The following is a 72089-nucleotide window of genomic DNA, read 5'->3' on the forward strand; positions in this document are numbered from 1 at the left end:
TGCTCTCTTTTTTGGTCATGTAGTTTCAACATCAAATTTTGGTTATGCCAGAATCTATTAAATTAAAGTTACTCTGCAGTTTTCAGAAATACTCTTTAACAATAGTTGTGGTCTTTAAGTGAAAGTTTTATGATATTTATATACACATTCTTACTGATATGAAATAGTTTTCGAGGAATTCACATCTTTTCACATCTTCACTTTATCCTTTTCTTCTATTTTTATTTTTTTGTGAAATTGATGATTTGAATTGATTGTGTACCGTGATGGGACCTTTAGCCTATTAACAACCTTTTTAAGTTGTTCACCTTAGAGGTTGGAGTCAATGCCAATATTAAATGAAAATTCTACAACTCTCCTACAATTCAAATAAAATGCGAGCAAAAGATCACTGCCTGGTTGCGTGGTTCCTACACCAACACGGGATCAATGAGAGTGCACAGAAACATCAACATTGATAAAAAATTGTATTTCATGAGGTGGGGTGGTGGTTTCACACACTCCTATGTTTAGATGTTGGAACCATGCAACCAGACAATATTCTTTTCCCGAAAAATAAAAAAAACATGAATTTATTAATCCATCTTATTGAGTAATACCAATACTTGACTGCTACCATAGTAAAATAATAAAGAAAACTGGTATCAAAATTTGGGGGACAAAATCATCCAATATGATATCAGTATCATTATTTTTGATAACGAGAACTAAAACCTTGAAAGGAAGCTTGTTATAACTTGTAACCAAAGGGACGAATTGATAAGTTGAAATCTTTGATTGTTCCTGTTATATTCACAAAAGTGGTTTAATTTGGGAAGTAAAAATAAATAAATATAATTTTTAAAGGATTCATCTATTTCTGACCAGGAAAGTTACAAACAGATCTTGTAATCGGATTTTTTTGTCCTTATAAAATTAAGATTTCAGTCATCTAGATGTCCAAACATGTAAATTCCCAAAAATATTAATCCTCCCCAACATCATGCTATCCTAATTCCCATGGCCCTCGAGAGTCAAGACCCTCACCCACTGATTTTCTTCATCGCTTAACGAGACTCACAGGGAACTGAAGGGGTAGAAAAGAGACGTTACAAAATCCATTGTAACTACCTCAGTTATGAATAGATTTACCCACTTTAAAAGTTTTACTATCACATTGAGTACACATGTGAAATAACAAAATTTTATTGTATTAAAAAATAAAAAAAATTAAGGTTACAATTTGTTTCACGCCAATTTTGATTACAACACAACAAGGTTTTACTTTAAAAGAAATGTTTGATTAACTAATCGACAAACAAATTACTGATGCTGCAACCATGGTTCAAGTAAGTGGAATTGGTTATGGTCTCCATCAATTCCGATTTCAATTCGACCATAAGTGATTGGGAATGGGTCAAAAGAGAATAATCGAATAACCGGCTTGAACCTTAGAAATTAGTCGAATTGATAACGTGTAGAATCGAAAATTATATCCAATCAATTCCAATCTAAATCGACCAAAATCGACAATCCAATTCTATTCCTCGAATAATGGTTGCAACCAAAGGGGCATGCTTCTTGATCCATTCGCTTTGAAAATTAATGCAACATAATAAGCATAACCATTTTTTGTTCTAAGGAGCTACTGTCTACTATTACTTTGTAATATTGTTTGCACTTTGTCAAACTAAAGAATAAATTCATGAAGCATTGAAGAATCTTCAAGAATATTTTGGATAAGAAAATCATAGTAATTGGTTTGTCTAAGGCTCTAAGCATTTATTTTGAATTATATAATATAATAAAATATGTTAAAATAAGAAATAAAATTACAATGCATGATTTTATAATCTGTCCAGAAGATTGAGCATGAAAATCTACATATTTGGATTGTGCTAGAGAGCCTTTTAGTATTATAGAGTGTATCACTAAATGATACTATTTTGTTCCCTTCTAGTGAATATAGAAGTCTATAGTTCTCAGAAATCTTAAGCTCTCATAGAGCGTTATCCCTTTCTCTGCAATTTTCCCTCTAGTTTTAGTCTGTCACCTTCTCTGATTTCACTTCATACCTCCACCGTACCTTGACTTCTTTGTTTTTTTTCAACTAAGACAGCCATGCCCCATGGATGATTGAAATGCAACTATAGTTCCATCTTCAGGTTTCTCTCACCCTCCAGTATTAGAGTTGTTGGGTTCCAAGTTTTCGAAGCCTAGAATTCTGAAGTTGGGTTGATTCCACGGGAAGAATGAAATCAAGAAGAAAGGGCATTAAGGATTTGGGGGTTTTGGGGATTTAGGGTTCCAAACCAGAAACCTGAGAAATTGGGTGTGAAGCTGGATTGATTCCACGAGAAGAATGAAATTGAGAAAAAAAGAAGGCATGAAGGATTTGGGGGTTTTGGAGATAGGGTTTCAAAAGGGGAAAAATCCCAAATCAAAACCCTTTTGCGCAACTGCAACTCGTCTTCCTTCCAATCATGATCTAGAACCTCTATAACTACGGCGTTGATCTCCTAATCGATCCACACTGTAAGAGAAAAAAAGGAAAAAAAAGAAAGGGCCACCATTGTTGGATCTACAACTTCTCCAAGCTCGGTTCGTGGACCTGCAACTTTTCCAAGCTCTATTCATTGGGGCAGCCCGCGCACTAGGAGACCTAAATCTTCCAAAAACACCCAACAAATATAAACCTCGGGGAGAAAATAGAGTCTCAGTTGGATAAATGTAATATACCCTAAGATCTTTGAACCATTGCTCCAATCTTCATTGCTTCTCTTCTCTCGCCATCTAGCATCGTGTAACAACTAACAAGTACCTAGTGTTATACTTATACTGGCCCCACAATTGATCGATCAAGTAGTTTTACAAAATTGCCCCTTAGATGCCTTTTAAGGCATTCAAGGGGAAAGAGGTTTCGCTCATAAGTTAGGGTAATCGAACGAAGAGGTCACTCGAAGCGGAGGTCTGGAGCTCTCCTTTAGCACCTCCAATTCCTGCCTCCTCTAATTCCCTCCAATCCCTCACATAGGAGCAGAAATGACCACCCTACCCCACCTTGGCAGTGTGTTCGGGCAGTGGGTAAGGTGTCATTTCCGCTCCTATGTGAGGGATTGGAGGGAATTGGAGCGGGCAAGAATTGGAAGTGATAATGATCCAGACACTAGCTCCTCCATTGATGTAAGTCTGCCTCTCTCTCTCTCTCCACACATCATATTCAGCGTTAGTTTGTCTTTCTTGAATGATTACTTTCACTGATTGATCTGTTACTTTTAGATGGAACTGCCTCTCAGTTTTCTCTTCTGAAGTTCCAAATTCAAACTATTCAATATGAGTTTTTAATCTTAAAAAATTGAATATCAGATTAAGCAATTTTCTGTAGGGGAGTGTGGTCTACGTCAACACTCCCATGTGTTTATCTCTCTCCTCCTTAAAACAAGGGGGCAGAGATATCTTTTCACATGGGAAGGAGAGAGATAGACTCAGGCCAGCACTCCCGGACAGAGAATTTTTTCCCATTCATTTATTACCTTAAGATGCCCAGTCCTAACCCAACTTGAATATTACACAAAGTGCTCGCTTATTCAGTAGCTGCAGATATTGAACAGACAGCGTTTTTAGGAGAAATTAGAATAACTTCTCCATTTTAATTTTATGGTCTTTCTTTGCTTGATATTCTTTTTATTTTCTCCTATGCAGAGAGGCAAATTGATCCTTCCCTAGCACAAAATGAGATTAGAGAAGTGTTGGTTCTGTTCGTCCAGTATTTATCCCGGGCATGGTATTCAGTTTGTACGCAATGATGCAAAGGTACAATTGTTCTCTTTTATTCCCTTTTTGCTTGATTTTCTTTGCAAGTCTTACCTACATAATTGGGTGGCCATTTGTTGTCTAGGTTTTGTAACGAGTTAAAAAACCAGAGTATACTTTCCAAGCTAGTGCGAGTAACAATTTACAATAACAATAATAATTAATGGGTAAACTGATAACATTTCCTTATTACATAACAAAACACACTAGAGAGATATTATCAGTAAATTAGGAATGGGGGAGGCACTGTAGCAAGTTATTGAGCTGCTGCTATTTGGGATAGTTTTAGGGGCACCTCCCAATGTTCTCTTGAATAGTTTTCTAGTCTTGCGGTTTATAGTCTCGTATTAGTCACTCCCCTAACCTGATAAGATATAGTGCTGGGCATTAGTTGATGAACCAAAGGGTCAGACCTTTGGACCAGTAAGCCCTTAATTTGAAGTGGTGAAGATCAAAATCTTCCTCACCTTCTGATTTAGGATGATCCCAAAAGTCAGCCCGGGAACCTAATAAGCTTTGAAAGTAAAGCAAAAACTAAAAACCACTCCAAAAAGTACGAATCACTCTGAATTTTTGTGATTTTTTTCCAAAAAATGCTGTGACAGATGGGTTTTGATTTATGGTTTTGGAACAAAACTAAAGTTTTGCCAAATTTGAGTGAAGTTTGTGACACAATATATGTGCTTTTAATATGACATCATTTGCAGTTTCTACTGTCGGATTGTTTGCAAATTCACAGTCAGTTATCAAACAGTAAGAAATTAGAACAATGAATTTGAACAGTGTGTGTGTTTGTGACCATATATGCAAGCTTGGAGCTGCATTACTGTTGGGTGATGCTACCAGGTCCTGACTAGCATATTCTCTGCAGATTTTTAGGTTTTGTAGGTCCTAATGTCATAAGGACTTCAAGATGAAACGTAATCCTCGCAAAGTTAAATGGACAAAAGCATACAGAAGGTTGCATGGAAAGGATATGACACAGGTAAATAAGTTTTCTTTATTAATTATTTCTTGATTCTTAAAATGAGGTGCTAGATTTGTTCTCTCCCTTCTCTGTATATTTATCTTTCCCTTTTAAAAAAAAAAAAATTAATTTCAATGAATGATGAAGGATTCAACCTTCAAGTTTGAGAGGAAACGAAACAGGCCAGAGAGATATGACAGGAATGTCACAGAGAACACACTGAAGGCCATTAAGAAGATCGATAAAGTTAGAGTAGATAGGGAAGCCAGACACCATGCATTGAGGTTTGTCCCTTGTCATTGGTATTCAGTTATATGCCTGATAAGGAATTTGATGTTAACTGGTGTTCCAAACTGTTGACAGGATGAAGGGAAAGAAGGCCAAAGAGCAGAGGGAAGCAGCAAAGGAGTTGGAGCAGAGCATCCACATGGTCAAGGCTTCTGCTGCATTTCAACAGGAACCATCTCTTACTCTTCCGAAGATCAAAGTCAGTGTTTCCCATCAACAGGCAGAGGAGAATCGCCCTATGGAAGAGTGACAATAATGACATTTGAATTGGCTGAGCTAAAACAAAGGTTGTCCATAAGGTTTTTTTGGGGTTTTAAGTATTACCTGTAGAACTAAACGTTTTTTCAATTTCCCCACAATTGATCAGATAGTTCTAATTGATGAGTTTTCAAGTTTTACCTGTAGCACCAAACTTTTTCCAATTTCTCTTCAATGGATTATATTGTGCTAATTAATTTTTTATGTGGTGTTGAGGGGGAGGGGAAGGGGGAGGGCTTGGGTTGTTTGGTTATCATTACTATAACAGATGATGGACTAACCTGTTTATCATAGACCAATTTTGGAACTAATAGTGCTCTAATGGACATAATTACTTCATTCTTCTACCAAAACAATTTACTGAAGCTCTATTTGGACAGATATGAAGTGAACAGAAGTAAAATAATACTTTCACAGATAAAGTGGAGTAAAATGAAATGAAAAAGAGATGTAAAAGAAAATTTCAATAGGGTATTTGGTTGAGTAAATTTATTTCAATTGGTATAAAAAACATGACAAAACCACAATATTGAGAAAATAAAAGTGGCAAAATATCTAGTTCTATTTCTGCATAAAAATATTTCATTTGAAATCTGCAGATTTTTTGCTTTCTGCAGTTTTTAACTGGAAAAAAGATGGACATGGAAGTTATGTGGGGCCTCCAAAATTTTGCTTTCTTACTACTGGCTAACAAGATGAAAGGCTTGAACTTCATCCAATTTCAGAACTCCTTTTAGTTACACCCGACCTTTGTGGGACATGTTTTGTTGTAAACACCTACCTGAAATCATCCTTGATATGGCTCTTCTTCCTCTGAAAAGGCAACCAAATACATTTCAGCTGTGTTTGGTATGCATTCTTGGAATAGATTCTGGGTCTGGAACAGATTCTTAAATCCAATTCTTATTGCTTCAGAATGCGTTCTAGATCCAGAATCTGTCCCGAGATTGCATAGCAGGCTTCAAATTTTTTTTGGAGCCAAATACTCCATAAGTTTCACTATGTTGGGATCCTCAACATGAATTTTGAGGCTCCCCAAAACCCATAGGAGGAAAACCAAAGAAGTGAACGCTGCTTTTTGCTAGTTATAGATATGGTATCATTGAATGGAATCCTAGAAAACTCTTCATTTCTAGGTCGCGATAGTGAATATCAACCCCGATAAAAGACAGCATAATAACTTTGTTCTTGAATTAAGCAGGACCATTCAATAACTAAGAAACTAGTTCTTAACAAGAGTTTAGCAGCACCTTGACTTCCCCAACACTCCAGTGCATCATTAAAGCATTAGAATATCAAAGATTATGATGCACCAAAAAAGGTAAGTATATGCGCTCAGTATCCTCTAGGCCAATTCTCAAGCATCCCAATTTCTTATACGAAGATCTCTCTTCTTAATTAAATATACAGTTTTGAATGAGAGAATGCAGAACCTTCTTCAACGTTCCCTTTCTCCTCTTTAGCAGGCTTGGGCAATGTGTAAGGACAAATTGGGAGAAGTTTGGTGGGCATAAAGTAGGTTGGTATGCTTAAGCAACAGATTTGAGCAGGGTGATGCAACCTGTTAAATGTAGGCTATTGAATTTCCATGATTTACTACAAAAAAAAAAAAAATTCCATGACTGCACCTGATAAGGTAACCGACAGGTAATGTAAATTTTTGATCTTCCAAACGGAAAGGGATTCCCTGGGAAGTTGTCCTTTTTCAAGGTGCAGCCTACATTATGTTCTCTCCTAATTCATTGATCCAAAAGAAGGGGAAAAAAACCCGGCATTCCTATCTCTGTGCTTTTCTAAAGGTAATAAATAATACAACTTTGTAATAAACTTGACTTCATGTCCTAAGGCAGAACAGAAAATTATAAGAAAAAGGAGTTACCAAATTATGTTTTGGATTAGACACCTCATCTGCAACTCAACTCGACTAAGCTTTTCCCAGCACACACCATCTACTCTTGTTCTACAAAAATAAGAAGCTAACATTTTTTACAAGTAATAAGAACAGGAGAACCCACTTTGACCCATCTACTGCTCGTCGAGTTTGTTGGATGTAGCAGAAAGACTACATGACCAACTCTGCTCCACAAGGGGGAGCATGATGTACAAGTGGTTTCAGTTTTAGTAACAGTAAAAAACTGCTAACAGTTACTCTTGAGTAGTTGTGATTGAAGTGTTCGATTTATTACCCATTTTGTGTGCTCTTTGCATCCAATCCACCTCACCCTTCTTTTTCTGTTGCTGGGTTGTGAGGTTCACTCCCTGCTGCAAAGGCAAATATAAAGTCTAACTCCCTAACCACCCATAGAAGAGTTCTTATGAGTTTATGGGAATGATCCCTTTGGTGTTCTTCATTGGAGTCTCTGGCCAAGAGATATCTGCTATTTAGTTCAGCCCTCTTGAAAAGGGTCGAAGTGTGCATGCACACTGGAACACCACTACCAATATCAAAGTCATTAGTTAAGCCAGAAGGATGGGTAGCCAACCAAATTCAGATTCTCAATCAATGCCTCGGAAAGCTATTAAAGATCAACCTCGTCACTGGTCAGCACTCCAGGAGAACACACACAACCTGAACATTAGATATAGACCGGAGTTGTTCTTAATGTCCAAATGAAGTAGTGTTGATGAACTTAAGACAACTTAATTTTCTGCATAACCAAATTGCGTAGACAACATTCAACTTCATACGCAAACCAGATATTTCACATCATCTAATTCACAGTTCTTGGAATGCCCCTTCAAGTAATCTAAGTTGCAATTGAATTGAAACAGACTATCAACTTGCATTGTAGGGAGAATCAACTTAAAGTAAGGAACTAATTCAGTGAGCTGGTCTGGTCTCCCATACTCCTCTGGTATTTCTTATCAACAAACCATATCCCATTAAAACTTTTTCCGCCCACAGCCAATACAAGCGCTGTATTTGAGCACTTAACAGAAAACTACATTTTTACAGTGCTAGAGGGAGATAACATACATAGCTGTTTGTTCCTTATTGTCCACTAACCAGTCCCATGAGATTCTTGCCTTCTTGGCATCCATCAGCTCTAGTGCTCCTGGCGTCTGTCTCTAGTAGCTTCGGTTAGTTACCCTTCTCAGCAAAAAAAAAAAATGCAATCCTTCAATGGTTATTTTTTTGTTTGTTCAGGTGGTACATGATGTGGCCCAACAAGCTCAACATTGCCTGATAATTTACTAAGCATTCAAGGTAGCTTCTTATATTTGACAGTTAAAATATATGAAGAAGTCAGCCTTCTGCTTCTGCTCTTTCATGGACCTTATCTTCATAGTATCATACAAACTGGTTCCTGCTTACCGGTTCTGGAATTACATGAATGGGATATCATAAAACCCAAGAAAAAAGAAAAAAAAGAACTTTTGTACACAGGAAACAGTAAAACACTAATCAGAATCATCCGGCACATTGAATTTCCGAAACTGAAGCAATTTACGAATAAAAAGAAACACAGCAAAGATGTAAAGAAAGGGACCCTCAGAGAAGGGTTATAAGGATGAAGAGGAGGAGTGCAGCGATGAATGAATACTTAACAGCTGCTACCAAGATAGCACGGGAGATGAAGAAGAGCTGCCAGAGGACTTGAACGCTTGCCCAAGTGAGGAGGCCCGTCTGTCCCACGGCCAAGATGTTCTCCGGATCTGGATCCAGCAGATCCCTCCATCTGAAATTCAAATTGGGCCGTTCACTGTTTCTCAAATTTCCCTGACCGTTGAACCCATTATCTCTTTCCTCAGACTCTGGTTCTTTGCTCAGCCCGTTACCATTCTCTGCGAAAACTACAAATCTTCTTAATCTTCCTGACTTCCGAGTTAGGGTTCTGGTAAGGAAGTAAGGAATGGTTCCCGAAGTTCTAAAAATGGCAGGTCTTGGTTTCGAAATCGATAAGACCGGTTGAAGAAATACTGTGCCATTAGAAATCCCTTACATGTCTCTTCCAACGAGTTCGGATTTCAGTTCAGAGACTTCACAGAAAACAGAGGAGTGGAAGGACGACAGCAATCCCTTAAACCTAATTCTAAGAACCACTCGCACTGATGAGCGTGGCCACCACGCATGGCTGCGATCTCATTATAAGTGGGACCCTCACCTCGAATTCGATCGAATCGTGCAGGGCTTTGGCAAGGACGCCACGTGGCTTTTATCTAAAGGGAAACGTTCATCCTGACTTGTTCTTCGTTCTCTCGACAACGAGAACCAACGGTTACCATACGAAGAGAGGATATGAAAGAAACTACCAACCAAAACAATTTCTATAAACCCCGCGAATTTTAGCTTGAGAAAGGAAACGAAGTTAGTTCAACACTTCAACTCATACTGTTGGAACTCCAGATGCAGTGAAATCGTCTTCAAAATGCTTTATCTCGCAGTCCCTGTTGGCCATGATCGTTTTCTTCTTCACAGAAATCCGAGATTCCACCTATGTTCCGGTGGAAATCCTAATTTTATGAGAATTCGCTCGTCGTCGGGCTTGCAGGAGATCGAGAAATCGCCTTGTTCGAAGGATAGAGAGTTTGATTCGCAGCTCTGTGCTTCAATTCCTTTCCCTCCGATACAGCAGCAAAAAGAGTCGTTTTGGTGAGGCATGGGCAGAGTACATGGAACGAGGAGGGTCGAATCCAAGGCAGCTCGGATTTCTCCGTTCTCACCAAGAAAGGCGGGTCTCAGGCCGAAACGTCTCGGCAAATGCTTATCGATGATAACTTCGATGTTTGTTTTACCAGGTTAGATAAGCTTCTCTCCGCCTTGGGTATATTCAATCTTTAATATTTTCATCCAATTTCGATTTATTTAGTTCGTTACTCATAATCCCCACATCCTTCAGAGTTTATGGAAGTGAGAATTCTCTGCTTGGTAGAAGAAGAAGTCATGCATTAAAGCTTTCTGGACTTTCATCTTAATTGTCATTCTTGTGTGCAAGAAAATCACTTCAGCATTTTCAACTAGTAGTTTCTCTTGTTGCTGAAATGATGTCCCATAAAAACGACTGTGCCTTTTTTATTCCTAAATGATGTGACCAACGATTTTATCTGTGTCAGCCCCCTGATTAGATCAAAGAGAACAGCTGAAATTATATGGGATGGTCGGACAAAGGAGATGATTCCAGATTCTGACCTGAGGGAAATTGACCAAGGTAGTTGATTTCTCAACTCATCTTTCAGAACAGGCACAACTTAGCAGTCACTGACATCCAAATCTTAAGAGTTAAAAAAAATGATATCTCAACTTGATGAACTTATCGTACTAAAGTCTGTTGGTTAACTTCAGGGTCTTCTGAAACATGAAGGAAAAGCAAAATTTGGTCAGGCTTACCGCCAGTGGCAGATAGATGCTGCAAATTTTTTCATCGATGGTCATTATCCGGTGAGAGAGTTGTGGGCCCGTGCCAGAAACTGCTGGACCAAAATCTTAACCCATGAAGGAAAGTCCATACTGGGGGTTGCTCACAATGCAGTCAACCAAGCTCTAGTTGCCACGGCAATGGGTATTATTTCCTTCCTATATTTTTATGTAATTGCTAAAATCTACGTTTCCAATTTTAAAGCTTCTCCTTTTCTTATGTTAATCAGGACTAGGGACGGAATATTTTAGGATTTTACTTCAGAGCAATTGTGGTGTGAGCGTGCTGGACTTCACTCCTAGAGTGGAAGGTGGATCTCCATATATCTGTCTTAACCGTTTAAATCAGGTGCATTTCCAATTAGTATGTTGAGTTTTCAAGTCATAAATTGCTAAACCTTGTTAATATTTTTCTACATGAATGAGTGTGGTCAGAATAGGAAAAACAGCGGCTAGTCTTTCCGATTCTTGTTCTGGTTCAATCTGATTTAACTTTCCAGCATGAAAAATGTTTTTAATGTTTCAATCATTTGCTTGAATTGTACATTCAAAGGGATTTGATAGATTTGCGTTTTCCTATTTCCTTGGTGAACCAGATCCATTCGAGATGGTACATCAAATCTGAAACTTGATTTTTTTTTTGAGGGGAAGAACATTTTCTTCTGCTGCCATTTTTTGTTGGCCAAGAATGGCAGTAGTTAATCACATGTATTCGTATGGCATTTATCTGCAGTGGAATATTGAAAATTTTGTAAAATAAATACATAAGTAATCTTGATTTTATTTAAGGAAATACATGTGACACATTGCTCTTCAGAAGTTCTGTACTCCTTGGATTTGTAAATTCCATGCCATTTGGCCAACATCCACTGGCTAAATAGGATTCCTGATTCCTTTTCACATATCTGTTGGCAGATGTTTATCTAAATATTTTTTGTTGTGATTTGCTTGTTTGTGTGATGAAGCAGTTTATGAAATATATGTGTGATATTTTACCTCTTTGAAGTGTTCTGTTGGCACTGCCACAAGCCTATAACTGTGGAATTTCAAATCCATTTGTTGCTCTTCAACCACTGCTTAAGTTTACTGTTATGACCTTACAACAGGAAATAATGAATAGCAGTGTTCAAGAGCTTAATAATTATTTGGGCAGGGGGCCAAGAGCAGGCATGGACACATACAACAAGCACACATGCATACCCATAATATCATTCCTATGCTTTCTAGGTCACTAGGCTAGTCGGATCTATAGCTCAGGTAGTTCCAGGTTTACAATAACATAAGCAGTTATATTTAATCTATTTTGTCTGAATATCTATATGAAACATTATGGAGATACTGTGACGGCTCTAGAATTCTTCCTTTTTAACTAGAATTGACTAATATCTTCAAGGGATTGTTCGAGCCCGTGGTAGATTAGGAGGTATTGATAATTTTACATAATTCTAAAAATCAAATTACCTAAGAGTTTCATGATCTGTAAATTAGTTAGACATATCCATGACCTGCATGTGCATTGCCGTGAATTGTGGACTCCTCAAAGGTCTAGGTGGTATTTTCCCTACCAATACAATTCGCTTTTGAGTGGCATGCTCTCTATCAATTCAATTCCCTTCCAAGTGTGGAACTCCCCGGGTTTTGAGTATTTTAGAATTCATCTGGTCTTGCTGCATCTATAAGACATGAGTAGTATGATATTTGATCATTATTCATTACCATTATGTAAATAAGTCAATGATTCATTGTTCTATCCTTATTGCATATGAACTTGAAGTGGTTAATAGCTTGAAATGATCCATTATTCTATCTTATTACATATGAACTTGAAGTGGTTGGTAGCTTAACAATGATCCGCCCAACAAGTTAAATTTCTTACAGCTAGTTAGATGTATATGCTATTGTGGATGGTACCGACCAATCCTTCGCCAGGACTATACAGTATGGGTGTAGTATTTTGACAGATGAGAAGGATGAAACTCTCAAATCCTAATTTTGCTTCACAGATTTCATGGATTCCTGCGAAGTGGAAATTAAGGGCTAAAAATTTCAAGGACTGTTTTCTTGTCAATGTGCTCTCTAATCCCTCCCCATCTCCCAGAAAAAGAATAAATTCTAGTCCATTGAGGTAGTAAGGGAGTCCTTTTAACTTTGTGATTGTTGTAAAGGAGAGACTGAGTGCTTGATAGCATGGAGGATCACATTTAGGAATTAGAAAGTGGTGCAAGGGTACTCTCTCTTGCATCTCTGTTTTTCTCCCATATGAGGAGTAAAAATTATAAAATATAATTTCTTCCTATTTACAATTTTCATTCTTAACTTCTTATTATTGCATTATTGTAATATCATACTCTCACTCAAGAACTTTCATGTATTGGTAATTGTTGCCTGTAACAACTTCTTTTGTTCCTCCATACATCTTCCTGTAATGCTATATGTTTTGTATTCATCCAGAAAATGCAGATCACTTAAAATTAACCAATTAAATTGAATGTGCATTGAGAGTCATCAAAACAAATGGCAGGAGCTCAATCCAACAAATTTCCTGCAATAATGATGCGTATGATTGAGTTAAACTGTGAACTGATTTCTGTAAAATAATCTCTAGCTTGGTTAATGTCTATATATTGGAAAATTTCATCCCTAACCTTGTACTGCTCTTATTTTTATAAAACCATATCAAATGTATTCCCAAAAATGAAGACAACTTACACACACGCATACATCCACACGCATTCATCAAATTTGGAACTCTTTTCCTTGTTGCATCAATAGAGTTGTTCTATGTGAACATTAAAGCATTCTCATCTCTTCCATGATTGTTGTAAAAGATGTCATGATGAAGCTTAAATGGTATTGTTGCAGACCCCATATTCAACTATAGCAACTGGAAGTTCAGCAGGTAGAAAAGCCAGTAAGAGGATCATACTTGTCTGTCATGGATCTACACAGCAATATAGAGGTATTGCTCTTATATTCTTGGAAACAGGCTCTGGTATCTTTAGAACTTTCATACATTCCACCAATCTTCTTGGTTTGATTAGATATTAGACAAGCTTGAATTGTAACCTAAACAGGCTCTGGTATCCTTGTACTGTGAAATATACGGAAACAAACTTAACAAGAACAAAGAAAAAACCAGTGCCCAGAAGTTGCCATCTCAAACCTTCTTCCTCGGTGCCGTCAAATAATTCCTGAGAAGTCTCCTTCAGGAAGTTAGCGATTGTGCAGCCAATGAAAAGACCGAGAGGTACCATCAATTCTCTATTTCTCACAACAGCAAATATTACATCTGATAAGAAGCTAAAAATGAACACTGTAATCAGAGACCACTTAAATGCTTTCTCTCCAACTATCAGCAAGTGCTGCAGCACCAGATCCTCTGCTTTCACTGGCTCAGGAAGAAAAGCCCAACCTCTTTGTGAAACGATTCATATGCACCATCTTTTTATTTGGTTCACTGAAATGTGCAATGGTTGCTCTTCTTATTGGACATGTTCGAAATGGTTGGCAATTTTGAGTGCATGAAAACTGCGAGAGCCTATGGACTGGATACCTGTGGCCTTCAATAAACTTTATCTGAAATCTCGATAATCCAGCGGTTCCACAGGCGCTTAGCGCCATCTCTCTCTCCCTTTTCCCAACCACCTGCGTCTTCTACTGATGAGCCTTCAGGTTCAGCTCCTCTCCTTCTCCAGCTCTTTCCCTACAGTCTCTTCTGTTCTTGATAAGTTGGCCTCATTATGAAATCTACCATAGCACGGGAAACTCAACAAGGATATCAGAGGGAAAGATTTAAATCTCAAGAATTATATTCAGGTCCTCAAATCAAAATTCTCCCTTCTTACAGAAATTCACAATCCATAGAATGAAGACATAAGAATTTCATCAGAAACAGAGTAAAATTTTGAAGCAAGGATTAAAAAGAAAGAAGCAAAAATTAAGTGAGAATGAGAGATGAGGGAGAGGAGGTAAGCAGGGGTACTGGGTCTTGATTTTTGCTTGATGCAACTGTGATGGTAATGGGGGACAGGAAGAAAACAAAGAAAAGAATCAGGAAGAAAACAAAGAAAAGAATCAGGGAAAAAACAAAAAGGACCAAGAATCGTAGACATAATCAGCCATCTTCGTCAACGAGTTGAAGACGAACTGATCCATTCTTGGAAAGCTTCACGGACTGGAACCACCCAAAAAATCCCATGCGTGCTGAAACCAGCATACTTCGTATAGGTGTCTTCTAAAAACTGATTTCAAACAAAATGGTTTTCTGCAATACCGACAACTGTATTCTAAAGGAATCTCCGACCTTACTGTCACACACTCCTCAATGACAGCCTCAGTGTATGCCTCAAATGGATCCTCCATGGAATCACTAATCAAAGATGAAGAAATAGAGAAGAAATAGAGACGGCGGGAGAAAGTTCAAACAGCGATGTCGGGTAAAGAAGAAGATCGTTGGGTTCTCGTGTCCGGGTAAAGAAGACGATGGTTGGGTTCTCGTGGGCTTTGAGCCTTTGAGTCATTGAGAGTAAATATATAAGGGGAATTTACACATAACACCCATGAGGTTTGACGAAAATATGATTTTATCCCTCAGTTTTGGAAAATTCTACGTACCCTGAGGTTATGTTAATAATTACACTCATTTCATCAGTTCATGACTAACAGTATTAAAAACATAAAGTGAAATGACAAAATTACCCTTATAAAGAAAATCAAAAAAAAAAAACCTGCAATCGAGTTGCAGGCTATTTCATGAGCAACTCGATTGAGGTTTTCAAACATTTAAACTACAAGACCATAATTTATTATACAAATTAACAAGGACTATTGGACAAATAGTAAAAAACCCAACAACAAAGCATAATAAGAAAAATTCAAGCTTCATTCAACCAATCTTAGAGAACTAAACACTACAGCAGAGTAGAGTAAAAGAAGTTTGTCAAATAATGCAGCCATTGGAAATGGAAGAAACGGACCTTCTCATTCAAGGAGAGACAATTCGACTAAACATAAGCGTCAGCATCAAAACCGCCACTCATGAACAGGTTAAGTTTCTGGTCAAGCTGCTATCCATTCTCTAGAACGCTGCCATTGACGACCTTCCCTAAGGCCATCGATCCCCTCGACTGGGACGTCTTCGCCGACGCTATTTCTCTTCCAAACTCTCAGTTTCAAACCAGAATTCGATCCACGAAAAATCAACCATGAATTGGGGATTCAGTGAAAACAAGGAAAACCCAACTCTGCTCTTCTTAACCCCCTTCTACCGTGCTTCGAAAAAAAATAGAAAGATGTCAGGCCAAAATTTAGGGTTTCAGATCATTTCCTTAAATCGTAATCGGCCATTGACGAACTTTGAAGGAGAAGATTCAAAGATTCTGGCGATTCTATTCACATTTGTCAACGTAGATGGTACAGTACTCCAAAAAACAGAGAATGGTGAAGACGGAAAGGAAAAAAGCATTGAAGCCCAGGCAGAACGGGAAAGGATTCGATCCGAGATCTGTTATTTCAATATTGATTCGATCCGAGATCTCTTATTGAATTGCTCATTCAATGAGCATTCTCAATCAATATTATGCCTTGAAGAGAACTCGAAACCCCACGCTCTTTAGCACAAGATTTTGAGTCTCATGTGTGAAAGACATGTATTGTTTAAAATGGGTAGCTCTTTCTATTCCTATTCATTATCGATCTATTTCTTCTATAGATGATATCTCTTTCATAATATCGACAAATATAGACACATATAGTTAGGATAGTTTTATCATGGGGAACAAAAAAAAAAAAAAAACGATGTGATATGTTTTCAAAGGAATTAATTTTTTTGGGATTTCTTTATTTATCTAGGGTGGAGATGACCAGCCATAAATCCAACCCTAAGTGAGATGTTAACCATCTAATATCCATACTCATAATGTCTCTTGGGTTTACTTTGACAATTACCAAAAATACCCCCAAACAAAAATAGAGACCAAAAATACAAAATTACCCTTACTATATAAAACAAATCAAAATCAGTTTTGCAAAGATAGAAAATAAATAATCATTTTATAGCAATAAATAAAAATATTTTTTTACAATTTACAAAATCCTTTTGATGATAAAACCTTTTAAATTGGCATTTGTAGGTACGTGTACACTTCCGTAATTGTCAAAGTCACTGGCAAGTGGAACATTAGTCATTAAGATCAACACTCAACGTACATGAGGTCTTTATATGGATGGACTCCACAGACCTTATGTGTATTTATCATCAAAAGACTAGTCATCATGTCTCCCATAGTCTGAGTAATTTTGACTTGTACACCTCAAACTTATCACAATCCAACAATGCATACAGAAACACGTGATACATCATTATAGGTGTGGTCAATCCGAGAACTACAAAATGGCTCATCCGGACGATCATCCACAAACTCGATCCACTAACCTAGTAAATCAAAAACCATGGTACCAATTTAATCAATTTTCCAAGTCACAAAATATACATGCCACATGTCACATGTCACAAAATGAAAATACATAAATGTCCAATAGTGTGCAAAAATAATATAAAATAAATTTGTGCGTTTTTTTTTTTTAATGAAAAAAGAGAAATATATAACGATCACAAGAAGTAAATTCTGTACAATATTGTAGGTGAAATGTCACTGACCAATGGTATTATCCAGATGATGGCTTTCAAAAGAACAATGTTCTTCCTCCCATTCTTAGTGTCATGCATGTTTAGTATAAAAATTCATGAAACATATAAATGCGGTTCAGGTGATTTTCAGGGCTTCATTAGCTAAGTACTATTTGCCAATGTCAAAGACAGGCATTGTTAGACAACATTGTGATATAAACAGAGTGATGTAGCCTAGGTGAAATAACTTCCACTTAGGACCAGGTTCTGTCTAAGGGTTGGCCGAATGGGCAGATTAGGGTTATTAGGGCAAAATCTAGGGTTAGGGCTAAGTAATGACAATGGGGTTTATAGGGTTTTAAAAGGCAGGTTTCAGAGATCTTAATGGTATAAAGATATTAGGGTTTGGAGAAGTTTTGAGTTTCTGCAATTTTGGGCAGAATCGGGTCACAGGCTTTAGGGTTTAATGGAGTGAAGAGATGAAGGGGTTAGAGTGGGAATTATAGGCTAGGGCTGAGGTCGAATGTGGGGAATGATGTAGGGAAAGTGGACTGAGAATAGGGTTTGAAGGTGATGGTTAGATCTGGAATTATAATGGAGTCCTAGTTGAAGTAGGAGTTGCAGCTTTAATGGGGTTGAGGGTTGAATGGATAAATTGCAGGGTTAATGTGCAGGAGCAGCAACAGCTTGAAGATTGAAGAAGACCTCTTGACCTTCACAGTGCAAGGAGTCGTAGAAGAACCCACCCTTTAACCACCTTGAGTCCACAAGGATGCAGGCTCGCAGATGGAGCAGAGGCAGCAGCTCGATGGCAGCAATCTCAGATCTGAAACACAGTTTTTTTTATGCAATAATAAGTGGGGGAGCCTGCCCACGATTTATCTTATTTATAATGAAAGGGGGGGCCAAAAGGCCTTACAAATAATCAGACTTGAATTGGGAGTTCCAGTCCTAATCCTAGAAGCAATCCTAGTCAGATTAGGAGTGGTGATTCCTAATCACACTCAGCATACTTGTGCTCTAAATGGGAGTACAAGTTTAAACAAATAAAACAAACAAATAAAGCAACCTATCCCTCTAAAATCGTGGAGGGAAGAACTAAGCAATAAAAGACTGTTTTAACCCTAGCATAAAAGAACAAACAAGTAAAGGCTCCAACGAAAATCAAAGGCTGCTCAAAGGTTGCCCTTCTTCTTCTTGCGTGAACTTGGATCTGCATCAGCTCTCCCCGGCTTATAAACATTCATCTCCGATGAATGGGTGAATGCCATGTAGCGATCATACAACTCCGGATCGAGCCTCCTGAAATCATCGGCATGTATCCAAGTGCTGTCCTGGCGTGGTGGACCTTTCCACTTGACAAGGAAAGAGTGATAACCGGCGCCTTGACGAGTCATCTTGTGCATATCATCCAGAACTTCTTCAATCACATCTTCTGGAGGTGGCTTCAGTTGGGGTAGCCGCAACATGTGCTCTGAATTGCCATCATCGCAATGATGCCCCGTGTACAAATATAGATCAGCCACGTTGAAAACATTGCTTATGCCCATATCATCAGGTAACTCTAGAACATAAGCATTAGGTCCAATACGTTTCAGCACCTTATATGGACCCATCTTCTTTGGATGAAGCTTACTGTTGACACCCGGTTGGTGTCGCTCTGGATTCACCCGTACCATGACCATGTCGCCTGGCTTGAACTCAACGAATCGGCGATGCTTGTCGGCAGTGGACTTGTAGTGATCATAACTGAGTGCAATCTTGCGCCGAACATTTGCATGCACTTCGGTGATATGACGAATGAACTCATCAGCTTCAATACTTACCCGAGCTTGAGGGGGTAAGGGAATGAGATCAATCGGGCGGCAGGGTTGTATCCCAAGAAGAATCTCGAAGGGAGTACGACCGGTGGTCCTGTTCACGGAGCTGTTGTATGCAAACTCAGCAATGTCAAGGATAGAGGGCCATGTCTTCTCATAATCTCGGACCAAACACCGCAGCAAATTACCAAGGCTCCTGTTGACTACCTCTGTCTATCCGTCAGTCTGGGGATGGAATGCAGTAGAGAACAAAAGCTTGGTGTTTGTTTTCAGCCATAGAGTCTTCTAGAAATAACTCATAAACTTCACATCACGATCGGATACAATGGTACTGGGTAACCCATGGATGCGAACAATCTCCTTGAAGAATAGCTTGGCAATGTGGGAAGCATCAAGTGTTCTTCGACAAGGAATGAAGTGTGCCATCTTGGTGAATCTGTCAACCACCACCATGATGGAGTCAAATCTCTCTTTAGTAGGGGGTAGACCAAGTACGAAATCCATACTGAGGTCAACCCATGGCTGGTGAGGAATCGGCAGTGGTGAGTAGAGGCCTGTGTTTTGCTTGGTACCTTTAGCTAGCTGGCAAACTCGACACTGCTTGATTACATGCTCTACATCCTTGGCCAAGTGAGGCCAATAGTACCGATCAGTTACCTGTAAGATGGTTTTATCTTTCCCGAAGTGTCCTCCTAAACCTCCTCCATGTAACTCCCTGATAATGTGGTGTCGTAAGGACGAATCGGGAATGCACAGCCGGGTTCCGAAGAACAAGTAACCATCATGCAAGGAGTACTTAGGGTGCTGTCCACCCTGCTTCAAATCGCATATAGGACTTGAAAGTCCTTGTCACTAGCATACTCATCTCTCGACCGCTCGATGCTAAGTGCATGGGTGAGAAAGTGTTCAAGGTCGGGACTTTTCTACTCAATGCATCGCCATCGTATTTTCCTTTCCCGACTTGTATTTGAGGGCAAAGTTGAAATCCTGTAAATATGCAACCCATTTCGCATGCCTGGTGCTAATGGACTTTTGTGAGTGGAGGTGCTTGAGTGCCTCATGATCAGTGTACAGGATGAACTCTTTGCCAATAAGATAGTGTCTCCAATGCCGCAAGACCTGAACAACAGCATAAAGCTCTATATCATAAGTAGAGTACCGAGTCTTGGCATCATTGAGTTTCTCACTGTAGAATGCAATAGGGTGCCCATTCTGCATAAGAACCCCGCCTAGACCAACATGGGAAGCATCAGTAGCAACTTCGAAAATATGGTCAAAGTTGGGCAGGTGTAGCACCGAAGCTTCAGTCATCTTCTTCTTAATCACTTCGAAGGCCTTTTGAGCGGCTGTTGTCCATGCGAACGGACCCTTGTTCTGTTTGGTACATTCAGTTATGGGTGCCATGATGGCACTGAAATTGCGAATGAATCGCCTATAAAAAGAAGCTAAACCATGGAAGCTTCGCACTTCAGTAAATGTCTTCGGAGTAGGCCATTCAACAATGCTTCGGACCTTTTCCGGATCAGCTTCAACACCCTTTGAAGAAATTATAAAACCAAGGAAAACAACCTTGGGCAGCATGAAGGAACATTTCTTTAAATTGATAAACAACTTCTCTTGCCGAAGTACTCTGAGAACTTGTTTCAGGTGGTCTATGTGCTCATCTGGGTCTTTACTGTATACCAAAATATCATCAAAATAGACAACAAGAAATTTACCGATGAAGGGGCGAAGTACCTGGGTCATGACTCTCATGAAGGTGCTAGGTGCATTAGTCAGGCCAAAGGGCATGACCTTCCACTCGAATAATCCATCTTTGGTCTTGAAGGCTGTCTTCCATTCGTTTCCAGACCGTATGCGGATCTGATGGTATCCACTGCAGAGGTCAATCTTGGAGAAGATCTTAGAACTGGACAGCATGTCTAGCATGTCATCAAGCCTAGGAATTGGGAACCTATACTTGATGGTGATCTTGTTGATAGCTCGGCTGTCCACACACATGCGCCATGAACCATCCTTCTTTGGTGTCAACAAGGCTGGAACAGCACAAGGGCTTATGCTTTCTTCAATAAATCCCTTCTTGAGAAGCTCTCCAACTTGTTTATTAAGCTCTTCATGCTCCGAGGGGCTCATCCTGTGGCGGGCAGATTTGGTAACATAGCACCAGGTACCAAATCGATGGCATGTTGAATATCTCTGAGTGGTGGCAACTCATTGGGCAGTTCTTGGGTACTACATCCGAAAAGTCCTGCAATAGATCCTTGATGGGTTGTGCAAACTTTTGTTCGGTTGGGGCAGCAACCTCTTGAGTCACCAAGGCAAGAACCAGTCCCGTATCAAGGCTGATTTGTTCAAATTCCCTTTGTGGAACAGCTAGCAATTTATTTTCAGATTCTGTCCCCTTTTGATTAGTGCGCATGACACGACGTTTCCGTATTTCTGCAGGCAAATTAAGTGGGTACCACTTGATCTCTTCTCCTTTATGTTGAAACACACAGAGGTTTTTTCTTCCTAGGAGAGCAACATCATTGTCATAAAGCCACGGTCTCCCTAGTAGGACATCAGTCATTCTCATCGGAATGATATCACACCAAATTTCCTCTGAATATTTTTGGGCTTGTAAGGGAACATAGCATCGCTTGTTCACATCAAGCTTATTCCCATTCAATAAGGAGACTTTGTAGGGCATCGGGTGCTTCTCAAATTTCAGATTCGCCTTCTCCACAAGATCTTCAGACACAACATTAACGCACTACCACTATCAACAATTATCGGGCAAGCGCTCACCGCCGCAAGCGGGTATAGAAGATGCAACTACGTCGCCAATCTTCACCTTTGGATTCAGCACTCAATATACGTGCTACTACGTGTATACCTCGGGTATCTTTAAATTCATCACCCAAGTCGTCAAAATAAGTAGTCCCATCATCACCATCTTCGGGGGGTAATGCATAAATACCCTGTTCATCAAATTCATCAGGGCTTTCTTCCTCCTTTTCAGCTACATGAATCTGCCGTTGTCGTTGTGGGCAGTCCTTAGCATAGTGTCCCTTCTCATTGCAGCGATAACAAGTGTTGGACTCACTGGTAGTCATTGGGGCTTTACCCTTGTCCACACGTGAAGAGCTGCCAGTGTAAGGGGCTGTTTGTGTAGAACCAGCAGTGGTGTTATTACCTCTATTGTAACCATTAGTTGGTTTGGATGCTAGAAAAGATTTTTTGGTGTCGACAGCAGTAGAACCAAACCTTCTAGTAGTGTTCAATAGGTCTTCTGCCTTCAATGCCTTCTCAAAGCAATCCTTGACGTCCAAAACATCTACAACGCCAATAGCTCTGAGGATGTCAGATCTCAATCCCAATCGAAATCGGGACAACATTTGAGTAGCACTTTCTATTGTGTCGGTGCGAGATGAGAGAGAATCAAACTTCTGCATGTATTCGGATACAGTCATATTCCCTTGACGAAGGGAGTTGAATTGGTCTTGCATCTGAGCTTTATAGTGTCTTGGTAAATACTTCTCTTTCAAATCATACTTCATATCCTCCCAGTTGGTAGGTGCTTTACCTTCACGTTCCATATCCCTCTCTGTCTTGCGCCACCAGTCTCGAGCAGTACCAATTAATTTAGTGCGTGCCAGTCTCATCTTTCGATCTTCGCAAATCATACCAATCAAAGTAGTCATCTAGGGCAGCAAGCCGGTCGTAGAATTTCGTGGATCACCGGTCCCATCATACTCTTTCAATTCTAGCTTGACCTTCGTATCAAATCTTACTTCGGGCTTCATCTCCAGTGAAGTAGGATCTCAAATATTCCTCAAAATTAGGTCTTCGCGGTGCTTCAGTAGTTCTGTCCCTATCTTCTCTGTAGTCATCCCTGTCATATCTTCTTCGATCCCTGTAGCCTCGGTCATGTCTAGACTGATCTCTGTGGTCCCTGTGACGTCTGGAATGATCTCTGTAGTGCTCATTCCTTCCCAGAGTGCCATGAACTTCAGAATGGACTTATAGCCGATCTTCCTCTACGTATAGAGGGTTGTTTATAATAGGCGCACTTGCTTTTGTTCCATGGTCGTCATTCGATCACCAAGAACTTTGGTCTGTTGAGATCTTCTACAAGATAGCCATGATGGCGCAAGGGAATCAGGTTGGGGTGGTCGTGTGGGATCCATAGCAGTGGCTGCCATGTTCAGCCATGGCTCTGATACCAATTTGATGTAGCCTAGGTGCAATAACTTCTACTTAGGACCAGGTTCTGTCTAAGGGTTGGCCGAATGGGCAGATTAGGGTTATTAGGGCAAAATCTAGGGTCAGGGCTAAGTAATGACAATGGGGTTTATAGGGTTTAAAAGGCAGTTTCAGAGATCTTAATGGTATAAAGATATTAGGGTTTGGAGAAGTTTTGAGTTTCGCAATTTTGGGCGAATCGGGTCACAGCTTTAGGGTTTAATGGAGTGAAGAGATGAAGGGGTTAGAGTGGGAATTATAGGCTAGGGCTGAGGTCGAATGTGGGGAATGATGTAGGGAAGGTGGACTGAGAATAGGGTTTGAAGGTGATGGTTAGATCTGGAATTATAATGGAGTCCTAGTTGAAGTAGGAGTTGCATGTTTAATGGGGTTGAGGGTTGAATGGATAAATTGCGGGGTTAATGTGCGGGAGCAAGCAACGCTTGAAGATTGAAGAAGACCTCCCGACCTTCACAAGGTGCAAGGAGTCGTAGGAGAACCCACCCTTTAACCACCTTGAGTCCACAAGGATGCAGGCTCGCAGATGGAGCAGGGCAGGCGGCTCGATGGCAGCAATCTCGAGATCCAAACAGCTTTTTTTATGCAATAATAAGTGGGGAGCTGCCACGATTTATCTTATTTATAATGAAAGGGGGGCCAAAAGGCCTTACAAATAATCGACTTGAACCGGGAGTTCCACCCTAATCCTAGAAGCAATCCTAGTCGATTAGGAGTGGTGATTCCTAATCGATTCCTAATTACACTCAGCATACTTGTACTCTAAATGGGAGTACAAGTTTAAACAAATAAAACAAACAAATAAAGCAACCTATCCCTCTAAAATCGTGGAGGGAAGAACTAAGCAATAAAAGACTGTTTTAACCCTAGCATAAAAGAACAAACAAGTAAAGGCTCCAACGAAAATCAAAGGCTGCTCAAAGGCTGCCCTTCTTCTTCTTGCGTGAACTTGGATCTGCATCACAGAGACATGTTATATATTTGAAACAATTGTGGTTTTATTTTAGTTTGAAAAACTAAATTCAAATCTTGGTCTTCATGAATTATAAATTATAACACCAAATAATAAGAACTTCACATATCATATAAAAACATTGTTGTTAGAAAAATTCACCAGGAGTAGCTGTAACTCTTTTCCTTTGACTTTGTTCATGGATGCATGGTAAACACTACTTCTTCTGGGTTTGCCTCATAAAAGGAATAACAGGCTTTGGGTTCAACTTCCACATAGGAGAATACAAATATAGATTTAAGTTAAAAAGCAGGCAATATGTAATAAGTGGTAGACCATTATTTAAGGTGACTTAAGTTGGAAATTGATTTCAATGTTTTCATCCACTTATTACATATTATGCTTAATTTTTTTTTTTTATAGATGGCTTTTAAAATTTTAATATATAAAGAAGTTAAGATAGTTGAGAGAAAGGATGTGAGATTGGGAAATCTCTATAGTATGTACAGTCTTGGCCTTCAGCCTCATAATATGGTGGGCACAGCACATCCAGCACAGAACATGATGTTACCACTGAAACAGTGCATGTTTCTCCCCCCCCCCCCCCCCCAACACCTGAATAAAAAAAATTGAATGTATTGCATGGCACTGTAAATAATGAGTCATTCTTTATCTTTGCCAGTTGGATCCCAGAAGAACATTGGACTGCAATACATGGTCTGTGATTGGAGAATTTTTACTTCAAAATTACTAAAACAAATAGTCCTAACTTGACACACAAATGATTTTCCAAGGAATAATTGCAGCTTTGCTATCTCAAAATTGTGGCAAACAGAATACCCCAATCTAGCAACAATGCAAGTAAGAAAATAATCCCACATAAGAAATAATCAAAATTGAGTTTGCCACAAGCTACAATTAATATTTCTACTTTCTATGATAGGAACCAAGTCAGCTAATGTTTGTTCATACATTATCTTTACCTTCCTAGAGAAACTATCGTACCGAGAATTTGTCACATTCATAGAGGTGTACGCATGTTATTAAAGGGGTGCCTTCATAGTCATTCGTCCTAAAAACAAGGCATATCCTCACTCAAGCCAACTTCCTAGGGTTTCATGCTATGTACATGAAAAATTCTTACTACTATACATAGGATGAAAACATAACGACCGAACTAACATGGAAATCTGAAAGATCTAAAACAATATCACGCATGGCAATATGAATAGTGGTGAAGAATTGTGGAACTATCTTACATAAGAAACCCAATTTATACATGATCTGTAACTGTGAACCTTTTTTCATTTTGTACAATGGTGCATCCAAATGAGCGAAAGATAATGATCCTCTTGGTATCATTGCTGAGAACCAATTTAAGATTCAGTAATGGCTTGTTGAAGATAGTTGAAAGCTCTCTAATAATTTAGAAATCTCATGACCAGAACTCAAAATTATCCACAATAACCATTTGTATGTACTTCTGGGCTGGCTTCTTCATATTTTTCACTTTGGTGCACTGTCTTTATCTTCTTTAGTGGAATCAAAACTTGCCAAGAAATTGCTTCGATGTTACTATTATCCAAGGGAATGTTTTCTTTCCCCTTAAAAAAGAAAAAGAAAACTATAAGGGAATGTTTGTGTAATCCTTTTGAAGTAACTAATTAAGGGAATGTTTTATGTAATCCTTTTCAAGTATCTAACTGGAAATGAAGAAAAATTTATTTTCTGTCGCCAGCAGCTAAACCAGAGCCAAACAAAAAGAAAGAGTTCCTGAATTACCTTATAAGGTGCTCCAATCAACTCCCAGTTGGAGAAGAAGATGCAACAGACCTCTCCATGCAAAAGACAACTTTCTCAGTGAAGATAAAGAGGAGTCCTGCAAATAGGATCAGATGTTGTTGATGAATAACATTGTGAGGCCTTCAATAGCTTCTCTCCTTCTGTAGCACTGAAAATCTATTTGAATACCTTCTCCATCCCACCTTGATGCAAATTTATCACCAAATTGGGCTTCCTTGCTTAGGAATAAGTCTAGGGTTGAGTTATACATGTTGGGCTTTTAACCCCATGGGCTTTCAATGTAATATGCCACTTTTATGGGCATGGGTAATAAGGTTACATACGGGATTAGTTAGTAGATTTCTTTTTTTAATTAATGGTCATGTGGTCACTTAAGTGATCATGTGACTTGGCTAAGTGGTCATGTGACTATTTAATTGTTATGTAAGTTGGGTTGGATTAGACTCTATGAGTCCAACCATGCTTTGAGTCTATTTCCTTTAGTATTTCAGTTTCTTAGTCAATTTAGGAAGGTTAAGGATTGGGTTAGGCCCTTCTTTTTTAGTGTAGGAGTCTATTTTTGAATTTTTTATAAAAGATTGCAAAGGGGCGAACATTAAAGTCGAATTTTGATATTAGTGAAAAGTTTTTGCTACTCTTCTTCTCCATTAAAGATTTTTGTCTTGTGTTTGATCAAGGTTGGTGAGAATGGTGTTTGATCCAATCGACACCTTGCTGTGTGAAGCCCGGGTGGATCATTTGAAAGGAACCGGTGTTTGATCCGATTGAGACCTTGCGGTAGGAAGCCTGAGTGGTTCGAATTGGTTATTTGTTTTCTCCATTACTATTACGTTCAAGTTCTAAACTCAAGTTCTGATTTCAAGAGTGATTTCTACATCACCAAGCATTTTTCAAGTCTACAACATCACCCAAAATCTGATCCTATATGTTCTTCATACACAAGTAAGTCTAAAACTGAAAACCTGCAACTATTCTTCTTCCTTTCTCGAAGGTCACATGCAAGGTGATTTTCGCGAGAATTCTGCCCAGCCAAATCTAACTGTTAGAAACTGCTAAAAATTTGATCGAATCTTCCTCAAACTCTAAGAGAGACTTGATCCAAATTTCATTACCATCCACCAAGCCGATTGTCTTAAATTACACTTTTACGCCTCTCCTATCTCTAGTAGGAAACCTCCATAACTCCATATTTAACCTTCTGATTTAGTCGTAACTTTCAAAATATATTCCCCTCCACCCGACCCACACTCAACCTAATTATTAAGCCTATTCAACCACTTGATTTCCTATTATTGTAAACCCTAGATTCCATCATCTTCCACCTTTCAAAAACCCGAAACCCTAAACCTAAGTTGTTGCCCATTCAAGTTTACACACCTCCATCCATCAAAACATCTCAGGACCTTCACTGATAGACCCCTTACCTCAACTTGACATAACCCATACATCAAACTCTAACCCTAATTTCACCAAAAACCCTATTTTGACCTAGTCGATTCACCTATTCATAACAGATCCTGGTCTACTGGCTCCTAGTTTGACTTTTCAAATCTTGGACTATATTACATGTTGGACCCCAATCTTACTGCATTGTCCAACCAATAAAAAAAAACAGTCATATACTTTTCTTAGTAATGTTCTTGTAGGTGAAAAAATAAAAAACAATAGGAATCCAAATGCTAAGCTCAGATCTTTCTATAGCAAATTCCTTTGATTGGAACCCTCTCCTTTTGTAGCACTTTTTAAAAATGAATGGCGAAGTAACATATTCTCTCTCTCTCTCTCTCTCTCTCTCTCTTTAGAGTTCTGACACCTCTTAAGTTCCTTTCACCTAATCATAAAATTTGTTTCCTTACCATGGAATCAAGTTCAAACCACTAAATAGTCTAAATTAACCATTCTCTCAAAAGCAACGGATTACCCAATAACTGAAACATGGTAGTGGAGGATAGTAATATGTTGTATCCCATCATACAACCATACACTGTAGTGGCGGAACCAACACATGGCATAGTAGCTTATGAGTTATGACCACAATGTCATGTACTTATTGTCAAAGTTGAAGCTAAAATAAGCATTCTACAGAAGAATAGTTGTTGTTGTTGTATACTAAAAATGGAAGGTGGACCAAACAAAAGTTACCTGCCCATCAGACATTATCAATAAAACATGGTACTTACCACCGCCATAGTCATAGCCATTTCAATAATAGGAGCATATGATGTTGGTCCTGTCATAAGGAAACAGACAACCATAAACCAGATTCTTGTCTTCTTCAAAACAAAAGCAATGCAATGGAGAAAATCTAACCTGCCAATCGTAGATGGGAACTATTTCTTTGTACTGTGTCAATCGTAGATGGGGACTGTTTCTTTGTATTGTACTAACGTAGATGGGGACTATTTCTTTGTAGGAACTAAAGACATCTTGATCATGTGTAGATGCTGCCAAAATATAGAAGAGAGAACGTTGGTCAGTAATCACGATAAAGTCAGCTAAGCAATCCGTGAAGGCACATGATCATAAGAAACTACCATCTCCAAATCCAAACAGGGTATCAATTATTCTCGTCAAAAGCAATTAATGTTCTTCCAATGTAGATATTGCTTGCTCATAAGGATTTTGAGTGTCTCCAATGTGATGCAAGCTTTGCCAAGGAAAGCAATGTCAAACATGCTGCACTAAAAATAACATATAGAGCATTTGAAAAGGAATAATGTTTCCAAGCTTAAGTAAATGATCATCGAGATAGCAGAAATTGGGTACTACCATAAAATGCAATCCTTAAAATAATACCAAGTTGAACTACAGATGGGATGCGTACATAATTCAGCCCATCTGATTGCCAAACCCAATTTGCAGATTCTAGCGTAGGAACCACCGTGTTCGATTATCCGAACCATTCAACCAGCTTGTTGATCCTTACATGTCTGAATGCTTTCAAATCCTCCTTAATTATGTCAACTTTGCTGCTAACAGATCCCTCCCCTCTCCGACCCCTCCAAAGCAGGGAGAGAGAGAGTACCCATAGGTTGGGTAACCTAGCCACAACTTAAATTTGCCTAGAAATATCATTGTTATAATATTTGATATCCTTCTGATATAAGGGCCAGTCGAAATTAACAGTCAAAGAAATAAGGATACGAACTAAATTCAGGCGGGCAACAGACGAGAAAGTCTCAAAGTAATCAACACCATAAGTTTGAGTATAGCTTTTAACAACCAAGCGGGCCTTGAGCTGCTCAATAGAACCATCCGGATTGTATTTGATAGTATAAACCCACCAACACTTAACAAGATCCTTCCCAGTAAGCTTATTAGAAATCGGATCAAAACACTTATACCCTCATTGAGTATGAGAGTGACCAAGAAAAAGACATTTAATAGACTAAGGAGATAGTATATCAATGGCCGGGTGAAGAATATGAACAAAACTTGACTTGCCAGTCATATGACATGAAGCACCCGAATCAATAAGCCACGAAGTAGAAGAAGGATAAAAAGCAGAGCTGCATTTATAAGCTAAGGTAGCTGTAGAGGTAGAGGCAGTTGCAGCTTCAAGTTGTTGAAGGCGTTTGACTAGCTAGTTGTAATCATCACGAGATACAGATGATTACTAGGAGTCTAATTCTTATCACCAATAGGTTTCTCAGTAGGAATGTCAATCATGGCAGCATTGGCTAGCTCATTGATTCCCCCACTCCTGTTTTCCATGCTTGGTCCAACAGGTATCCCCTGTATGATTAGGTTTGCCACAATAAGAACACTGGCGAGAAGACTTGTCAATGGTTTGAGAACCTATACCTCGTCCATGGCATCTAAATTAGCCACGACCACGTCCTCAACCACGATTGGTAACAAAAGTTGAGTTGTCCTTGGATGTATTGTCAGGTTTGGATGGATTAGCCAAACAATTAATATAAGAAAAAACTTCATGGAGAGAAGGAACCTTCTCTTTTGTGAGTAACTGACCCTTCACAAACTCGTAGTTAAGATGTAGTTCAACTAGAAATTTTGCAACATGGAATTCAACTCTTTGTTGTTTCAATTGTTCTAGATTAGTAATTGATGTATCTGAAGTTCTTTAACCATGATCTTATAGCTGGAAAAATATTCATTCAAGGTTAGATCCCCCTGTTGGAAGGTAAAGAGTTTCTCATAGAGATCATACATGCGGGAGACATTCTTTTCTTGAGAGAAGCTTTCACGCAAGTCATTCCAGACATCCTTAGCAAATGAGTGAAACATCACATTGGAAGCAATAGCAGGTTCAACACTGTTCCGTAACCATATCTTAACAAAATAGAATTTTCACACATCCACTCATCATGAGCATTGACTGTGGTAGGATCCTTAGGATCATGAACTGGAGGATCATCTGGCGATGTATTTCAGTTTGCCCTTGGCATGAATGTAAGCTTGCACTGCCTGGGCCCATAATGGGTAATTTGAAACTCCGGAAAGTTTAATTGTAGTGATCTGAACTTGGACATTGTCCGTAGCTGGCTTAGAATCAGCCATAGGTAGCAGCAATAGCAATATGTCAATCGGCTCTTAGATAGAACCAGATTAGAGTTTGAAATAACCCCCCCCCCCCCAAAAAAAAAAAACACCAGCAATATATTTGGCAATAGCATTGTTAGGTTTTAATAACCTAAACAAGCAATAGTACTATCGGCAGGGACAATATGAGGGTTTAAAAACCCTAAAACAGCAACAGCACACTTAACAGTAGCATAATTAGGGTTTTGGAAACCAAATAAGACAACCGGCAATGGAGAACAATCCTTCCAAGGGGTTATCAACCCAAAAGCATCAAAATAGACACCCAAGTGTTGTTCTGGGAGAGGGGAAACAGAACCCAATCTCTCACCAGAAAATAGGGATCGATTGGAGAAAGAAAACCCTAGCTAGGGTACTAGAGAAGAAGAAGCAGACATACCTTGTAAAATTACCTTCAAACTGCAGCAATGATCCACTCACTGGATCCAAATTAGGATATAAAAATAATCTTCGAGAAGAAATTCCAGATTGAGTCTTCAAGAACCGCAGGTTGAAAAGAATAGCCTCCAATCGATCATGTATAGCAGGTAAGTAAATAGAATACTAGTTTTCAATTGAAAACTCCATCTAGGGTATAATGTGTAGTAATATGCAGCATAGGGTGCTGCACCCCTTTAAGAAGAACTTGAAAAGACCTTCAAACCAAAATCACAGAGTAGCAATCAATTAATGATTGTGCTCTAATACCATGTAGCAGATTGCATTTCTAGAAAACAGAATCGAGAAGGAGAGAGAAGAGAAGAAGTGGAAGAAGAGAGAAGTTCTGTCAAGAATAATCGAACTTGACAGCCTCTCTCACCCAACCTTTATTTGTATGAAAAGATTACAGCCAAAGGGGGATTCCTAATTATATTAGGAATCCTAGTTACAAAAGGAAAACAGAAACTAATCCTATTAGCAATCCTAGTTACAATAGGAAAATAGAAACTAAACAGAAATTAGAAACAAATTAGGATTTCATAATCCTAATTATAAAACACAAATAGAGCTTCAACACTATGAAAAATTGGATCTATATCAATCATCCTTGGGAGACATCTTAGATGGGAGGTGGACCATTAAACGGTGGTCCCTGAAAATCCATGCACATATGCCTCCTAGATATTATGGACTGAATAGTTGTGAAGAAATTGATACATTGCTTTCGAAAATTTGCACGACTAAATTTTGCATTTAAAGGGCTATAGATCCATGGTTGTGTAACTAAATTCACTCCAGGAATCAACTCTGAAGAAGTTGTAAACTGGTTAATAAGAGGGACAATTCAATACCTCTAAGCATGTAACAATGTCAAATTCACTAAGACGAGAGACGAACACTGTGATGGAATCATCATATAGCGAGGCAGATTTTATGCCTCTACTTGGTTTAGCAGGGTCAGAATTTTCACTTGGTTTCGAATGGAGTGCCTGCATTATTAAAATAATTTAGATATGTAGCAAGTGCAAGTGTGTTCTAGCTACAGATAACAGAAATACAACACTGGAAGATGAATGGAATGACTAGCTCTACCATAAATATTGTCAATGAATCCCATAACGCATTCTGAAATCCGCAGTTATGGGTTTTCCACCAAACAAAAAAGGTGACACAGCAGACTGATACATCCATTTGATGGAAGATACAGTAGTTAAGTCATGCATATAACTCCATGCACACATCGGCACTGTTCCATAACTGTTCTCAATAAATGGGTTGTAAAATGGTAAAATTTTATACAGATGCCAGAGGGAGTGTGACATCGTGAAACAAGTGGAACCATGTTGGGCTGCGACTCGAGCTACCTAGTGTTGAGAATTATGTACCATCAGGTCCAACCCGTGCCTAAAGCACAAGGTGAAAACAGATTCAGACCCATAAATACACCATATACATGGACAAAATCTAAATGTGTAAGCAAACAAATGTACAGGCTCTATATATATCCCGGTAAATAAAGGACAATTTTCAGGTAAAATCAGAGTATAAAAAAATTTACTTGAAAATTTTCCATTTACATGTTTCACCTGGAAACAAACAGAACCGTATGGAATAATTTAGATCATGTGAAACCAGCTCCCTTGTATATACCGAACGCATGGAATGAAGGTGAGATTTGGATCTCACCAACGAGACCATAGGTCATTATGCCAGTAATTTGATGATACTGACAAGATGATCTGGATAGGATTATAAAAGGGTGAACTTTTAACCGTGTAAATATCCTATGAAGGACCATTCTATGGGGACCCAAACCCCCTTACATGTGTTTCATGCGTTCAGTAGGAGCAACTCATTGATCCTTCCAGTTCCCCATCCGGATGCATGTCTTCCTCAGTTCCTCTCAAGAAGCCCTAAAAATAAAATGCAAATATTTGATATATCAAATGAAGAAGATTTTCTAAACATGAAATCAAGTATACAGCTGGTTCAAACCTTTGTTCCACGACTTAGACTCTTCCTTGAAATGTCAACACCAACAATTTTTTCCAGGGAGGTGGAAATATCCAATAGAGAATCCAATAGACTGCCAGACCCACACAAAGTCAACCTGTAGTGAAAAAGAAATTCTGAACTCTCAATAGTTTATATTAGAAAACAGAAAAAAGATAAGCACACTAAATAAATACCAAAGTAGAAGCACGGGATTCATTGATGTGTCTCAATGTGTATTCCACTCAGTGCTTCGAAAGAGGAGGGCTGAACAGAGCCTGCTCCATTCTATATCTTCCAAGGGTTCCGTCACACGCAGCAAAGATATAGAATACTCCAAAGAAGCACGCCCCTTCAAGGAATATCCATCAGTGCAACACAAAGCTGGTCGACATCAATACTGCAGGACATAATGCAAAACATATCAAAGTAACAGAAATATGACGGCTCACTGTCAATCATGCTGAGGCTTCACCTCTGTAAGTAATGTGCATATGCTCATTCATCATGGTTGTCCAATTGATGGACCATAACGAAAAACAAATGGCTAGGGTGCAAAAATGTCTTAGGCGAAAATAGCGATTTGAGGCATTAAGAGATTCTTGGACATTGGAAGACGCTTTCATTGAGGCCAAGAAAATAAGCATTGATCAGAATGTAGGATCATTCAATGCATGCTGTTCTTCTGTTCTATCATAAATAGGCCCACAAGCCAATGGTAGGTAGAGAGTACAGCCCACTAATAACACAGTGAATTGCTTCTCAGACTATTTCCTTGACATAAAGACAAAAGGGAGATAGGAAAATGAATCTTACCCATAGATAACAGTGAAATAGACTTTGCAGCATCACCAGCTGCAGCAAAAATAAATCCATGAAGAGGAAGCTCAGTATTAAAATGAACAGACTGGTTCATTGACATCTGAGTTACGCATGCTTCAACCTGGGGAATCACTGCTCCCGTTCCTACTTCAAACTCAAACTCATCACTGCTCTCCAGAGATTCTTTCATATGTTCTCCTTTTCTTACTAAAGAGACAGCATAACTTATGCATATTAAAGACCCGTTAGACCAGAATTCAGACCTTCAATTTTGAAAGAACATGCACTACGTTCCTGGGTTGTGTTCAGCTGATCCATGCAACTTGAGGCCAACAAACTGCATTTTCAAAGAGCACTTGCAAGCTGACCAGCATGAACAGAGACACAATGCAGACTCCTTTGAAATTTTTTGGGATAAAATAAAAAACCATGAGTTTCCCCAGAGGAGGACAGCTTCTCTACATGCATATCTAACTTCTTAAGATATTTGTTTAACCATGACAGAACTTTCAAATCAGCATTCTGTTTGGCATCATTAGGCTTCCTATACGAATCTATACGTGAGCACTCAATTATCAGATCTTGACCCTTAAGACAATATTTTCACTTCACAACAGAAAAAACCTCCAAGTGCTATCGATTCCTCGTCATTAGCATCACATGATCCTCCATCATAGTTGTCAAGGCCTCCAAGTGCTATTGATTCCTTGACAACTATGTCCTCCATTCGCATATTTTGTTTCTTCTTCAGCTGAATTTGTTACTTTTAATTTCTTGGATGCTTGAGATGTTTCTGAGGAAGGATACACAGGATCAGTTATACTTATTATAGAGTTAGACTGGTTCTAATAACCAATGCTGACGGCAGAACTTTCCAAGGAGATCTACAAATGTTATCTTAACTGTAAAGAAGAAAATGGCAACTTTTCCTTTACACATTCAAGAGTAGAGAAGCCAGTCTCTCACTCAATTTTCATTTGGGTCATGTTAAGATATGCAAAGCTGCAAAGTACAAGGAAAGTTCCACCAAGGGTAAAAGTCTTCATGCGGATCTACTTGAAGCCAAAGTGATGACTCTAGGACTTCAGAATATGGGGTGTGCACTTTACCAGCACATCTGTCTGCTCTTTGTGAATCTTTTGAATCTGCCATACAGTTGTTTTTATATTACAGTTACACAACTTGCATTCGGATGTCGTTTATTGATTTTAGAATGTCCATCTTTTTTTTTTCTGAAAAGGGTAAAACTATGAAAAACATGGTGCCTTATTCTTTAGTTTGGGAATAATGAGTACAAGAGAGAGAGAGAGAGAGTGTGTGTGTGTGACGTGGACAATAGACTTCAAAAACATGAAACTCAGTCCTGCCAATGTAATAGACGAGCTGATTGACAAGCCACTGCAGTTTAACAGGCATGAATTTAAGAAATCAGCAGAATACCATAAATTTTTGAACCACAATGTAAGATCAATAGATCCACTCATCCCAAATCTCTTACACTCACTCTGTTTCAACATATACATTGGCATAAAGGTACAGTAACAGGAAAATCACATTATCCCGCATAATTTTAATTATAGGACAAGCTTGAAGGCATAAATTTGATACCCCATCTCAACAGCCAGCGCAAACCCCCTCCTCCTCTCTATCAAAAAATTGGTGCGAACCAGATAGGTGGAGACACAGGAGAGATAGGCTTTGAGAAGAAATGTTCAATGCTGTTATCTTCTAAGTGAAACAATCCAACTACTGTTCTTCCACCTACTATAGCTTCAAGCACTGGTAGGTTGTCAGCTTCTGTGAAATATATGCAATTTCCTCTAAATCCAGGGTAGTCACGTGCCGAGACAGATAAGGCAGTACTTGTGCCAATAAATAGCATTTGATCACCCAATTCCTTCACCTTAGTCCATTTCTGACCCTTTGGATCTAACTTGAATATCTTGAGCAAAACAGTACTTAGGCTGTCACGTAGATAACATTTCATAACCATCAACAACTCTCCAAGACATTCAACCAAATTAAAGGACTTCCCCATGTTAGTCGGAAGGCAAAGATCCTCTTCTGCTGGACGAGCAATGTTACAGCTTGTTACTTTTGGATGAGGACCCAACTCCACAAATTTAAGATCACATTGTTCAGTAATGGCATACAATCTTCCATCGTAGAAAATAATGTCTCGAAAACTTTTTCCCAAAGCGGTCCACTTCTCATCCCCTGGCCTACAGAAGGCTAAATCATGGATACAATAAATCGCTATAACCACACAATCATCCGTTGCCATAGAGGGTACATTATTTTTATCATCCAAATTAGAATTGTTGTTAGTAACAGCAGCAGGAGGTGACAACAACATAGCCTTCTTAATAAGGTTGTCAGTCTGTACATAAAGCATATATGAAGGTAACTGAACAGGAAGAGTAGCTTGTGGTGGAAGTTCAATTACAACTCTAGTAAATGGATTCAAAAGGAAATTGCGTCCCATCTTACCCACCATTATCAACCATCCCCAATTAGACCCAAAACTCCGAGCACCATATGCTTCGGGCAATTCTAATCTGAAAACTTTGGCATGGGAGAGACTGAAAAACCCAGGATGATGATCCTCTAATGAAGAAAGCATCAGCCATGGGAGTTGAGGTCGCAGGTGCAACAACCTTATTTTCTTGGCAGCAATGGCCATCGCTTGCCAGGACCTGCAGACTGCACTAAAGCAATGAAAACCCACCAAGTCTAACTTGCTAATGATCAACATCATGATATCCTCTGGAAGTGCAACAGTAATATTCTTGACACCATGGCAATCGATGGTGTTTTTCAACTTTTTTCTATTGGTACCAGATATAGTTGAGCAGGTAGCAATAGTATTGCAATCAGCGGAAAGGGAAGCCATGCTAAATAGAAAATAACCACAGATACCACGGTTTGGGAGCTCACACCTCTACCTGCTAATACATGAAATCAATTGAGTAAATATACACCTAAAGAAAATAATCACAATTAAAAAATGACATATACGAGATGTAAGGAAACTGAGAAAAAATGATAAGAAGAAGGGAGCCCCAGAGACCAAGCACTGGTTCAGAGACCAAACTCTTAAAAGTTGTTCCTTGCAGAGTGTAGTGTCATTGATGCACTGTTTAATTAATTAATTGGAACAGTAATAACAACAATCCGCAATAACAAAACTTTATATTGCACATCCATCCATTGAGTCCAATAACACCAAATCTCAATTAAAACATATATCAACAAATTAAACCAACAGGAAGAATAAACACACACACAGAGGACCTGTTGAATGAAAAACGATTTGAGTACCTAGAGTGACTGATCTTCAATTCTATGGTATTGAAGCGCCCACAAGGAATTGATGATCCACAATCGAACTTGTATCACTCTTCCGCTCGATCCAATCCTTCCTTCGTTCTAAACTTCTAAGCTTTCACCTTCCCCTATAAATATACACATATGCTTTTCGTACTAGCAGTAGGATTTAATTGAGAGTGCAGGATTCCCAGTTATAAACTGATTCTGATTTATCCTTTTCAAAGAAAACCCTATTACCGTTAGCTACACACGCTTCTCCTCTCTCCCTCGTGTGAGAGTGAGTCGCAATTCCCCATTGTATTTGAACCCTCGTTTACGGTTCACCCAAAGCGCACGTGCTCGAGGAGCGTATGGCGACAGGAGTCCACCTAGACCACCCAGAGCATAACTAAAACGACCAGGAAAACGCAACGGTTTAGGGAGAAAGAACTCCACTTGGTTGCGTAGTGCGGCATGTACTTGTGCTTAGACACAGCCATGCTGAAAATGACTGCCGCATCCCCTAGAAAGACGGAAAGGATCAGGGGCGCATCGATCATTTCGCGCACGACTGTCAAAGGTGCAGGTACACGCCACACTATGTGATTGGGTGGTGTTATTTATCCTTTTCATTAGATTAATGTTTGGAACTCTATTCCGAAGGAGTGGAATTCCGAACAGTATATTAAGAAGGGAAAATTGCACGGATATCCCCTAAAAGTATCCAATATAGCTGAAACTTACCATATTTTGGCAAAATATCAAACTTCCCCCTAACGTTAAGCAAAGGAACCCCCCATGATAAAATATCGATTTTACCCTCCCAGTATCATCCAAAGTTTAAAATGACTATTTTACCCCTTAGTAATTTTTAGGAAAAATTTACTAGGAAATACCATTTTCTTCCCTTTGTAACGTGAAGAACAACTTTCTTCAAGCTCTGTTCTCTGGCGTTTCTTCAAGCTCTGTTCTCCGGCGATATCTTCGAACTTTGTCAATCCTATTTTGAAATGACAAAATTACCCTTACCACAGTGAAATCCCTATAATACCCTTAATGATGAATTAATGACTTTTTTTTTATTCCTTTTTTCTCCCCTTCTTCTTCTCCTTCTCCTTCTCCTTCTGTTGTTTCTTCGGCCGCCGCCACCCCCTCCAGCCCTCCTCTTGCTCCCCTGCAACCCCGTCTCCGTGCGACGACTGAAACTGTTCTGCACCTCAACAATGTCAAGGATTGCATCTACAACTCTCTCTCTCTCTCTCTCTTACTCCCCTTCTCTCCGGCCAGAAGTCTCAGGACCCACCTCCTCTGTTTTCCCGTAACCCATCGCCGCTGCAATTTTTTCCCCCACCCCCACCCCACTGCCGTGGCTAATCAGCCACTGCAATTTTTTCCCCGTTGCTGCTATGGTAATTCTCACACAATCCCTCTCAAACCTAGAAAACCTAGCAAGGATTTTTGGAGAAGAGAAAGCAGAGCAGCAGCTCTCGGCAAACCTCCTGAAGGTTTTTTGTTTTTTAGAAGGGGAACCATCGAAATTCATTTAAGCTGATGTTTAATCTATATATTGAAGGTTCAAAAAAATTGGATATATCTCTCTCTTTCTCTCTTTCACAATTTAACAAGAACCCCTCTGCAGATCCATGGCAGAAGCTCACCCACCTGGCTTCCGACTCTTTACTCAAAGCCAAACACCTAAAGAACCCTCAAATCTCTGTTCTCTCTAAAACCCCTCTTTTCCCTCACAGGTATGGAGGATACTCCAGTTCCCTCAGCTTCGGTACTCCACCTCAGCCCGTCCCCTTTATAATGGACAAAGGTAGTGATTTGGTCTGATTCCCCTGTACCCACCGTTATACCCGCATGTACTGTTCTTTCGTAAACCAAAACCCCTCAAGTATCCCAACTTTCATCCCCAAATTGTCTTCTTCCGTCAAGATTGTAGGCTGCAAAAATCCGAAATGCAATTAGCTTCACAGCTCTGACGTTCAATCGAGATGCAGTGGTTGCGAACCCAATTCGAGAAATTGTTCACAGATCTGCCCTCCTTGCATAATCACATACGGTTCCAGATCAACTTGTGGTATTCTACTCTCTGAAACCCTCGATTTTCCAGAGAAAAAGGTACCTAATTTCATTGTCAGATGGGCAAAACCACTTCCTATGCTAGATGATGGAGATGGAGATCGAAAATGGAAATGTTGGGTTTCTACTTTAGGTTTAGTGAAATGAAGAGGACAAATAGGGAAAATTTGTCAAAACCCACCGACCTCAAAACTCCACACTGCGATTCCTCAAACAAGTAGCAGAAGAACAGCCCCGGAAGAATTGAAAGGGTCTTTGTCGTTACCGTTGGTGTCGCCCACAGAAACGAGAGAAGGGAGAGAAGAGAGGTCAGATGTGACAAGCAGAGAGGGGGTTTTTCCTTCTTTGTCTTCCAAGCTTGGAGATGGGTTCAGCAATGGCAGAGGTCACCGTCTACAGCCCAGCTATGGAGATGAGTTCCATCGTCTTCTTCCTTCAGCCCTAGCTGGTAAAACGATGAACTGTTTTGTTTATTGGGTAAAAGAGGATTTTACCCTTAAGGGGTATTATGGTAATTTATCCCTTCTAATGGTAATTTGGCCATTATGATAAATCTAACAGCAACTTAACCCCAAAAGCCTAACGGAGTGGACTAAGTTCATATATCTTCATAAAATAAGGGTAGTCTGTGCCTTTTTGCCAAAATATGGTAAGTTTCAGCTATATTGGATACTTTTAGGGGGTGTCCATGAAATTTTCCCTATTAATAATCGATAGTAGGTTGGTAGGATCAGCTTATTCATATCGGCATCGATAGGAGTTGGTACCAAGTTCTAGCTGATCCTTTAGGTTATGTTTGTTTGATGGAAAATAATGAAATGGGAGAAAATGGGTGAGTTAATAGATGTGCTTTCCATAAAATTCACTTGTTTGTTTGAAAGGCGAGTTGGGTTCATTAATGACTTTGTTAGTTTTTAATCGTCTCCTTACATGACACACAAGTTTTCCCTTCTCAAAAGTCCTATAGTTTTTTTGTAAGACATTGAGGAGAAGAGTTACAAGGAATGACTAACTATCAATTCCTTTCCTTTCCTTTGATGTTTCTTCACCCCATTACAAGTAGGGTTCACATCATATTCTTTTCCACCATTTTTTACCTGTTAAACAAATGGGCCTTTATTGATGGATCAGTATGGACTAAGGGTAAAATTAAATGGGAGCTTCGAGTGACTTAGCTATTTTGTGGCAGGCTTATATTCAACTCAAGATTATATCAGCAAATTTGAGGTTGATTGATAAAGAGGTCTCATCAAAACAAGGAGAGATATTTTTCCTAACATGTACTTTTGGTGATCTGGTCAGGGCTCGTAGACAGGAAGTGTGGGATCGGATAATGGCTTTTGGCACTTCAAGGCATGAACAATTGCTTTGTGTTTGAGACTTTGACTCTTTCTTGGTGTAGCACGAAAAGTTCGAAGGTTCTAAACCAGAGCAGTGAAATTCTATAGCATTTCAATCCTTCATTAACAGTTGTAGTCTCATTGATCTCGGTTCTACTAGATTCTCTTATACTTAGAACAACAAACGACATGGTTTAGACAATATTTGTATTAAATTAGATAGGGCGTTGGTGAATGCTAGTTGGAGAACATGCTTTGATAATGGTAATATATTTATTCAACCTACTATTTGTTCCAATCACAACCTGATTCTTATCGATACGGATGAAGGAAAATTGTTAGGCACACGCCCCTTTAGATTCAAAGCAGATTAGCTTCGTCAGTCTAGATGCAAGGAGGTTGTATCTCAGGCTTGATCTCACCCAATTACCAATTCGGGTAAGCACCCAATATTTCAGAAATCAGTTAAATGCAAGGAGAAGATGAAGGAGTGGAATAAGAAGGAATTCAATCATATCCAATCTAAAATTAAAAACCTTAAGGAGATATCTAAGGAGTTGGAAAAAGAATTAGCCTGTAACTCTGTGAGGAGGTTCTTTGGCATAAAAAACCAAGGGTTGATTGGATAAGCAGTGGGGAGAAAAATCCGGCCTTCTTTCATGCTACAGCAGCCCAACGGCATCAAATAAACCGGATTCTTAAGCTGAAATTGGCTTCGGGAGAGTGGACTAAATTGGTGTGAGAAGTGGAGTTGCAAAATCATTTTAGTGCGTCTTGAACTTCACAAGGTGTTAAGATGAACTCGTTATCCCAAGCTCTTGCAACAATTAATCCGTTGGTGACTGATGATACAAATGCGGAGCTTTGTGCCCCCCTCCATGAATGAAATCCCCGGTGCACTGAAAGGGATGTGTTGCGTGTGGAAACCTCCGATGCTTGGTTCGCCCACGGATGAGCCTACAAAGACCAAGTGATGAGCACAAGAGAGCCAGTGTGGCTCCGGCCTAGGACTCTCCAATGCTCAAGTTAGATCACCAGTGCAACAGCGTAACAGCTAGTAAAAGTGTGATGATCAATAGAGCTTCATACCTTAGTATTTATAGAGGGAGATGAGGCGGTTGGAGGAGTCTTAATATGGTAAGAGTCCTTGTTTGGTAAGGCTCTTCCCGCGGAGCGGAGTGGAGTGGAGAGTTTCTTTCGGGGTCAGACTCTTGTTAAGGTAAGAGTCCTCATGGGAGTGTGATTCGGTATCGTGATGAGATCGTGACTCGATTCTTATCCCGTGATTCTCGGGTGGTGCTGACATGGCGCCGTGATCTCCGGTGGGGCGTTATGGTAGCCTTCATGGAGAGCTTGACCTCAGAGCTCGGCCTCGGCCTATATGACCTGAGGGTCATCATTAGTTGTGTGAGCTTGGCCGTGCTATGGTGCTCCAATCTCGGTCGACCTGCGTAGGCTCGGACCATGGGGTCGGCGGGCGTGCAGCTCAGCCGTGATGGGGGATCTTTGGGTAAGTATTAATCTGTCGTGCTGTACGGCCAGAGATCGGCCGAAGAGCTCGGCCTACCAGGTCGGCCTCGTCGGACCCGTACGAGTTCGGCTCAACGTACGGTTGACTTGGATGTGTCTGACAAGCTCGGCCAAGCAGTAAGATTTATCAAAGATCGAGTAGACACAGTCTTCCACTAAGCTCGGTTCGGTTCTTAGAATGACCTCGGCTCGGCCATGTGGCAGCTTCTGATTGGTGGGGTGTTTTATGCCTTATCACAGGCCCCCCCCACTCATCAGGGATCGGCTCGGCACTGATGAGTGAAGTTTCCTGGTCTGCTCGTCTGAAAGATTCTTGCGGCCGAGCCGAGCTCATTTTGTCGAGGATTTGACATTGTATAGTCTGACAGTTGAGCGTCAGTACCACGTCAGCAGAGTCATTATGGCAGGCTCAGGAATTCAAATCGTCTTTTGATCTGGAACGTTGAATTATGCTGAGCTCTCCTTGGCCATTGGATCAGTTCAGCCCAAGAGTTATAAATAGGCCACTCCTCCTTGTTCATTCTTCACTGCTCCAAGTTATTGACTTCTCGGTAAGCTCAGATTTCTCAGCTCTGCAGCGCTCGGTGCTTTTCGGTTCGTGATCAGCTCGGCTTTTGCTTCGTTCGTGTTCAGCTCGTCTTCGATTCTTCTTCAACCAATAAGTCCTCTCCGCCCAGTATGTCAGTTGGTAGTAGTCACATGGGCGAGCTGCTCGTCGGGGCGGCAAAGGGCACGAGTCTAGTCGAGAGCTCCCCGCTCGTTCTCCCACAGTAGACTTGTTGGGCCCTACTTCAGAAGAGCCCGATGTAGTAGAGCCTCATCAGGCCGAGGTTGTCGAGCCTTCGTTGCCCCTGGAGTCCTGTCTCGTGGCCCAACCAATTATCGGGGATCGAGTCGAGAGCTCTGGATCGTCCCCGTCCGATGATGAGGAGTCAAGTGAGGGCGATTCTTCAGAAGTGGGGGTTGGTTCGATCAGCTCGTCCGCTGACGCCCCTGAGCCCAAAGAAGGGAGTGTCGGCACCGTCCCGAGAACGATCACAGATGCCGACCTCAACTATCTCAGGACGACCTATGCCATCCCTGAGAACATCCAGCTCCGAGCTCCCAACCCAGGGGAGATGTCTTGCTACATCAGGCCTGACGAGGTGGCTTTGTACGAGCTGCCTTTCAAGTACCCGTTTAAGCTCCCCGTCCTCGGCTTGGTGGACCAGCTCTTGGACCACTTCCACCTGTCCCCAGGTCAGCTGGTGCCGAACTCTTGGCTGGCCGTGTATGGCTTCTACGCCCTATTTTGCGAGATGGGCCGAGATGCAAGCGTGGCGCTTTTCTCTCGGCTCTTTTTCTTGAAGAAGTCTCTAGAGAAGGGGTAGTCCTATTTCAGCCGCCGATCTGGGAAGAGTGCGGCCCTGGGCGGCCATAAGTTTTTGGTCGGTACGCCGAGCTTCAATAAGTATTGGAAGCCTAATTTTTTCTTTGCTTCCATTCCAAACAGCCCTCTCCGAGCCGAGTAGAAGGAGAACAACTTGAACTACGTCAACAGGCTACTGCCCCTGACCGAGAATGAGCTGACCTCGCTCTACCTGATCCCCCAGCGTTAGCCCCTCGATGTCCTACAGCTTCAGGACGAGGGGTTCCTTCAAAGGTGGCCTATGACCCCTGGTAGGAGCCCAAGCTGAGCCTATTTCTGTCGCCTGAGCTGACCCCTTTACTTAGTCTTCTTTTCTTTTTTGGTTTGTCTATGACGTTTTGTCTTTCTTGCAGTGGTCAACCATATTCCCCTAATGGATTCAGCTTGGCTCAGGGCCGAGACCATTACGGACCGGAGGAAGAAGAACGCCGAGAAGAAGTCCCGGGACGAGTCCTCCAAGGCTTCCAAGGGCAAGGCTGTGTTGCTGAGTCCGTCAGATGCCGTGGTCGGCCTTGAGGCCGAGGACCCAGTGGGGTCTCCAAGGAAGGGAAAAGGTCGGAAAGGCGAGAGGAGCCCGTCGAGGGACACCAAACGTCAGAAGCTCTCGGTCAATCTTACGAGTGGTGGTCTTCCGCCCATGGCCTCACCCCCCGACATCTCTCGATATGTCTTGGCGAGGGCCTCGGCCAGCAACGTTTCGATGAGACCGACCTGGCACCTCTTCCTAGGGGACTTAGTATTGACGTCGGCCGCGCATGCCAAGGAATTGGTTGGACGCAGGTCGGCTACTGGCCGACAGGGAGAAGCTCGAGGCGCTGTCCGACCCCGAGCTCCTCTCTACCTTGTTTCAGGATTTTAATATGGTAAGTTTCCTATTCGGCTCTTGTGACTAGATCCGACCTGACTTTTGTTCTAATGCTTTCTTGTAGGGCTTCACCAAGGCGATGGAGACCATGCTTCATTTTGAGCGGCTCTTGATCGAGAACCACTCCTTAGGCGTCCAGTGTAAAAAGGCTTACCAGGATGCTCAGGAGGCCGTTCAGAGGAGTCAGGAGACTCAAGAGAAGCTCACTGTCCCCGAGGCCGAGGCCGAGGTGACCATGCAGAAGGAGAAGGTCAAGGCTCTGTAGGCTCAGCTCGACGAGGTGAGGGAGCAGGCCAAGGAGGATCTGGCTCTGGCTCGGGAAGAGGCGATCAACGACTACCTCCAATCGAAGGAGTACGCTGACGTATGCCATGAGATCAGGAAGCCTCCGTATGCCGATGGTTTTGAGGCAGGCCGGGCTGATCTCTTGGCCGAGATCAAGGCTGCCTATCCCGATCTCAATCTCTCGCGCTTTGACGATGATGCGACCACTGTGGCCGAGGAACTGGGAGATGAGGCTGGGGTGGAGGTTGACCAGGGTGGTCTGGCCGAGATCGCTCCACGGGACGAGGTCGCCCCCTCCGCCGAGGATGTCGTTTACAAGGAGGTTTTTTTGGTATAGGGCCGAGTTACCCACTTTTTGTAACCTTGCCGAGGGGTCGGCCTTCAATTAATAGAACGTTCTTTTCTAAATTTGCCCAAGTGTTTGAGCTTGGCAGTTGTTTGCCCTCTTTTCCTTGTGTATGTTGTTCCATTTGGTGTTGTGGCCGAGCTGACGACCCGTTTCTTTAGTCAAGCTTAAGGACTTGCCTGTTTTAGCAATGCTTTACTGGGTCGTCAGTTCGGCCATGCCATGTCTAAGGTCAGGATGATTTTTGCCTTGGTTAATTAATTCGCTGTTCCTAGCGATCAGATCAGATCGGCTACCACATAAGCGGCTGTGTGGCCGAGCAGCCTCCATGGCTGAGTGTAATGCCTTAGCTTAGTTTTAGACTTTGTTCAGCTCGGCCATGGGGAGAGTTTGCTCCTGTTGGCTCAGACATCGACAAGTCTTTGTGGGCTGGTCTTATGACTTGATTGTCGACCTATGAGGGTCGGTCTTTGAGGTCGGCCAGGTCTATGAGGACCGGTCTTACGACTTGGTTGCCGACCTAAGAGGGTCGGTCAGGTGTATGAGGACCGGTCTTACGACTTGGTTGCCGACCTATGAGGGTCAGTCTTGGAGGTCGGCCAGGTCTATGAGGATCGGTCTTATGACTTTGATTTTGGAGCTTGCAAATACGTTAAGTAGTGGAGAAAGACTTTGTTTTATTGAATCAAACGTCGGGGCTGAAGCCAAATACAAATATGCTCGTCATAAACCTTGCCGAGCAGGATACTTAAGGAAGTTACTGAAAAAATTTCTTCAAATTTTCTGAGTTCCAAGGTCTCGGTACCTTCTTGCCCCCCAGAGTCTGCAAGCGATACGTCCCTGGGCGAATTTGCTTGGAGACTATGTACGGGCCTTCCCAATTTGGTGCTAACTTTCCTTGCTGCCTTGGCTGGGATGCGCTGAGCTTTCTGACGACGAGGTCCCCTTGACGGAAGTGCTGCTCTTTTACTCTTAAGTCATAGTACTTTGCCATCCTCTGTTGGTATGCCGTGTTTCGGAGTAGGCCATTTTCTCGAACTTCGTCGAGAAAGTCAAGGTTAGCTCTCAGCCCATCTTCATAGGTCTTCTCATCGAAGTTGAGCACTCGGTATGATGATGCCATAACTTTGACTGGGGTGAGGGCTTTGGTCCCGTAAGCGAGGTGAAAAGGGCTCTCCCCGGTTGGTGTTCTTATCGTCGTCCTATATGCCCATAGGACACTTGGGAGCTCTTCCACCCATCTTCCTTTGGCCTCATCTAACCTTCTCTTAATGCCGGCGAGTAATGTTTGGTTGGACACTTCTACTTGTCCATTTTCTTGTGGATGAGCTATTGAGACGGGTCGAAAGTCAATGTAGAAGTGTTCGCAGAACTCTCGGAAGGCCGGGTTATTGAATTACGTGCCATTATCTGTGATGAGCACTTTTGGTAGTCCGAACCGGTAGATGACCTTATCTCGGAAGAACTTCTCCATGTTCTTCTCGGTGATGGTTGCCAGGGGCTCAGCCTCGACCCACTTCGTGAAGTAATCGATCGTCACCACCACGTACTTCCTGTTTCTCGACGCCGGGGTGAATTCTCCAAGAATATCCATCCCCCACATAGCGAAAAGGATTGGGCTCAGTATTGAGGTCAGCTTTATTGCTGGTCGGTTCGGAATTGGTGCAAACAGCTAGCACTTCTCGCATGTCTTCACATACCTCATGGCCTCTTCTTGCATTCTTGGCCAATAGAATCCTTGACGAAGTATCTTGTATGGCAGAGCTCGGCCACCCATGTGACTCCTGCATATTCCCTCATGTACCTTGGCCAAGGCGTACTCGGCTCCCTTCGGTCCAAGGCATCGGAGAAGAGGTGCCGAGATTGCTCTTTTGTAGAGCACTCCGTCGATCATGGTGTACTTGGCAGCTCGGATCTTGACCTTTCTTGCTTCATCTCGGTTCTCCGGGAGCTGGTCATTCTCCAAGTAGTTGACAATGGTGTCCAACCAGGTCGGCCCGTCCTCTTCAATGTGCTTTACGCTTTCTTCTTGCAAGGATGGCTTCTCCAAGATCTCTATGTACACTGATCGGCTCAGATATTGGAGGTCGGCCTCGGCTAGCTTTGACAGGGAGTCAGCCGCGGTATTCGGGTCATCTCAAAGTGCTCGAGTTCGGAGATCAGATTCCGTGCTCGGCTCAGGTAAGCTAGCATCCTTTCGTCTTTCGCCTCATATTCTCCGTTGACCTGGTTGACCACGAGTTGGGAGTCTCCTCACCCCTTCAACCGCTTTATGCCAATTGCCTTGCTGACTCGAAGTCCGACTAGGAGGGTTTCATACTCGACCTCATTGTTCGAGGTGGGGAACTTGAACCTTTGGGCATAGTGAATCCAAAACCCCTTGGGGCTCACCAGGATCAAGGCAGCTCTGCTTCCTCCAGAATTGCTCGAGCCATTGACATTCATGGTCCAGGTCGGGTCGGCCTTAGCCCCCGCCTCTTTTGCTGTCTTCTCTTCCTCAACTTCGAGGTCGGGCACTGTGCACTCGACGATGAAGTTGGCAAGGGCTTGTCCTTTTATCGTCGTCCTTGGGTGATAGCTTATATCGTATTCACTCAGCTCGACCACCCAGGTGACCAGCCAACCTGACACATCGGGCTTGTGCAATATCTTTTTGAGTGGCTGGTCGGTCAGCACCGCGATCGGATGAGCTTGAAAGTACGGCCTTAGCTTTCTTGCGGCCGTGATAAGAGCGAATGCTACTTTCTCAAACCCGGAGTATCTTGTCTCGACGTCGACAAGAACATGGCTGATGTAGTAAATGGGTTTTTGAGCTCGGCTTTCTTCCCTAACCAACACCGCGCTAACCTCCACCGGGGTAGCGGCTAAGTAAACTTGAAGCTCCTCTTTTGGCTCGGGTCGGCTGAGAAGAGGCGGGTTCTCCAAGTATTTCTTCAGCTCTTCAAAAGCTTGTTGGCATTCGTCCGACCAGACAAAGTCCTTCGGGTTCTGGATGTTCTTCAAGGCCTTAAAGAACGGCAGGCACTTGTCACCCGACCTCGACATGAATAGTGCCAATGCCGCCACTCGCCCGTTTAGCCTTTGTACTTCTTGGATCGTCCTTGGAGGGCTCATCTCTTGGATGGCCTTGATTTTTACCGGATTGGCTTTGATGCCTCTGACAGAGACCATGAAGCCGACGAAATTCCCTGAGGTCATGCGGAATGCACACTTGGTGGGGTTCAACTTCATTTGGTTCTTCCTCAATACGCTAAAGGCTTCTTCTAGGTCGGCCAAGTGGTGCTCGGCCTTCAAGCTCTTCACTAACATGTCGTCCACGTAGACTTCCATGTTTCTTCCGATCTGCTCGCGGAAAATATAGTTCACGAGCCGCTGGTATGTCGCTCCGACGTTTTTCAATCCAAACGGCATGACCTTGTAGCAAATATTTTCTTAGTCAGTTCGGAATGCCGTGTATGGCTCATCCTCCTCGTGCATCATGATTTGGTTATAGCCGGAATATGCGTCCATGAAGCTCAGCATCTCGTGGCCTGCCATGGCGTCGATCAAGAGGTCGATCCGAGGTAGCGGGTACTCATCTTTTGGACAAGCCTTGTTGAGGTCGGTGTAGTCGACACACATTCTCCACTTCCCGTTCTGCTTGGGGTCCATGATGACGTTAGCCAACCAGGTTGGGAATTTTTCTTCTCGGATGAACCCTGATCGGCGGAGCTTCTCCACCTCTTCTTTGATCACGGCTTGCCAATCAAGGGCATAGTTCCTTCTCTTCTGCTGGATCGTCTTTCAGCTCGGATCCACGTGGAGTCGGTGCTCGGCTATTTACCTTGGTATACCCGGCATGTCGATAGCAGACCAGGCGAAGACATCGACATTCACCTTTAAGACATTTCTGAGCTGATTCCTTTGATCCTCGCTCAGCAATGATCCGAGCTGGACCACCTTTGTTGGGTCTTCCTCGCTGAGGGGGAATTGGGTCAGGTCTTCCACGGGTCGTCCTCCCCTTCCAATGAGCTCATCCCTCTGATCCTCAGGGAGGTGCTCGATGCACATTGTCATTCCTTGGACATTGCCTTTGTTTTGCTTGACAAAAGTAGCATAGCACTCCCATGCCTTCTTCTGGTCACCTCGGACTTCGTCGATACCGTTCTCGGTAGGAACTTCATCTTCAAGTGCGTCGATGAGATGATGGCTCGGAGAGTGGTCAATGATGGGTGGCCGAGTATGGCGTTGAAAGCCACTACCGACCGTTCTACTATGACTTTGACCTGGATCGTCGCCTAACATGGAGCTTGTCCGATCGTGACCAGCAGGTCGATTGAGCCCTTGATGGTCGTGGCAGCTCCTAAGAACCCCTGAAGTGAGGTGCCCTTCGGCTTGAGCGCTTCATCTCCGAAGCCAAATTGTCGGTACGCATCTAGCGACATAAGGTCCACGGATGCGCCGGTATCGACCAATACTCGATGGACGGGTCTCTTCACAATTTCTACCTGCACCACTAAAGCATCATCAGGAGGCAAACTTATACCTTCGAGGTCGGCCTCGGTGAAGGAGATCGTCGCCGCTGGCTTAAGCTTCTTAGTGGGCATCTCGGTGACTCCGACAAACCATGCGTTTGCCTTGGTCTTTCGAGTAGACTCTTGTCCGGGCCCTCCGAGGATAGTGTATATGGGAGCTCCCTTGTCGCTGCTCGGCCCGGATCCGTCCTCTTTCTTCTCAGCTCGGGCTTTATCTTTGTCTCGCTCGGCTCGCCTATTTTTTGGCCTCGGCTCGGCTCTCCTTTGATCGTAATCTTCAGGTCGCCGACCCCCACGCTCTTCACGGCCTCCCTTGACATATCGCTTCAGGTGGCCCGCTTTCATCAGCTCTTCGATTTCTCTTTTCAGCTGATAGCAATCCTCGGTGTCGTGACCGGTGTCCTTGTGGAATTGAATATACTTGTTGGGATTTCGAGATGACCCAGCTTGCATCGGTCGGGGCCGGCGGATGTACCCGTCGTCTTATATTTGCATCAAAATCTCCTTGGGCGAGGTATTCAGTGGGGTGTAATCGGGGCTCCGAGCTCGGTCTGATCTCTCGGCTCGATGATCCGTCCTGGGTTGCTTGTCCTCCTTGCGATCATCGGTTGTCGGCCTTTTCTTATCCGCTCGGCCTTCGTTTCCCTTTCAGGCTTGGAGCACCTCGACCATATTCGCATATTCATTACACCTCTCCAAGAGCTCGGCCAGGTTTCTGGTCGGCTTCCAGGCCAAGTTTTTGATGAGGTCCATGTCAGCAAGCCCGTTGCTCATCGCAGTATGGGCCGTGGCCTCATCCAAATCCTCGATGTCTAAGGATTCCTTGTTGATCCGTGAGACGAATGCTCAGATCGACTCGTCAGACCTTTGCTTCACTCTGAGGAGGTTGACCGTCGTCTTCTTGTGTTTCATACTACTCTAGAAGCGCGTAACGAAGGCTCGACAAAGCTGAGCGAAGCTTGTTATGGAGTTCGGCGGCAATCAGGAGAACCATGAGGTCACCGCGCCCTTGAGGGATGCAGGGAAAGCCCGACAAGAAATAATCTCGATTCCCCCATACATGGTCATCATCGCATTAAGGTAGTTGATATGATCCGTCGGATCGGTCGTCCCGTCATACCGGTCGAAGGGAGGAGGTTTGAACCCGGTCGGTAGTGGCGCGGTCATGATCTCAGGAGGATAAGGGTGTCACCTGACTAGTGAATAGGCGTCTGGGGTCGCCTATTTTTTCAATCCCTCCACCTGCTCGGCCAAGTCTTGTAGTAGCCTTTCCAGTTAGGTTTCAGGTGCTCGACCGTTCGGCTCATCCACCCGGTACAAATTATCTTGTTCGCTCGGCCTAGGTCGGCCATTTTGTTCTTTCGCTCGAGGTCGGTATGCTCAGTCGTCCCGCTGTGGTCGGCCGTTCTGGTCGGCTCGGTCAGCACCATCCCTCCATATTCTTCTTTCCACCTGGAAATTAGACCCACGGGGGCTCCTCTGTTGCTCTTCTTTGGGAGGCGGGCTTTGACGCTGGGGGCTATGGCGGATCCTTCTCCTTGTCTCGCAACACGTCTCCCATTTAGCTTGTTCCCCCTGTTCTCGGATTCCCCTCGGCTGCCCGTCTTCGTCAAGCCGACCAAAAAATACCGACCTTCTCGCTACTGAGCCCGCTGGTTTGATTTCTTACCCTGCCCCCGGGCTTCGGTGATGCTCTTGTTCATCCCGTCGAGCGCCTCTACTAGGGCGTGGAGGAGGAGTCTTCTGACGAGACGAGTGTGATGACGCGGCCCTGCTAGGCTCGACCCGACGCTGGCCACCATTCTGCTGCAAGTTTCTCTCTACACGCATCGGGGCTGGAGGGGGCGCGACCAGTGGTTGGCCCATCAGCCCACCTCGGGCCATCTGGTACATGAAAGTACACAACATCTCGTTGGTGTGGAGCATCTGCAGCTGCAAGTCCATAACTTAACGGTTATTTACCGGGGCTTCGGGGTCCAAATTCTCCGGTAAGGGCGGCGGCGCTGGTAGGCCCAACCTGTTCAGGTTTGGCTCGACCTGTGCCCGGTCAACCGCTGCTGTGTCTAGCACACTACCGCCATTCCCACCCTTTGGCGGGGGAATGGGATTGACCGCGGTGCCCGTGCTGGGCTGCGCACCCCCTGCCCGAGGGGGTCTTTCGATCGCACCCTGCCGCGAGGCTTCAGGGGGCGATGATCGTTTTGCTTGCACAACGGGCTGTAGCTTATCTCCACGGGAAGTCGAGCCATGCTGCCCTGATCTCGTGTGCACCATTGTTGTTGCTCTTGAAGTTGGTAGAAACGACGATGGCTTGCTGACGTCGTTCCCACAGACGGTGCCAAATCTGTTGCGTGCGGAAACTTTCGATGCTTGGTTCGCCCATGGATGAGCCTACAAAGACCAAGTGATGAGCACAAGAGAGCCGGTGTGGCTCCGGCCTAGGACTCTCCGATGCTCAAGTTAGATCACCAGTGCAATAGCGTAACAGCTAGGAAAAGTGTGATGATCAATAGAGCTCCATACCTTAGTATTTATAGAGGGAGATGAGGCGGTTGGAGGAGTCCTAATATGGTAAGAGTCCTTGTTTGGTAAGGCTCTTTCCGCGGAGCGGAGTGGAGTGGAGAGTTTCTTTCGGGGGTCGAACTCTTGTTAAGGTAAGAGTCCTCATGGGAGTGTGATTCGGTATCGTGATGAGATCGTGACTCGATTCTTATCCCGTGATTCTCGGGTGGTGCTGACGTGGCTTCTTGATCTCTGGTGGGGCGTTATGGTAGCCTTCGTGGAGAGTTCTTCCTCGGAGCTCGGCCTCGGCCTGTATGACCTGAGGGTTATCATTAGTTGTGTGAGCTTAGCCACGCTATGGTGCTCCAATCGCTGCCGATCTGCGTAGGCTCGGACAATGGGGTCGGCGGGCGTGCAGCTCAGCCGTGATGGGGGATCTTTGGGTAAGTATTGATCTGCCGTGTCATGCGGCCAGAGATCGACCGAAGAGCTCGGCCTACTAGGTCGGCCTCGTCGGACCCGTACGAGTTCGGCTCAGCGTACGATTGACTTGGATGTGTCTGACGGGCTCGGCCAAGCAATAAGGTTTATCGAAGATCGGGTTGGCACGGTCTTCCGCTGAGCTCGGTTCGGTTCTTGGAATGACCTCGGCTCGGCCATGTGGCAGCTTCTGATTGGTGGGGTGTTTTATGCCTTATCAGGATGGATCCCCTAAATCCCAAGGCCCGAATGGGTCCCACCCTCCCCCTTATTTTTCCAAAGATTCGATGAGTTTACTAAAGAAGATCTCTTCCAGTTCATCTCCAATTCTTTTCTCCACAGGTGCTCTTCCAAAGGAGCTATATAGAACATTTATGTGCCTTGTGCCTCATTCCTAAAGTCCAGAGTTCGGAACTTGCAGAACACTTCCACCAAATTAGCCTATACGCGTAGCAGTCATAGTTATTTCTAAAATCATGGCTAGTAGACTCATAAGCTCTCTTGAGAATGTTATTTTTCCATTACAGTCGACTTTCATTCCAAACCGAGTAATATCTAATAATATCTTTATCACTCATGAATTATTTCATTATATCAAGCATAAAATTCTTAGCTTTAAAGCTTGATATGAAAAAGCATACAATAGGTTGGAGTGGATTTTCATTAGGCAAACACTTATGGCATTGGGTCTCTATAATTGGTGGGTTAATCTTATTATGGAATGCATCTCTACTGTTTCCTACACCTTGCTTGTTAACGGTTCTGAAAAGGGCTCTTTCTCTCCTGATAGGAGCATCCGGCAAGGGGATCCTCTACCTCCCTTTATTTTTATCTTATGCCCTCAGGTGCTCGCTTCTATTATCAATGAGGCGGAGTCGGCTAATTTAATTCAAGGTGTTCGTGTCAAGGGATGTGCCCCCCCTCCCAATTTCTCATCTTATGCTCGCTGACAATTGCTTATTATTTTTAGAGATGAAGCTGTAGAAAATTACACCGCTTAAGGTCTATTTGGATCTTTATTGTAATGCTAGCGAGTAGAAAATAAATTGAAATGAATCAAGATTAACTTTCAGTCCTAATACTCCTACCCGGTTCAAGAGACGGTTCTCTCACATTTTGAACATTCCATATGGCGACGGTTCGACAAAGTATTTGGGGATTCCTATAGAGTTTGGGGTCTCCAAGGTTGAAGTGTTTCAGGATATTTCTTCAAGAACTTGTAATCGGCTGCAAGGGTGGAAGCATAATTACCTTTCTTCGGCTGGCCGCGATGTACTTATTAAATTTTTGGCGTCCTCCATCTCTTCATATGTTGCTGCCCATTTTGTATTACCTACATCCCACCGTGATGCGGTCCGTAAGGCTATGACTAACTTCTATTGGGATAAAAAAGATGAGCACAAGATTCATTATATATCCTTGACACGGGTATGTAAATCCAAAAAGCGAGGGGGGGGGGGGGCTTGGGTTTAGGGATCCCATACTTAAAAATTGTGCTCTTCTTGCAAAGGTTTTTTTTTTTTGGCAAGGGTAATTTTGTCATTTCATCCCATGTTTTTAACACCGTTAGTCATGAATTGACAGAATGGATTTATTTGTTACTGTTTGCAAACCTCAGGGGGGTACGCAGACTTTTCCAAACTTGGGGGGTAAAAATATCCTTTCGTCAAACCTCAGGAGGGTATGTGTAAATTTCCCTAAAATTTGTTTCCTTATGGTGGAATCATATTCAAACCACTAAATAGTCTAAATTAACCATTCTCTCAAAATCAATGGATTACCCAATAACTGAAACATGGTAGTGGAGGATAGTAATTTGTTGTATCCCATCATACAACCATACACTATAGTGGCGAACCAACACATGGCATAGTAGCTTATGAGTTATGACCACAATGTCATGTACTTATGATCAAAGTTGAAGCTAAAATAAGCATTCTACAGAAGAATAGTTGTTGCTGTTGTATACTAAAAATGGGGGCTGGACCAATCAAAAGTTACCTGCCCATCAGATATTATCAATAAAACATGGTACTTACCACCGTAATAGTCATAGCCATTTCAATAATAGGAGCATATGATGTTGGTCCTGTCATAAGGAAACAGACAACCATAAACCAGATTGTTGTCTTCTTCAAAACAAAAGCAATGCAATGGAGAAAATCTAACCTGTCAATCGTAAATGGGAACTATTTATTTGTATTGTGCCAATCGTAGATGGGGACTATTTCTTTGTATTGTGCCAACGTAGATGGGGACTATTTCTTTGTAGGAACTAAAGACATCTTGATCATGTGTAGATGCTGCCAAAATATAGAAGAGAGAAAGTTGGTCTGTAATCACGATAAAGGCACATGATCATAAGAAACTACCATCTCCAAATCCAAACAGGGTATCAATTATCCTCATCAAAAGCAATTAATGTTCTTCCAATGATAGATATTGCTTGCTCATAAAGATTTTGAGTGTCTCCAATGCGATGCAAGCTTTGCCAATTGAATGACCTTGCACCTATTACAAAAGCAATGTCGAACATGCTGCACTAAAAATAACATATAGAGCATTTGAAAAGGAATAATGTTTCCAAGCTTAAGAAATGATCATCGAGATAGCAGAAATTGGGTACTACCATAAAATGTAATCCTTAAAATAATACCAAGTTGAACTACAGATGGGATGCGTACATAATTCAGCCCATCTGATTGCCAAACCCAATTTGCAGATTCTAGCCTAGGAATCACCGTGTTCGATTATCCGAACCATTCAACCAGCTTGTTAATCTTTGCATGTCTAAATGCTTTCAAATCCTCCTTAACCATGTCAGCTTTGCTGCTAATAGATCCCTCCCCTCTTCGACCCCTCCAAAGCAGGAAGAGAGAGAGTACCCATAGGTCGGGTAACCTAGCCACAACTTAAGTTTGCCTAGAAATATCATTGTTATAATATTTGATATCCCTTTGATATAAGGGTCGGTCGAAATTAACAGCCAAAGAAATAAGGATACGAACTGAATTCAGGTGGACAACAAACGAGAAAGTCTCAAAGTAATCAACACCATAAGTTTGAGTATAGCTTTTAACAACCAAGCGGGCCTTGAGCCGCTCAACAGAACCATCCGGATTGTATTTGATAGTATAAACCCGCCGACACTTAACAAGATCCTTCCCGATAGGTTTATTAGAAACCAGATTAAAACACTTATACCCTCGTTGAGTGCGAGAGTGACCAAGAAAAAGACAATTAATAGACCGAGGAGATAATATATCAATGGCCGGGTGAAGAATATGAACAAGACTTGACTTACCAATCATGTGACATGAAACATCCAAATCAATAAGCCATGAAGTAGAAGAAGGATAAAAGGCAGAGCTGCATTTATAACCTAAGGTAGTTGTAGAGGGAGAGGCAGTTGCAGCTTCAAGTTGTTGAAGGCGTTTGACTAGCTAGTTGTAATCATCACGAGATACAGATGATGAAGTACTAAGACTCTAATTCTTATCACCAGTAGGTTTCTCAGTAGGAGTGTCAATCATGGCAGCATTGGCTAGCTCATTGATTCGGCCACTCAGGTTTTCCATACTTGGCCCAACAGGTATCCACTGTATGATTAGGTTTGCCACAATAAGAACACTGGCGGGAAGACTTGTCAATGGTTTGAAAACCTATACCTCGTCCATGGCATCTAAATTAGTCACGACCACGTCCTCAACCACGATTGGTAACAAAAGTTGAGTTGTCCTTGGATGTATTGTCAGGTTTGGATGGATTAACCAGACGATTAATACAAGAAAAAACTTCATTGAGAGAAGGAACCTTCTCCTCTGTGAGTAACTGACCCTCCACAGATTGGTAGTCAGGATGTAGTTCAGCTAGAAATTTTGCAACATGGAATTCAGCTCTTTGTTGTTTCAATTGTTCCATATTAGTAGTCGATGTGTCCGGAGTTCTTCAACCATGATCTTATAGCTGGAAAAATATTCATTCAAGGTTAGATCCCCCTGTTGGAAGGTAAAGAGTTTCTCATAGAGATCATACATGCGGGAGACATTCCTTTCTTGAGAGAAGCTTTCATGCAAATCATTCCAGACATCCTTAGCAAATGAGTGAAACATCACATTGGAAGCAATAGCAGGTTCAGCACTGTTCCATAAGCATATCTTAACAAAATAGAATTTTCACACATCCACTCATCATGAGCATTGACAGTGGTAGGATCCTTGGGATCATGAAGTGGAGGATCATCTGGCAATGTATTTCAGTTTGCCCTTGGCATGAATGTAAGCTTTGCACTGCCTGGGCCCATAATAGGTAATTTGAAACTCCGGAGAGTTTAATTGTAGTGATCTGAACTTGGACATTGTCCGTAGGTGACTTAGAATCAGCCATAGGTAGCAGCAATAGGAATATGTCAATCGGCTCTTAGATAGAACCAGATTAGGGTTTGAAATAAACCAAAAAAACAAAAAACACCAGCAATATATTCGGCAATAGCACTGTTAGGTTTTAATAACCTAAACAAGCAGTAGTACTATCGGCAGGGACAGTATGAGGGTTTGAAAACCCTAAAACAGCAGCAGCACACTTAACAGTAGCAAAATTAGGGTTTTGGAAACCAAATAAGACAATCGGCAATGGAGAACAATCCTTCCAAGGGTTTATCAACCCAAAAGCATCAAAGTAGACAACCAAGTGTTATTCTAGGAGAGGGGAAACAGAACCCAATCTCTCACCAGAAAATAGGGATCGATTGGAGAAAGAAAACCCTAGCTAGGGTACTGGAGAAGAAGAAGCAGAAATACCTTGTAAAACCAGAATCGCAGAGTAGCAATCAATTAATGATTGTGCTCTAATAACATGTAGCAGATTGCACTACTAGAAAACAGAATCGAGAAAGGGAGAGGAGAGAAGAGAAGAAGTGGAAGAAGAGAGGAGTTCTGTCAAGAATAATCGAACTTGACAGCCTCCCTCACCCAGCCTAATAAAAAGATTACAGCCAAAGGGGGATTCCTAATATGATTAGGAATCCTAGTTACAAAAGGAAAACAGAAACTAATCCTATTAGCAATCCTAGTTACAATAGGAAAATAGAAACTAAACAGAAATTAGAAACAAACTAGGACTTCATAATCCTAATTATAAAACACAAATAGAAGGGACAAAAATATCAGCCAAATCACTGTTCACGTGAACAGTGTTATGTGAACAGTACTTCAACACTATGAAAGATTGGATCTATATCAATCATCCTTGGAAGACATCTTAGATGGGAGGTGGACCGTTAAATGGTGGTCCCTGAAAATCCCTGCACATATGCCTCCTAGATATTATGGACTGAATAATTGTGAAGAAATTGATACATTGCTTTTGAAAATTTGCACGACTAAATTTTGCATTTGAAGAGCTATAGATCCATGGTTGTGTAACTAAATTCACTCTAGGAATAAACTCTGAAGAAGTTCTAAACTGCTTAATAAGAGGGACAATTCAATACCTCTAACTCTCTAAGCATGTAACAATGTCAAATTCACTAAGACGAGAGTCGAACACTGTGATGGAATCATCATATAGCGAGGCAGATTTTATGCCTCTACTTGGTTTAGCAGGGTCAGAATTTTCACTTCGTTTCGAATGGAGTGCCTGCATTATTAAAATAATTTCGATATGTAGCAAGTGCAAGTGTGTTCTAGTTACTGATAACAGAAATTCAACACTGGAAGATGAATGGAATGACTAGCTCTAACATAAATATTGTCAATGAATCCCACAACGCATTCTGAAATCCGCAGTTATGGGTTTTCCACCAAACAAAAAAGGTGACACAGCAAACTGATACGTCCATTTGATGGAAGATACTGTAGTTAAGTCATGCATATAACTCCATGCACACATCGGCACTGTTCCATAACAATTCTCAATAAACGGGTTGTAAAATGGTAAAATTTTATACAGATGGCAGAGGGAGTGTGACAACGTGAAACAAGTGGAACCATGTTGGGCTGTGACTCGAGCTACCTATTGTTGAGAATTATGTATCATCAGGTCCAACCCGTGCCTAAAGCACAAGGTATAAACAGATTCAGACCCATAAATACACCATATAAATGGACAAAATTTAAATGTGTATGCAAACAAACATACAGGCTCTATATATATCCCGGTAAATAAAGGACAATTTTCAGGTAAACTCAGAGTATAAAAAAATTTACTTGAAAATCTTCCATTTACATATTTCACCTGGAAACAAACAGAACCGTAAGGAATATTTTAGATCATGTGAAACCAGCTCCCCTGTGTATACTGAACGCATGGAATGAAGGTGAGATTTGGATCTCTCCAACGAGACCATAGGTCATTATGCCAGTAATTTGATGATACTGACAAGATGATCTGGCTAGGATTATAAAAGGGTGAACTATTAACCGTGTAAATATCCTATGTATGGACCATTCTATGGGGACCCAAACCCCCTTACATGTGTTTCATGCATTCAGTAGGAGCAACTCTTTGATCCTTCCAGTTCCCCATCAGGATGCATGTCTTCCTCAGTTCCTCTCAAGAAGCCCTAAAAATAGAATGTAAATATTTGATATATCAAATGAAGAAGATTTTCTAAATATGAAATCAAGTATACAGCTGGTTCAAACCTTTGCTCCACGACTTAGACTGTTCCTTGAAATGTCAACACCAACAATTTTTTCCAGGGAGGTGGAAATATCCAATAGACTGCCAGACCCACACAAAGTCAACCTGTAGTGAAAAAGAAATTCTGAACTCTCGATAGTTTATATTAGAAAACTATCAGAAGAAAAGATAAGCACACTAAATAAATACCAAAGTAGTAGCACGGGATTCATTGATGTGTCTCAATGTGTATTCCACTCGCTGCTTCGAAAGAGGAGGGCCGAACAGAGCCTGCTCCATTCTATATCTTCCAAGGGTTCCGTCACATGCAGCAAAGATATAGAATACTCCAAGAAGCACGTCCCTGCAAGGAATATCGATCAGTGCAACACAAAGCTGGTCGACATCAATACTGCAGGACATAATGCAAAACAAATAAAAGTAACAGAAATATGATGGTTCACTGTCAATCAAGCTGAGGCTTCACCTCTGTAAGTAATGTGCATGTGCTCATTCATCATGGTTGTCCAATTGATGGACCATAACGAAAAACAAATGGCTAGGGTGCAAAAATGTCTTAGGCGAAAATAGCGATTTGAGGCATTAAGAGATTCTTGGACATTGGAAGACGCTTTCATTGAGGCCAAGAAAATAAGCATTGATCAGAATGTAGGATCATTCAATGCATGCTGTTCTTCTGTTCTATCATAAATAGGCCCACAAGCCATTGGTAGGTAGAGAGTACAGCCCACTAATAACACAGTGAATTGCTTCTCAGACTATTTCCTTGACATAAAGATAAAAGGGAGATAGGAAAATGAATCTTACCCATAGATAACAGTGAAATAGACTTTGCAGAATCACCAGCTGCAGCAAAAATAAATTCATGAGGAGGAAGCTCAGTATTAAAATGAACAGACTGGTTCATTGACATCTGAGTTACGCATGCTTCAACCTGGGGAATCACTGCTCTTGTTCCTACTTCAAACTCAAACTCATCACTGCTCTCCAGAGATTCTTTCATATGTTCTCCTTTTCTTAGTAAAGAAACAACATAACTTATGCATATTAAAGACCTGTTAGACCAGAATTCAGACCTTCAATTTTGAAAGAACATGCACTACGTTCCTGGGTTGTGTTCAGCTGATCCATGCAACTTGAGGCCAACAAACTGCATTTTCAAAGAGCACTTGCAAGCTGACCAGCATGAACAGACAGACACAATGCAAACTCCTTTGACATTTTTCGGGATAAAATAAAAAACCATGAGTTTCCCCAGAGGAGGACAGCTTCTCTACATGCATATCTAACTTCTTAAGATATTTGTTTAACCATGACAGAACTTTCAAATCAGCATTCTGTTTGGTATCATTAGGCTTCCTATACGAATCTACACGTGAGCACTCAATTATCAGATCTTGACCCTTAAGACAATATTTTCACTTCACAACGGAAAGAACCTCCAAGTGCTATCGATTCCTTGTCATTAGCATTACATGATCCTCCATCATAGTTGTCAAGGCCTCCAAGTGCTATTGATTCCTTGACAACTATGTCCTCCATTCGCATATTTTGTTTCTTCTTCAGCTGAATTTGTTACTTTTAATTTCTTGGATGCTTGAGATGTTTCTGAGGAAGGATACACAGGATCAGTTATACTTATTATAGAGCAAGACTGGTTCTGATAACCAATGCTGACGGCAGAACTTTCCAAGGAGATCTACAAATATTATCTTAACTGTAAAAAAGAAAATGGCAACTTTTTCTTTACACATTCAAGAGTAAAGAAGCCAGTCTCTCACTCAATTTTCATTTGGGTCATGTTAAGATATGTAAAGCTACAAAGTACAAAGATGGTTTGAGCAGACAAGTTCCACCAAGGGTAAAAGTCTTCATGCGGATCTACTTGAAGCCAAAGTGATGACTCTAGGACTTCAGAATATGTGGTGTGCACTTTACCAGCACGTCTGTCTGCTCTTTGTGAATCTTTTGAATCTGCCATACAGTTGTTTTCATATTACAGTTACACAACTTGCGTTTGGATGTCGTTTATTGATTTTAGAATGTCCATTTTTTATTTTTTTTTCTGAAAAGGGTAAAACTATGAAGAACATGGTTCCTTATTCTTTAGTTTGGTGTTATGAAAAGTGAGAAATAAAAGAATATTCAAGGGAAAGAAAACATCTTATTGGCCGAGTTGCAAGGAAGTTGGATTAGGATTTAGAAACAAAGTTGAAAGCCCTTCAAACCAATTTCAAGAAAAGATCTTGTTTCAAAGTATTACAAGCTACTAGTTTCTACATGCCTGAGTTCTGGAGGACTTCTTCTATGACATGGCTGATTCCATTCTCTCTAATTTCAATGTTATTATCTGCATATGTTATGGTTTGTATATGTTATGGTTTTTTTTGGTTGATGTAAAGGGGTTAAAGGGGAATGTAGATGTTATTGGACTTCCTTTCGTTTTTCTTTCAAGAAGAAAAAGAATGAAAAAAAACTTGGATCCCAATTTGGAGCGGGGGGTGGCGGAGAAAGAAGAAGAACTCCGTCTACTCGGGGAGGAGATTGAAATGGTGGACCGAAAGGAATGGTCCATCTTGGAGGACGGGGCTGCCTCGTGGTGCGAAGACATTTGAGTTGAAAGGGAAAGCAAGAATTTTGGAAAGGGATCTCCATGCTATATATGACAAGGGGACTGATCCCGTGCGTGGCATGGGCCCGCCCGCATCCAAAGTCGAGCAAGGACTCGGTACCGACAATAGTGACGGTAGCTTTCTATCCCCTCTATTCATCAAACTCCTTATTCCCTTATCTTCCAAGAATGGATTGGAGAAAGGCTGATTTGAGAGAATTGCATGCATGCAAGGTCTCTGCCAGCCAACATTGTAGCCCCCGATCCGTCCCCAGATTCGATTCATGTATTTACTAAGACTTCAGCTACCCTTGCTCGGTAGTTCCGCTGCAGGTGCTTTCGGACCTTTCCTGGGCTCCGAAGGAAGCGCCATAGTAAGCACTACGTCTCTCTCATTATCCAGTATTTCCTCCTTGACCCTTCTTATGAAGTCGCACTAGGAGCTAGTGCTTGCTATCCCAAAGCCCGTGGATCCTATCCGAAATCTTTGATGCTTCTTGTTCGCTTATTGAAGAAGGCCTATTGTTGTTAGGCCCTAGTCATGTTCATTTTGCTTACATTCAACAGTAGCTTGGTCCATCTTTATTCCATTTCCTAAATGCCCTTTTATGGTAAGGGGATCCACATAGCCCTCAATTTCTTTTTGACTATTCTATTTGCATTTTAGTGCTGGAGATAACTTTATTCAATCATTCCTGGGATGGGAATGGGCAGCATAAAATGTTATGGTTTGTATATGTTATGGTTTTTTTTGGTTGATGTAAAGGGGTTAAAGGGGAATGTAGATGTTATTGGACTTCCTTTCGTTTTTCTTTCAAGAAGAAAAAGAATGAAAAAAAAACAAAATAGCTTAAACAAAAAAGAAAGAGAAAGAGAAAACAATGAGTAAAAGAGAGAGAGAGAGAGTGTGTGTGTGTGTGAAGTGAGCAATAGACTTCAAAAACATGAAACTCAGTCCTGCCAATGTAATAGACGCGCTGATTGACAAGCCACTGCAGTTTAACAGGCATGAATTTAAGAAATCAGCAGAATACCATAAATTTTTGAACCACAATGTAAGATCAATACATCCACATCATCCCAAATCTCTTACACTCACTCTTTTTCAACATATACATAGGCATAAAAAGTACAGTAACAGGAAAATCACATTATCACGCATAATGTTAATTATAGGACAAGCTTAAAGGCATAAATTTGATACCCCATCTCAACAGCCAGCGCAAACCCCCTCCCCCTCTCTATCAAAAAATTGGTGCGAACCAGATAGGTGGAGACACAGAAGAGATGGGCTTTGAGAAGAAAGGTTCATTGCTGTTATCTTCTAAGTGAAACAATCCAACTACTGTTCTTCCACCTACTATAGCTTCAAGCACTGGTAGGTTGTCAGCTTCTGTGAAATATATGCAATTTCCTCTAAATCCAGGGTAGTCACGTGCCGAGACAGATAAGGCAGTACTTGTGCCAATAAATAGCATTTGATCACCCAATTCCTTCACCTTAGTCCATTTCCGACCCTTTGGATCTAACTTGAATATCTTGAGCAAAACAGTACTTAGGCTGTCACGTAGATAACATTTCATAACCATCAACAACTCTCCAAGACATTCAACCAAATAAAAGGACTTCCCCATGTTAGTCGGAAGGCAAAGATCCTCTTCTGCTGGACGAGCAATGTTACAGCTTGTTACTTTTGGATGAGGACCCAACTCCACAAATTTAAGATCACATTGTTCAGTAATAGCATACAATCTTCCATCGTAGAAAATAATGTCTCGAAACTTTTTTCCCAAAGCGGTCCATTTCTCATCCCCTGGCCTACAGAAGGCTAAATCATGCATACAATAAATCGCTATAACCACACAATCATCCGTTCCCACAGAGGGCACAATATTTTTATCATCCAAATTAGAATTATTGTTAGTAACAGCAGCAGGAGGTGACAACAACATAGCCTTGTCAATAAAGTTGTCATTCTGTACATAAGGCATATATGAAGGTAACTGAACAGGAAGAGTAGCTTGCGGTGGAAGTTCAATTACAACTCTAGTAAATGGATTCAAAAGGAAATTGCATCCCATCTTATCCACCATTATCAACCATCCCCAGTTAGACCCAAAACTTCGAGCACCATAGGCTTCAGGCAATTCTAATCTGAAAACTTTGGCATGGGAGAGACTGAAAAACCCAGGATGATGATCCTCTAATGAAAAAAGCATCAGCCATGGGAGTTGAGGTCGCAGGTGCAACAACCTTATTTTCTTGGCAGCAATGGCCATCGCTTGCCAGGACCTGCAGACTGCACTAAAGCAATGAAAACCCACCAAGTCTAACTTGCTAATGATCAACATCATGATATCCTCTGGAAGTGCAACAGTAATATTCTTGACATCATGGCAATCGATGGTGTTCTTCAACTTTTTTCTATTGGTACCAGATATAGTTGAGCAGGTAGCAATAGTATTGCAATCAGCGGAAAGGGAAGCCATGCTAAATAGCAAATAACCACAGATACCACGGTTTGGGAGCTCACACCTCTACCTGCTAATACATGAAATCAATTGAGTAAATATACACCTAAAGAAAATAATCACAATTAAAAAATAACATATACGAGATGTAAGGAAACTGAGAAAAAATGATAAGAAGAAGGGAGCCCCAGAGACCAAGCACTGGTTCAGACACCAAACTCTTAAAAGTTGTTCCTTGCAGAGTGTAGTGTCATTGATGCACTGTATAATTAATTAATTGGAACAGTAATAACAACAATCCGCAATAACAAAACTTTATATTGCACATCCATCCATTGAGTCCAATAACACCAAATCTCAATTAAAACATATATCAACAAATTAAACCAACAGGAAGAATAAACACACACACAGAGGACCTGTTGAATGAAAAACGATTTGAGTACCTAGAGTGACTGATCTTCAATTCTATGGTATTGAAGCGCCCACCAGGAATTGATGATCCCCAATCGAACTTCTATCACTCTTCCGCTTGATCCAATCCTTCCTTCGTTCTAAACTTCTAAGCTTTCACCTTCCCCTATGAATATACACATATGCTTTTCGTACTACCAGTAGGATTTAGCTTAGAGTGCAGGATTCCCAGTTATAAACTGATTCTGATTTATCCTTTCCAAAGAAAACCCTATTACCTTTAGCTACACACGCTTCTCCTCTCTCCCTCGTGTGAGAGTGAGTTGCAATCACCCATTGTATTTGAACCCTCGTTTACGGTTCACCCAAAGCGCACGTGCTCGAGGAGCATATGGCGACAAGAGTCCATCTAGACCGCCCAGAGCATAATCAAAACGACCAGGAAAACGCAACGGTTTAGGGAGAAAGAACGCCACTTGGTTGCGTAGTGCGGCATGTACCTGTGCTTAGACACAGCCGTGCTGAAAATGACTGCCGCATCCCCTAAAAAGACGGAAAAGATCAGGGGTGCATCGATCATTTTGCGCACGACTATCTGAGATGCAACTGTGCAGGTACACGCCACACTATGTGACTGGGTGGTGTTATTTATCCAAGGTTTAATATTTCGCGATATGTCGGTATCTCGGGCCTACCGAGATATTCGAGATACCCAAAATATCGCGAAATATGACCAAAATATTATATTTTTTCTGCAATATTTCGGGGGTCTATCTCGGAGGGTATTTGGCCATATCTAGGCCTGAAACTTCATGGACAGCCTTATTTAAGCTTAATAAACACATTTAAAACATAAAATTGCAAAAATATGAATTCAAATTGGTGTTTTGGGCTTGCACCCTTGATTGACATACGGTCGTCGACCCTAATGTATAAATAGTTAAATACACATAGATTAGGCAGTTAATATTTAATAATAGTATTTAACTTCATCACATATCAAGTTAAAGCCAATACACATTGATGAGTACCATGATTCTCATAAACTCCATAATATTCAATAACTCAAAACTCAATAGCTCAAATGCTTAAAGCTTTAAAGGTAATACACTAAGTGTCAAAGTCACAAGACTCGCAAGTCACAACTCACAAGTTCATAGATCAATGAAATCACAACTTAAGTTACAAATTACAAGTGCTAAACTACTAATAGTAGTTGCTGTACCTCCCTGGATCAATCCCACTCATGCCTTGCTGGAGTCGACGTCTATTGCTCTCTGTTTGAAGGACATATATGGACCACGGTATAGAATCGGAGAAGAAACGAGTGTAGTCATCCACAAGTGTCACGTAAATGGAATCATCAACATACTGTAATTTACCACCAAAAAAAAAAAACATATTGTAGGTAACCTATCCTAGGATATAAGCTAGGGTTACCAATCGATCCAGTCCGTGAAGAAGATGATCCACTATGATATGATGTTGGCGCCGGCGCAAGAGGCGATGGCATTGGCTGCATGTATGGTGGTGAGGTTGGTAGCTAGGTCTACTAGGGTATGCAAAGATGTTATCTACAAAAGATGATCCAAGATGTCCCGGGAGGGTAGTAGTCATAGTCCCCTACCCCACTAAACGCCCATATGATGATGATCCATATCCATATCCACCGTAAGTTGTGATGCACCATAATCCGATGCCAATGGAGTGGTATGTGCGTCAAAAGATGGGGCACGCCAATGTCCAGTTGGTCCTCCCTCCCTATCACCCATACTCAAACCACCAACAGAGCTAGATAGGTTATCAATGTCCATGTGATCAGGTTGCAACTGTGTTTGTTGACCCCTACGCTTCCTGTTGTATGTATGTAGGGGGCCTCTTGAGGGTGGGGGTGCGGGGGCACGTGCTCCGTGGTTCGTATCTTGTGTGGCATGATCAAAATGTGTCTCTCCAGTGAATCGGAGTGGCTCTACAGGTGCCGTATCCTGGGCCTTCTGGCTTACCACATAACGCTCTCGCATGCCGTTAAATTCTTCACCGGCATCACCACCACCAACATCACCACCACCAACATTACCATCACCGCCACCAGCATCACCATCATCACCATCATCATCATTTGAGGACTTAGACCAGTCTTCATCATCAGCAACATTGCCACCAGTGGGCTGGAATGGTATGGATAAGGCTTCCCTTGCATGTATCTGACCCTCGTCAACCATATACTCGTTCACATCAGCACCAATCTCAGAAGCTATCATGGGGTCGGGCCTACCTCCCTCCTCATCCAACACTGGCTCACCTCTATCCCTCACCCAATCCACAATAGGGTCCTCATCGTCTAAGTCAACTTGAAAGATGTCAGCTAGATCAATGGTGCCCCTCTGTCCCTCATGTCCCATGCGTATGTGTTGCAGTTTCAGCCTCAAGTTGTAGTGCACATACACCATGTCAGATAAACGTTGAGACCCCAATCTGTTGCACCTCTTGGAGTGGATGAGTGCAAAGGTACTCCAGTTCCTCTCACAACCAGATGCAGAACATGTTTGGGCAAGGACTTTAATTGCTATTCTTCTTAAGTTTTCAACCGATTCCCCATACAATACCCACCATTCAGCTGCATTATAAGTTTATAACAAAAAAGATATGTGTCAAATATTGTTTCAACTTTCAAATTTCAATATATATGTAATTTAAAACTTAAAAGAATTATCAGCATCACCACGTGCTCTGCCTTGTATCGCAGCCTCAGTTCCAAAACTTCCCAATGCATCCCTAAATACTTTGATCTACACCCATGTGAAAAATTAGTAAGTACTTCTTCGCTACTTATTTGAAAGCATCAATAAGTCGAGTTTCCAAATGAACTCACCTCATTGTTGTTAATTGCTTGTAGTGCACCATCTGGCTCCAACTTCTTTACTACTTGTTTCACAGCATCAATAAGTTGAGTTTTCAACCCAAGCCTATTGTTATATTGATACTTAGGGTTCAAGTAGTATGTTGAAATATGACATATAGAATAGAGGTATTGTCAAATGCATAGGTAATTAGTAAATAATAATATTATGAATTAGTAAACATAAAACAAATTTACTCACCAGCCTTATGCAGTGGATGCATAAATTGATTCTCCCAGCGAGCATTTATGATATCTAAGAAGTGTTTGCTACTGCGAGGAGCCACACTATAGACACTATCTTTCATCAAGTCTATTGCAGCATATAGGACTGACATGGTTGGGCCCTTCAGAGCGGAGTCAGCAACATGTAGAACTTTAACTACTGGCTCCAAAACTTTCACCACTTTGCTTAGTTTGGTCCAGAAGTCCTTAGATGACATCGTTGCTTGTGCTTCCCTCCCATTTGCAGTCTTGGAACCCTTCCATTCAAACCACTCCTCAGAAGCAAACATGCTTCTCAGCCCGGCCTTCTTTGTCTCAATGCTTTTGAGGGCAATGTAGTTAGTGGCAAATCTTATGATGCCAGGCTTAACCAGGTCACTCCCACATTTTTTCCTCAATAGATTGAGTGCATAGGAGTGGTTGTATACAAAGTTGGTGACTTGTCTTGCACTTTCAACCACAGTCTTCACCAACTTTAATTTTTTCATATCTTTTAGCATTAAGTCAATGCAATGGACTGCACAAGGAGTCCAGAAGAGTCGGTACTTACTATTGTTCATCATCTTCTCACCGGCCAGCTTGAAGTTACTTCCATTGTCCGTTACAATCTGGACAACATTCTCAATACCCACATCTTTTTCCACTACTTCCTTTAACAATCTGTAAATATATTTTGCATCATTTATCTCTTTGGATGCATCCACAGATTTGAGGAACACTGTCCTCCCATCACAATAAACCATTAAATTGATGATGGACTTTCTTGTAGGCCCAGTCCATCCATCTGCCATTATAGTCACCCCATATGTCTCCCACATATTCCTCATCTCACTAATGTACTCATCAATCTCACTCTTTTGTTGAGGTAGATAAACATTCATTACCTCACATGGGGTGGGGCCCTTGAATCCTGGGCCAACCTCTGCAATGGTATCTATCATGGTATCATAATGGGGGCCTTGTGCAGTGTTTACTGGGATGGTATGGTATAACATTCACTTAGCTATTGATTCTTTAACCAATCCCTTCATCCTCTTCCATGCTCCTTTGATTCTGGGTTGACTGTTTCCTTTCTTCTTCTGCAATTTAGGATCAGATGTTGATGGTGGTACTGGTACTGGTAGAGGTGTTGGGGCTGCCCTCACACTTTGCGATCTTTTAAAAGGATTCAAAGATCTAGGACCTCCAGAACTGCCAGCTCCTCCACTACCCCCTATTCTTTGTCTCTGCTGATCATCTTGAAAATTTACTCTACTCCTTGAAACAGTCCGCCTAAAATCCCTAGCCTCCTCTGCTGTTTGTATATCATCAGGTACTGCAATGTCATCATCATCATCATCAGAGGAAGAGTCATCATCATCATCATTGTATCGTCTTCCTCCTCCTATCGAACTCCTCACTGTATCCTCAAGTTGTTCTCTTATCCTTTGCTTGTCAGCCTTTCTCTTCTTCTTTCCCCTCAAACTATCACCAATCTCCCTGGCTACTTTAGTAGGGACCATATAACAACCTACAACATCTTTAGATCCTCCAGTCAGATGTTGTTTAAGTCTACTGGACCCACCTCCCATAAATTGCATGTGACAATAGTTACATATAGATTTTCTCTTATCCTCATCAATGGGAGTGCCTTGTAACCATGCAATGTCACCCCTATGCTGGCTGGCTGGTCTCTCTTGTTCCCTCTGTTCTCTTTGTTCCCTCAGCCCCCTTTGTTGACTACTTTCCCCCACCTTTTGCTTGCCCTTCGCACGTTGTCTATCACGATCCGCCATAATGATACTTGTTTACTGCAATGTAAGTAACACAAATAATTAAAAAACGTAATGTAGATGCACTTCAATTGACACTTTTAGATTACTAATACACTTGTATAGTTATTTAATATTTTTTCCCTAACCCTTATATTTTTCACATAATTAAAACTAATTTTTTATATATAATGTTAATATAAGTATTGACCTAACACAACAAAACAAAAAATTAGTAAACATAATATACATGTAATGCATTTCAAAACATATAGAAATAACTTTCATATTTTTTCATTATTTTTTAAACTTAAAACTCATATTTTTCCTTATTTATTTCTATTTTTTTAATTTTTTATATATTTTTCTTAATTTCCAAAAATTAAAATAATTATTTAAGAGCAAAAAAATAAATCCGACACTGTGAAGCCGTAGATCGGCCATTGGTGTCTAACATATATTAAATTCATTACCATCTAAGTCATATTACCCCTAATTATTTTCTATTTTAGTTGTAGGACAATGAATTTTTAAAATTAGAAAAAAAAAAAATACATATGGGAAAAAAATTTCGACACCGTGAGGCTGTAGATTGGCATCCGGTGTCTAACATATATTAATATCATCAACATCCAACAACATTTGTACAAAGTATTGTTAAAAAAAATAGTTTTAGAGAAATAGAATTTACCTTAAATAGTGAAAATAGGCTTGGATGATGAGCTTAGATGACCCTCCGATGTCTTCCCGGCGACAAGGAGCTTTAACAATGCTTGGATGATGCTTGGAAGGGAGGAAGAAGAGCAAAAAATGAGGAAGAAGAGAGAAAAATAGAGTTTCAGCAGCTCTCGGTCGAAATATCGACCAAGAGCTGCGAAATATGGTATAAAATGGCCCCTCACGTGACACTATTTGTCACTTTTTCAATATCTCGTGATATATCGTGAGGTCCACGATATTTCGTCGATATCTCATGATATATCGACGAAATGTTGTATTTTTTTGTTTCGGATTGGTTTCGTATCTCGGACATGTCGAGATATACGAAATTTGGCGATATATCGTCGAAATTTTGTGAGATTTTTAACCATGTATTTATCCTTTTTATTAGAGTAATGTTTGGAAGTCTATTCCGAAAGAGTCAAATTCCAAACAGTATATTAATAATCTTTTTTTTTTTTTGGGTAAAAACATTATATTAATAATCGATAGTAGGTTGGTAGGATCGGCTTATTCATATCGGCATCGATAGGAGTTGGTACCAATTTCTAGCTGATCCTTTAGGTTGTGTTTGTTTGATGGAAAATAATGAAATGGGAGAAAATGGGTGATTTAATAGGTGTGTTTTCCATAAAATTCACTTGTTTGTTTGAAAGGCGAGTTGGGTTCATTAATGACTTTGTTAGTTTTTAATTGTCTCCTTACATGACACAATTTTTCCCTTTCTCAAAAGTCCTACGGTTTTTTTGTAAGACATTAAGGAGAAGAGTTACAAGGAATGACTATCTATCAATTCCTTTCCTTTCCTTTGATGTTTCTTCATCCCATTACAAGTAGGGTTCACATCATATTCTTTTCCGCCATTTTTCACTTGTTAAACAAACGGGCCTTTATTGATGGATCAATATGGACTAAGGGTAAAATTAAATGGGAGCTTCGAGTGATTTAGCTATTTTGTGGCAGGCTCATATTCAACTCAAGATTATATCGGCAAATTTGAGGTTGATTGATAAAGAGGTCTCATCAAAACAAGGAGAGATATTTTTCCTAACATGTACTTATGGTGATCCGGTCAGGGCTCGTAGACAGGAAGTGTGGGATCTGATAATGGCTTTTGGCACTTCAAGGCATGAACAATTGCTTTGTATTGGAGACTTCGACTCTTTCTTGGCGTAGCACGAAAAGTTCGGAGGTTCTAAACCAGAGCAGCGAAATTCTATGGCATTTTAATCCTTCATTAACAGTTGTAGTCTCATTGATCTCGGTTCTCCTAGATTCTCTTAGAACAACAAACGGCATGGTTCAGACAATATTTGTATTAAATTAGATAGGGCGTTGGCAAATGCTAGTTGGAGAACATGCTTTGATAATGCTACTATATTTATTCAATCTACTATTTGTTCCAATCACAACCTGATTCTTATCGATACGGATGAAGGAAAATTGTCAGGCACACGCCCCTTTAGATTCAAAGCAGCTTAGTTTCGTCAGTCTAGATGCAAGGAGGTTGTATCTCAGACTTGATCTCACCCAATTACCAATTTGGGTAAGCACCCAATATTTCAGAAATCAGTTAAATGCAAAGAGAAGATGAAGGAGCGGAATAAGAAGGAATTCGATCATATCCAATCTAAAATTAAAAACCTTAAGGAGATATCTAAGGAGTTGGAGGAAGAATTAGCCCGTAACTCTGTGAGGAGGTTTTTTGGCATAAAAAATCAAGGGTTGATTGGATAAGCAGTGGGGATAAAATTCCGGCCTTCTTTCATGCTACAATAGCCCAACGGCA

The 72089-nt window shown here is 41.4% G+C and overlaps 3 protein-coding genes, 1 long non-coding RNA gene and 3 pseudogenes across 4 annotated transcripts; 2 read left to right on the forward strand and 5 right to left on the reverse strand.

The window, feature by feature from the left end:
- Nucleotides 1-3683: 3683 nt before the first annotated feature.
- LOC122640530 lies at nt 3684-5341 on the forward strand (annotated as a pseudogene).
- A 4276-nt stretch (nt 5342-9617) lies between these two features.
- Nucleotides 9618-13727, forward strand: LOC122640457 (annotated as a pseudogene).
- A 5332-nt stretch (nt 13728-19059) lies between these two features.
- LOC122639082 lies at nt 19060-22753 on the reverse strand (annotated as a pseudogene).
- Nucleotides 22754-31954: 9201 nt separating this feature from the next.
- On the reverse strand, nt 31955-34280 carry LOC122640459. The gene is made up of 4 exons (XR_006329663.1): nt 33898-34280; nt 33279-33433; nt 33085-33199; nt 31955-32078 (listed from the first exon to the last, which is right to left on the reverse strand). It is a non-coding gene; the product is annotated as an uncharacterized LOC122640459 (long non-coding RNA).
- Nucleotides 34281-35551: 1271 nt separating this feature from the next.
- Nucleotides 35552-36796, reverse strand: LOC122639083 (F-box protein At2g26160-like). The gene has a single exon (XM_043831919.1). The coding sequence runs from the start codon at nt 36794-36796 to the stop codon at nt 35552-35554; it is 1245 nt and encodes a 414-aa protein (XP_043687854.1).
- A 22593-nt stretch (nt 36797-59389) lies between these two features.
- LOC122640458 lies at nt 59390-60259 on the reverse strand. The gene is made up of 2 exons (XM_043833664.1): nt 60017-60259; nt 59390-59552 (listed from the first exon to the last, which is right to left on the reverse strand). The coding sequence occupies exons 1-2, from the start codon at nt 60210-60212 to the stop codon at nt 59431-59433; spliced, it is 318 nt and encodes a 105-aa protein (XP_043689599.1). The 5' UTR covers nt 60213-60259; the 3' UTR covers nt 59390-59430.
- A 2805-nt stretch (nt 60260-63064) lies between these two features.
- On the reverse strand, nt 63065-64309 carry LOC122639084 (F-box protein At2g26160-like). The gene has a single exon (XM_043831920.1). It carries the CDS (start codon nt 64307-64309, stop codon nt 63065-63067), a length of 1245 nt encoding a protein of 414 aa, XP_043687855.1.
- Nucleotides 64310-72089: the final 7780 nt, after the last annotated feature.

Source organism: Telopea speciosissima, chromosome 9 (assembly GCF_018873765.1).
Source record: "Telopea speciosissima isolate NSW1024214 ecotype Mountain lineage chromosome 9, Tspe_v1, whole genome shotgun sequence".
In the NCBI taxonomy this organism is placed as follows: Eukaryota; Viridiplantae; Streptophyta; class Magnoliopsida; order Proteales; family Proteaceae; genus Telopea; species Telopea speciosissima.

Excerpts from the sequence above, each read along its gene's own strand:
- LOC122639083 (XM_043831919.1), bottom strand. The coding sequence starts at position 36,796 with ATGGCTTCCCTTTCCGCTGATTGCAATACTATTGCTACCTGCTCAACT.
- LOC122640458 (XM_043833664.1), bottom strand. The coding sequence starts at position 60,212 with ATGAAAGAATCTCTGGAGAGCAGTGATGAGTTTGAGTTTGAAGTAGGA. Across the intron at positions 59,553-60,016 it reads TATTTCACTGTTATCTATGG|GGACGTGCTTCTTGGAGTAT; the intron begins GTAAGATTCATT and ends TATTCCTTGCAG.
- LOC122639084 (XM_043831920.1), bottom strand. The coding sequence starts at position 64,309 with ATGGCTTCCCTTTCCGCTGATTGCAATACTATTGCTACCTGCTCAACT.